At 42.8% G+C, this 72,089-nt stretch overlaps 3 protein-coding genes across 4 annotated transcripts; all 3 read right to left on the bottom strand.

Annotated features, from left to right (window-relative positions):
• Positions 1 to 19,442: 19,442 nt before the first annotated feature.
• rps15a (ribosomal protein S15a) lies at positions 19,443 to 25,825 on the bottom strand. The gene is made up of 5 exons (XM_055906635.1): positions 25,735 to 25,825; positions 24,614 to 24,751; positions 24,292 to 24,371; positions 23,962 to 24,047; positions 19,443 to 19,576 (listed from the first exon to the last, which is right to left on the bottom strand). The coding sequence occupies exons 2-5, from the start codon at positions 24,744 to 24,746 to the stop codon at positions 19,483 to 19,485; spliced, it is 393 nt and encodes a 130-aa protein (XP_055762610.1). The 5' UTR covers positions 24,747 to 24,751; positions 25,735 to 25,825; the 3' UTR covers positions 19,443 to 19,482.
• A 653-nt stretch (positions 25,826 to 26,478) lies between these two features.
• notum2 (notum pectinacetylesterase 2) lies at positions 26,479 to 34,583 on the bottom strand. The gene is made up of 12 exons (XM_055907383.1): positions 34,312 to 34,583; positions 33,724 to 34,049; positions 33,150 to 33,202; positions 32,244 to 32,339; positions 31,979 to 32,039; positions 31,434 to 31,531; positions 31,226 to 31,328; positions 30,590 to 30,778; positions 30,276 to 30,376; positions 29,792 to 29,939; positions 28,984 to 29,031; positions 26,479 to 28,067 (listed from the first exon to the last, which is right to left on the bottom strand). The coding sequence occupies exons 2-12, from the start codon at positions 34,035 to 34,037 to the stop codon at positions 27,761 to 27,763; spliced, it is 1,518 nt and encodes a 505-aa protein (XP_055763358.1). The 5' UTR covers positions 34,038 to 34,049; positions 34,312 to 34,583; the 3' UTR covers positions 26,479 to 27,760.
• A 12,318-nt stretch (positions 34,584 to 46,901) lies between these two features.
• Positions 46,902 to 54,625, bottom strand: coq7 (coenzyme Q7 homolog, ubiquinone (yeast)). Of its 2 annotated transcripts, none has more exons than XM_055906611.1 (6): positions 54,149 to 54,625; positions 50,185 to 50,366; positions 49,819 to 49,933; positions 49,413 to 49,552; positions 48,886 to 48,954; positions 46,902 to 48,349 (listed from the first exon to the last, which is right to left on the bottom strand). In XM_055906611.1, exons 1-6 carry the CDS (start codon positions 54,279 to 54,281, stop codon positions 48,272 to 48,274), a joined length of 717 nt encoding a protein of 238 aa, XP_055762586.1. In that variant the 5' UTR covers positions 54,282 to 54,625; the 3' UTR covers positions 46,902 to 48,271. The 2 variants fall into 2 exon arrangements, with proteins under 2 accessions (XP_055762586.1, XP_055762587.1); XM_055906612.1 differs by lacking the exon at positions 54,149 to 54,625 and adding an exon at positions 50,741 to 50,960.
• Positions 54,626 to 72,089: the final 17,464 nt, after the last annotated feature.

A 72,089-nucleotide genomic window follows, 5' to 3' on the forward strand; every position in this document is an offset into this window, starting at 1 on the left:
ATCAACACACTCCCAGTTCCCTACTAACAACTCACTAACTCCTCCTCATCATCATCAACACACTCCCAGTTCCCTACTAACAACTCACTAACTCCTCATCATCATCATCAACACACTCCCAGTTCCCTACTAACAACTCACTAACTCCTCATCATCATCATCAACACACTCCCAGTTCCCTACTAACAACTCACTAACTCCTCATCATCATCAACAACACACTCCCAGTTCTCTACTAACAACTCACTAACTCCTCATCATCATCAACACACTCCCAGTTCCCTACTAACAACTCACTAACTCCTCATCATCATCAACAACACACTCCCAGTTCCCTACTAACAACTCACTAACTCATCATCATCATCAACACACTCCCAGTTCCCTACTAACAACTCACTAACTCCTCATCATCATCAACACACTCCCAGTTCCCTACTAACAACTCACTAACTCCTCATCATCATCAACAACACACTCCCAGTTCCCTACTAATAACTCACTAACTCCTCATCATCATCAACAACACACTCCCAGTTCTCTACTAACAACTCACTAACTCCTCATCATCATCAACAACACACTCCCAGTTCCCTACTAACAACTCACTAACTCCTCATCATCATCAACAACACACTCCCAGTTCCCTACTAACAACTCACTAACTCCTCATCATCATCAACAACACACTCCCAGTTCTCTACTAACAACTCACTAACTCCTCATCATCATCATCATCATCATCAACACACTCCCAGTTCCCTACTAACAACTCACTAACTCCTCATCATCATCAACAACACACTCCCAGTTCCCTACTAACAACTCACTAACTCCTCATCATCATCAACAACACACTCCCAGTTCTCTACTAACAACTCACTAACTCCTCATCATCATCATCATCATCAACAACACACTCCCAGTTCCCTACTAACAACTCACTAACTCCTCATCATCATCAACAACACACTCCCAGTTCCCTACTAACAACTCACTAACTCCTCATCATCATCAACACACTCCCAGTTCCCTACTAACAACTCACTAACTCCTCATCATCATCATCAACACACTCCCAGTTCCCTACTAACAACTCACTAACTCATCATCACCATCATCAACACACTCCCAGTTCCCTACTAACAACTCACTAACTCATCATCACCATCATCAACACACTCCCAGTTCCCTACTAACAACTCACTAACTCATCATCACCATCATCAACACACTCCCAGTTCCCTACTAACAACTCACTAACTCATCATCACCATCATCAACACACTCCCAGTTCCCTACTAACAACTCACTAACTCATCATCACCATCATCAACACACTCCCAGTTCCCTACTAACAACTCACTAACTCATCATCACCATCATCAACACACTCCCAGTTCCCTACTAACAACTCACTAACTCATCATCACCATCATCAACACACTCCCAGTTCCCTACTAACAACTCACTAACTCCTCATCATCATCAACACACTCCCAGTTCCCTACTAACAACTCACTAACTCCTCATCAACACACTCCCAGTTCTCTACTAACAACTCACTAACTCATCATCACCATCATCAACACACTCCCAGTTCCCTACTAACAACTCACTAACTCATCATCACCATCATCAACACACTCCCAGTTCCCTACTAACAACTCACTAACTCATCATCACCATCATCAACACACTCCCAGTTCCCTACTAACAACTCACTAACTCATCATCACCATCATCAACACACTCCCAGTTCCCTACTAACAACTCACTAACTCATCATCACCATCATCAACACACTCCCAGTTCCCTACTAACAACTCACTAACTCATCATCACCATCATCAACACACTCCCAGTTCCCTACTAACAACTCACTAACTCATCATCACCATCATCAACACACTCCCAGTTCCCTACTAACAACTCACTAACTCCTCATCATCATCAACACACTCCCAGTTCCCTACTAACAACTCACTAACTCCTCATCATCATCATCAACACACTCCCAGTTCTCTACTAACAACTCACTAACTCCTCATCATCATCAACAACACACTCCCAGTTCCCTACTAACAACTCACTAACTCCTCATCATCATCAACACACTCCCAGTTCCCTACTAACAACTCACTAACTCCTCATCATCATCAACAACACACTCCCAGTTCCCTCCAAACAACTCACTAACTCCTCATCATCATCATCAACACACTCCCAGTTCCCTACTAACAACTCACTAACTCCTCCTCATCATCATCAACACACTCCCAGTTCCCTACTAACAACTCACTAACTCCTCATCATCATCAACACACTCCCAGTTCTCTACTAACAACTCACTAACTCCTCATCATCATCAACACACTCCCAGTTCCCTACTAACAACTCACTAACTCCTCATCATCATCAACAACACACTCCCAGTTCTCTACTAACAACTCACTAACTCCTCTTCATCAACAACACACTACCAGTTCTCTACTAACAACTCACTAACTCCTCATCATCAACAACACACTACCAGTTCTCTACTAACAACTCACTAACTCCTCATCATCAACAACACACTACCAGTTCTCTACTAACAACTCACTAACTCCTCATCATCATCAACACACTCCCAGTTCTCTACTAACAACTCACTAACTCCTCATCATCATCATCAACACACTCCCAGTTCCCTACTAACAACTCACTAACTCCTCATCATCATCAACACACTCCCAGTTCCCTACTAACAACTCACTAACTCTTCATCATCATCAACACACTCCCAATTCCCTACTAACAACTCACTAACTCCTCATCATCATCATCAACACACTCCCAGTTCCCTACTAACAACTCAATAACTCCTCATCATCATCATCAACACACTCCCAGTTCCCTACTAACAACTCACTAACTCCTCATCATCATCAACACACTCCCAGTTCCCTACTAACAACTCACTAACTCCTCATCATCATCATCAACACACTCCCAGTTCCCTACTAACAACTCACTAACTCCTCATCATCATCATCAACACACTCCCAGTTCCCTACTAACAACTCACTAACTCATCATCATCATCAACACAATCCCAGTTCCCTACTAACAACTCACTAACTCCTCATCATCATCAACACACTCCCAGTTCCCTACTAACAACTCACTAACTCATCATCATCAACACACTCCCAGTTCCCTACTAACAACTCACTAACTCCTCATCATCATCAACACACTCCCAGTTCCCTACTAACAACTCACTAACTCCTCTTCATCATCAACACACTCCCAGTTCCCTACTAACAACTCACTAACTCCTCATCATCATCAACACACTCCCAGTTCCCGACTAACAACTCACTAACTCCTCATCATCATCAACACACTCCCAGTTCCCTACTAACAACTCACTAACTCCTCATCATCATCAACACATTCCCAGTTCCCTACTAACAACTCACTAACTCCTCATCATCATCATCAACACACTCCCAGTTCCCTACTAACAACTCACTAACTCTTCATCATCATCATCAACACACTCCCAGTTCCCTACTAACAACTCACTAACTCATCATCATCATCAACACACTCCCAGTTCCCTACTAACAACTCACTAACTCATCATCATCATCAACACACTCCCAGTTCCCTACTAACAACTCACTAACTCCTCATCATCATCATCAACACACTCCCAGTTCCCTACTAACAACTCACTAACTCTTCATCATCATCATCAACACACTCCCAGTTCCCTACTAACAACTCACTAACTCTTCATCATCATCATCAACACACTCCCAGTTCCCTACTAACAACTCACTAACTCTTCATCATCATCATCAACACACTCCCAGTTCCCTACTAACAACTCACTAACTCATCATCATCATCAACACACTCCCAGTTCCCTACTAACAACTCACTAACTCTTCATCATCATCATCAACACACTCCCAGTTCCCTACTAACAACTCACTAACTCATCATCATCATCAACACACTCCCAGTTCCCTACTAACAACTCACTAACTCATCATCATCATCAACACACTCCCAGTTCCCTACTAACAACTCACTAACTCCTCATCATCATCAACACACTCCCAGTTCCCTACTAACAACTCACTAACTCCTCATCATCATCATCAACACACTCCCAGTTCCCTACTAACAACTCACTAACTCCTCATCATCATCATCAACACACTCCCAGTTCCCTACTAACAACTCACTAACTCTTCATCATCATCATCAACACACTCCCAGTTCCCTACTAACAACTCACTAACTCTTCATCATCATCATCAACACACTCCCAGTTCCCTACTAACAACTCACTAACTCCTCATCATCATCAACACACTCCCAGTTCCCTACTAACAACTCACTAACTCCTCATCATCATCAACACACTCCCAGTTCCCTACTAACAACTCACTAACTCCTCATCATCAACACACTCCCAGTTCCCTACTAACAACTCACTAACTCCTCATCATCATCAACAACACACTCCCAGTTCCCTACTAACAACTCACTAACTCCTCATCATCAACACACTCCCAGTTCCCTACTAACAACTCACTAACTCCTCATCATCAACACACTCCCAGTTCCCTACTAACAACTCACTAACTCCTCATCATCATCATCAACACACTCCCAGTTCCCGACTAACAACTCACTAACTCCTCATCATCATCATCAACACACTCCCAGTTCCCTCCTAACAACTCACTAACTCTTCATCATCATCATCAACACACTCCCAGTTCCCTACTAACAACTCACTAACTCTTCATCATCATCATCAGCACACTCCCAGTTCCCTCCTAACAACTCACTAACTCTTCATCATCATCAACACACTCCCAGTTCCCTACTAACAACTCACTAACTCTTCATCATCATCATCAACACACTCCCAGTTCCCTACTAACAACTCACTAACTCCTCATCATCATCATCAACACACTCCCAGTTCCCTACTAACAACTCACTAACTCCTCATCATCATCAACACACTCCCAGTTCCCTACTAACAACTCACTAACTCCTCATCATCATCATCAACACACTCCCAGTTCCCTACTAACAACTCACTAACTCCTCATCATCATCAACACACTCCCAGTTCCCTACTAACAACTCACTAACTCCTCATCATCATTAACACACTCCCAGTTCCCTACTAACAACTCACTAACTCCTCATCATCATCAACACACTCCCAGTTCCCTACTAACAACTCACTAACTCCTCATCATCATCAACACACTCCCAGTTCCCTACTAACAACTCACTAACTCCTCCTCATCATCAACACACTCCCAGTTCCCTACTAACAACTCACTAACTCCTCATCATCATCATCATCAACACACTCCCAGTTCCCTACTAACAACTCACTAACTCTTCATCATCATCATCAACACACTTCCAGTTCCCTACTAACAACTCACTAACTCCTCATCATCATCAACACACTCCCAGTTCCCTACTAACAACTCACTAACTCATCATCATCAACACACTCCCAGTTCCCTACTAACAACTCACTAACTCCTCATCATCATCAACACACTCCCAGTTCCCTACTAACAACTCACTAACTCCTCATCATCATCATCAACACACTCCCAGTTCCCTACTAACAACTCACTAACTCATCATCATCATCAACACACTCCCAGTTCTCTACTAACAACTCACTAACTCCTCATCATCATCATCAACACACTCCCAGTTCCCTACTAACAACTCACTAACTCTTCATCATCATCAACACACTCCCAGTTCCCTACTAACAACTCACTAACTCATCATCATCATCAACACACTCCCAGTTCCCTACTAACAACTCACTAACTCCTCATCATCAACACACTCCCAGTTCCCTACTAACAACTCACTAACTCCTCATCATCATCAACACACTCCCAGTTCCCTACTAACAACTCACTAACTCCTCATCATCATCATCAACACACTCCCAGTTCCCTACTAACAACTCACTAACTCCTCATCATCAACACACTCCCAGTTCCCTACTAACAACTCACTAACTCCTCATCATCATCAACACACTCCCAGTTCCCTACTAACAACTCACTAACTCCTCATCATCATCATCAACACACTCCCAGTTCCCTACTAACAACTCACTAACTCATCATCATCATCAACACACTCCCAGTTCCCTACTAACAACTCACTAACTCATCATCATCATCAACACACTCCCAGTTCCCTACTAACAACTCACTAACTCCTCATCATCACCATAAACACACTCCCAGTTCCCTACTAACAACTCACTAACTCCTCATCATCATCAACACACTCCCAGTTCCCTACTAACAACTCACTAACTCCTCATCATCATCATCAACACACTCCCAGTTCCCTACTAACAACTCACTAACTCCTCATCATCATCAACACACTCCCAGTTCCCTACTAGCAACTCACTAACTCCTCATCATCATCAACAACACACTCCCAGTTCCCTACTAACAACTCACTAACTCCTCATCATCATCAACACACTCCCAGTTCCCTACTAACAACTCACTAACTCCTCATCATCATCAACACTCCCAGTTCCCTACTAACAACTCACTAACTCCTCATCATCATCAACACACTCCCAGTTCCCTACTAGCAACTCACTAACTCCTCATCATCATCAACAACACACTCCCAGTTCCCTACTAACAACTCACTAACTCCTCATCATCATCAACACACTCCCAGTTCCCTACTAACAACTCACTAACTCCTCATCATCATCAACACTCCCAGTTCCCTACTAACAACTCACTAACTCCTCATCATCATCAACACTCCCAGTTCCCTACTAACAACTCACTAACTCCTCATCATCAACAACACACTCCCAGTTCCCTACTAACAACTCACTAACTCCTCATCATCATCAACACACTCCCAGTTCCCTACTAACAACTCACTAACTCCTCATCATCATCATCAACACACTCCCAGTTCCCTACTAACAACTCACTAACTCCTCATCATCATCATCAACACACTCCCAGTTCCCTACTAACAACTCACTAACTCCTCATCATCATCAACACACTCCCAGTTCCCTACTAACAACTCACTAACTCATCATCATCATCAACACACTCCCAGTTTCCTACTAACAACTCACTAACTCCTCATCATCATCAACACACTCCCAGTTCCCTACTAACAACTCACTAACTCATCATCATCATCAACACACTCCCAGTTCCCTACTAACAACTCACTAACTCCTCATCATCATCATCAACACACTCCCAGTTCCCTACTAACAACTCACTAACTCATCATCATCATCATCATCAACACACTCCCAATTCCCTACTAACAACTCACTAACTCCTCATCATCATCAACACACTCCCAGTTCCCTACTAACAACTCACTAACTCCTCATCATCATCAACACACTCCCAGTTCCCTACTAACAACTCACTAACTCCTCCTCATCATCATCAACACACTCCCAGTTCCCTACTAACAACTCACTAACTCCTCATCATCATCAACACACTCCCAGTTCCCTACTAACAACTCACTAACTCCTCATCATCATCAACACACTCCCAGTTCCCTACTAACAACTCACTAACTCCTCATCATCATCAACACACTCCCAGTTCCCTACTAACAACTCACTAACTCCTCATCATCACCATCAACACACTCCCAGTTCCCTACTAACAACTCACTAACTCCTCATCATCATCAACACACTCCCAGTTCCCTACTAACAACTCACTAACTCCTCATCATCATCATCAACACACTCCCAGTTCCCTACTAACAACTCACTAACTCCTCATCATCATCATCAACACACTCCCAGTTCCCTACTAACAACTCACTAACTCCTCATCATCATCAACACACTCCCAGTTCCCTACTAACAACTCACTAACTCCTCCTCATCATCATCAACACACTCCCAGTTCCCTACTAACAACTCACTAACTCCTCATCATCATCAACACACTCCCAGTTCCCTACTAACAACTCACTAACTCCTCATCATCATCAACACACTCCCAGTTCCCTACTAACAACTCACTAACTCCTCTTCATCATCATCAACACACTCCCAGTTCCCTACTAACAACTCACTAACTCCTCATCATCATCAACAACACACTCCCAGTTCCCTACTAACAACTCACTAACTCCTCATCATCACCATCAACACACTCCCAGTTCCCTACTAACAACTCACTAACTCCTCATCATCATCAACACACTCCCAGTTCCCTACTAACAACTCACTAACTCCTCATCATCACCATCAACACACTCCCAGTTCCCTACTAACAACTCACTAACTCCTCATCATCATCAACACACTCCCAGTTCCCTACTAACAACTCACTAACTCATCATCATCATCATCAACACACTCCCAGTTCCCTACTAACAACTCACTAACTCCATCAACAACGTCCCTTTCCTTCCAGGTCTGCATGCAAACAGCAGACTAGGGTGATGTGAATGTTTAAAGATACTATAGATCTCTATTGAGAGTTTCAATATTATAATCTAACTCCTTCCGATTTACCTTGGTGAGTTAAGCATCATCAATGTTTCATATTTCCCCCATCAACTGTGAAAATAAGCGCAGGGCTGAATCACTTCTCAAACAGAAAGCCTACGGCGACAGAGGCCCTAAAACCCTAAAGGTAGGACAATGGGTTGTTATGACGAGCTTGTCTTGATGGACACCTCGCCACAGTGCCACTGTTGAGCATCATGTAACAGGTAATCAGATTTAAGTAATTTAATCAAGTGGCAATGGAGTGATTTTAACACCAATTGTAAAATATGTGACTTGGTTTGTTTACGTGTTTCTTAATGTTTTAACACTGTATTAATTCACTTGTTTACTGCAGCACAGTACAGCACCTCTCATCTCAAGTACGTAGCATTATAAACAGCTACTCTAATGCAAGGTGGTATATTATGTAGTGACACAGTATTAATTTATTAACGGAATCTTTTCCCTCCACCTCTTGGCCTCCCCAATAATACATGGGCATTAACAGACTTTATTAACACCCTGTTAATGAATTGTTGTTTAACACGCTGCAGGGTGGCCACGGTGGCTTTATACGGGGCAGAGACCCTGTATGTGTCCCAAGTGGTACACTATGTCCTATAGGTCTCTGGTCAAAGGTAGTGCACTATATAGGGAATGGCATGACATTTGGGATGCATAACCTGGATGTCCACTGGTGGCAGCGGTGGGATCCAATACACATAAGCCCCCTTCCAGATCATCAGGCCCTGGAAAGATGATGCCCTTGAGGACCGGACAAATGGATGGCCTGCATTCACATCCGTAAATTCACAGCTTTTCTAACTATCTCATTCATCATACGCCACACACTCTCTCTCTGCAGAGTCCCAAAACCCCCATCTCTCTCCCAGGTTTGCTACCTAGAAAATGCAACAGACAGAGAGAGAGATATTGGGGACAGTGTATGACCGTATGACGACGCAAGACCTCCATTTCACCTTGGAATGCCTGAATCGCTTGGCTGAGGGAACAATATTGTCTCTACAATAGATGGATACATTTTATGCTGCATCCCAAATGGCATCCTATTCCCCATGGGCTCTGGTCAAAAAAAGTGGACTATATAGAGAACAGGGTACCATTTGGGAAGCTGCAGTACATCTCCACACTTCTCCTAATGGGTTCTCTAGTCACCATATGTTTGAATTTATTCAGGTATTTCGAGAGATCGGCTAGAGAAGCAAAAGGTGCCATATTGGGTGGTCAAATAAATCACTTTCTGTGTCTGAGGATTATCGGAGAGTCCAAAGGCAATGCAGAATACATTATGTCTTCATCCCAAATGGCATCGTAGTTCCTAAATAGTGCACTACTTTTGACCAGAGCCTTATAGGGCCTGGTTAAAAGAAGTGCACTATGTAGGGGATAGGGTGTCATTTGGGATGAAATCTAAAGCAACACCTGGAGAGGGAAGACACAAACAGGACAAGGTACAAAACACAGGTTTGGCTTCAAGGTGCAGGTTGAGATACATATGATGATTTCATTGCATAAATTTTATGTCTCTTTTTTTCTCCCTCTCTCTCTCTCTGACTGCAAATTAATTTATGGACAAAAGACAATAGCAGACGGTCTGAATAAAGTAAAATGCATTTCATTTCCACCGAATTTTACGTCATTTCAACCTATTCCACCATTTCAATATTAATTATGCTATCTCTGAAATCCATCTTAATTAGTCTTTGCAATACGGGTCTGGCAGCTGGCTCATAGAATATACTGAAAGAAAGGTCCAGCCTAGTGTTTAGTGAAAACGAGAGAAGAAAGGACAATCGGCTGTCTCACGACCTCCCCCAAGTGGCCACTGTGTGTATTGCAGCAAAGGGAAACGGACAAGTTAAAACGGTGGAAGCGGAGCATCAATAGAATAGACTGATTCACTACCCATTTATCATATGATAAGACCGCACTCTACTTTCCATAGTCATGAGATAGAGTTGGACTGGAGACAACATGAATGCCAATTTCATACCCTCTGAATGCAACAGCAAACTAGATATTGTATATGAATATATTACCATGAATTTTTATATGTAGAATATTTGAATACATAAAAAATGTGAATAACCTTCATAACTCTTCCTCAACCTGTACACAAACACAACTGACTTTGACCCTGATTAACGTTGCCACGGTAATACAAGATGACGGACAGGCCAAACGGTAGGAAGGTTTACTAAAGCTTCCCTCACTTCATTTATATGTGTTAAATTGAATGTTTATTTCTCGCTAATGTCTTCAGGTTAAAATAAATTTGCAGGATTTAATACCACCTGCCATAATGTGCCATTCCCACCCTTGTATTACGATGCACAAGCACGTTTTAGTCCCCTAGGTCGCGCTGCGATGATGACATGTACAGGTACTTTGGTATATTGTCAGAGGAATAAGAATTAAGGCGTGGTGGTGCAGTAGACAAATGTTCATAGATAATGCTTTGACACTACTATGACGAACTGTTTTATGATAACCATGTTTGTTGAGAATGTGGAAGTAGCTTACTGTCATTTCTGGTTAACTTCCTTTAGTAAATAATACCATAGAGAATACCATAGAGAACTCCCCAAATACTTTCTAGAACTCTCAAACTTTCAGATCCATATTCATATCCATACAGAAGAGACATCACAAACCCAGGCACGGTAACATCTCAGTGCTGAGTCTCTTTTATACGTAGATAAAGGAGGCCAAGATAGCAGACTTTTTGTTTCAGTATTAATGTATTCCATTTGTTGCTCGTATGAGTGCAAATCCCTCTACTGGTATTCTTATGGGTGCTGCTCCCCACGACATATGGTGCTGTGTGTGTCTGCCATCAGGGGTTTCTGACCTCTGGCTCCCAAACCCAGCATGTGGTTGCAGGGATTTAATGGACACCAAAAATCTGAAGGGTCACAAAGCTGTGGCCCCTGTCCATAAATTGGGGAATTTTGTATTTTTCAAACACCTGAAACAGCTTTTTCCTGCCATCTAGAGCCCCAATCATTATGCTTAATTCTACGTTTAAAAAAAAAAAAAAGCATATTTTTCTGCATATCGAAGCATACCTCTTGAGCGGTCTATGTTTGTTTTTAAAGAAACTAAATTTGCATTTCTGCTCAAATCTGGGTAAAAGATTGAAAGGAATTTCTTCTGGGGAGTTTCTCCTATTCGTCTCTGCAGATTCCCTCAAGCTCTGTCAGCTTGGATGAGGAGCGTTGCTGTACAGCTATTTTCAGGTCTATCCAGAGATATTCGATCGGGTTGAAGTCCGGGATCTGGCTGGGCCACTGAAGGACATTTAGAGACTTGTCCCGAAGCCACTACTGAGTTGTCTTGGCTGTGTGCTTAGGGTTGTTGTTCTGTTGGAAGGTGAACCTTCGCCCCAGTCTGAGGTACTGAGTGCTCTGGAGCAGGTTTTCATCAAGGATATCTCCGTACTTTGCTCCGTTCATCTTTCCCTCGATCCTAACTAGTCTCCCAGTCCCTTCCGCTGAAAAACATTCCCACAGCATGATGCTGCCACCACGATGCTTCACCGTAGGGATGGTATTGGCCAGGTAGGGAGCGGTGCCTGGTTTCCTCCAGACATGACACTTGGCATTCAGGCCAAAAAGTTCATTGTTGGTTTCATTAGACCAAAGAATCTTGTTTCTCATGACCTGAGAGTCCTTTAGGTGCTTTTTGGCAAACTCACCCGAATACTCAATTTGACCGGGCAGCCCTTGGAAGAGTCTTGGTTGTTCCAAACTTCTTCTATTTAATAATAATGGAGATTGCTGTGTTATTGGGGACATTCAATGCTGCAGAAATGTTTTGGTACCCTTCCCAAGATCTTTGCCTCGACACAATACTGTCTAGGAGCTCTACGGACAATTCCTTCGACCTCATGGCTTGATTTTTGCTCTGACATGCACTGTCAACTGTGGGACCTTATATAGACAGGTGTGTGCCTTTCCAAATCATGTCCAATGAATTTAATTTAACACAGGTGGACTCCAATCAAGTTGTAGAAACATCTCAAGAATGATCAATGGAAACAGGATGCACCTGAGCTCAATTTTGAGTCTCATACCAAAAGGTCTGAATACTTATGTAAATAAGGTTTAATAAGGTTTTCTATCTTTCATAAATATGCTAACATTCCTAAAAACCTGTTTTTGCTTTGTCATTATGTGGTATTGTGTGTACATTGATGAGGGGAAATGTATTTAATTCATCCTAGAATAAGGCTGTAACATAACAAAATGTGGAAAAAGTGAATGGGACTGAATACTTTTCGAATGCACTGTATATCCCTTTCATACTAAGATGTTTTTCTGCCAAGTTTACCATACCACCAACTTTCTTTATATCAGAAAGGTATTGCCGGCATCAAAGACTAAACTTTTATTTCCGCCAAACAAGCTCGCAATAATTTCGGTAATGTTGTAAAGTGACACTACCCTCTTTAACTTCTGATGGTTGCTAGGCAGCTCAAGTTTTACCATCCTCCTGGCAGTTCTAAACTTGGCAAAGCATGTCGCTTCGCCCATCTATTCACATAGCCCACCACAAAGCATGCACTGTCTTTACCTCAACTTGATGGATCCATAAAGAACTGAAGACGAAAATATTGGAATAAAGTAGGCTAATGCAATTGAAGGCATGTATTCATTTTTTTGCTTAGTTAAACTCCCAGTCATCCCATCCACACAGTGTGGTCAACTAGATGATCATTTCAGAACCGTTTTGATTGGGACAGAGTCATTATGCTGATTTGTGACAAGCGTGAATATAGGTTTGGATATTAGCTAGGCTACAATTAGGCCGGGAAAATGTTAGTTCCTGATCATCTTGTCTAGTTGGCTCATTTATTAGAACATTTTGCCACGTTATGTATATTAACATGTATCTTTTCTCTTTACACGCAGTCGCTTAGTAGCCTAGGCCTACTCCCAACCAAAAGCCTGTGACTTGTCTGATAATCAATCAATGTGATTTTGTTCCACTGAATCTCTGTCTGTATAGGCTATTTGGTTAAATGGTTTCTGTCTCAGCAAATAAGTGGATGTGGTATAGCTCATTTATTTGCTTGATCATCTATCCCTGATCAGAAACATTTAGCATGTTACATACATACATTAGCAATAATCAGTGGCGACCCATCATTCCGGGCTATTTTGAGCCCCACATTTTTAGGGGGCTTTCCTGTTTTGCATGTTATTTTGGCATTAATACGAGTCACTTATCAGTTTGCAAACAATTTAAAAAAAAAACATATATATATATAGCTCAGTGCTTTCTGTGGTGGTGGGGCAAGCCAGCAGAAAATACAGAGTGTTGCGCTGTGATTGGCTCAGTGTTCTGTCACTCATGGGGACACTACGTCACCGCCAAGTCTAAGGGTAGACCTTGAAAACTCTAGCCCCTTGGGTGCATAGAGTTACATTGTAAGTGCCCATCCAAGAAGGCTTAAGATCATTGGCCACAGCTAAGATGACATGAAATCATATTATATCTACAGTAGCTTTGATTCGTACTGGTCATGTCAACATCATACTTTCAAAATCTTAGCTAGCAAGCTAGCAGTCATCATCATGGATCAAGTCTACAATCTACTGGCAAATACTTGTTAATCCTTGTCATATGAAGAGAAATAATGTAGAGAAATTATACATAATACATATCGGTGCTTATCGGCCATTGGACATAAACATTGCACAACAACTTGGAAACTGAAAATTCAACAATGAGTGCTTTGGAAGGAATCTTTGGCTAACTGCAAGCACTGCAAAGAAATCATTAGCCTGCTATTCATTGGAGTGGCTGTGTGGTCCCAAATCTAAGATTAAGTGTCTCTTATCCTAGTTTAAAATGACAAACATTCAACATTGGCCATGCTGTCAATGAAGAATGATTTGTGCCTCGCCCAAAACAACGGTTAACTCGGAACTGCAAAATCTTACTTTAGTGAGTTCAAGACAACTGGGAACTCGGGAAAAACTAGCTACGACTGAGAAAATACGTTTTGAACTTTCATCCAACTCTGAATTGTAAACTCGGAACTCGGGCCTCTTTATAGAGCTACGACGTGAAGATCATTATTCAACTATTTTTTTCTTCGAGTTCCCAGTTGTCTTGAAAGCACCATAAATCCAGAGAATGCCAGACTTTGATGACCAAATTTGCCCGCGAAGGACCGCCGTGCCACCTTCATATTTTAAGAGCTTTCATTCTGCTTATATGCCCCCTTTATTATCCTACGGTTCTGACTTGGTGTACAGGGAGAACACTGTAAGCATGGCCCATGTTCTGAATTCTGTTGCTATACATTTCAAAAGTGCTGAACAAATAGTTATATTGACTACGTCCGTCCTAGCACGCTCATTAATGTCTTAATCGAAATTACAGATTGCCTCTTATCCACTCTTTGTCCCCTTATGCCATAGTTTGTACATCTCAGTTGACAGTAGAAAACACATTTGTTTAAGCAAATCAGCCATATCAGCTGTTTTTTTTAAAAGGCAGTAAAGGAGGCTGAATTAACTGTTTCGCTGCCAGACAAGGCTCCACTGATAGCCAGGTGTAGCAGTGGTAAGGTGTTGGGACTGCTGTTGGGACTGCTGTTGGGACAGCTTTATGTAGGCCCTAACAGTTTGTGGGCAGAGTTTGTCACTGTTATAGTGCAATTAATGTATTGTTTAGTGTTGTGTAGTGGCTTTGTTTTAGCCCATCAAGATTTACATGCTAAAATCACCATTGGCAATAATGCAGCCTAAATCAAGAGTAGGCCTAGGCCTATTATTTTGCTCGACAGGCAACTCCAAAAGCCTGCAGAGGTTGTGAAATATGAACAAGAGACTCACATGCTTTTAAAAATAGGACTGCTATTATTTTGTATTGGTATCATGACAAATATATAACCAAACGCCTGCTCCCTAACAAAGTGGAGTGAGGGGAGGAAAAAGATGAACCGCGGATCAAAAAACCATGGTGCTTGGACTCCGTTTCAAAAGATCATTTATATGACAGCGATTCCACACGTTACAGCCAAAATACAGTAAATCCTATGTGAAAGCAGTATTATTCAGTACATTTAGTTATTGCTTGCATTTCTAAAGTCTACCAACCTTACCAGCAGGCTTGCCAGCTAAGATAGTTAGACAAGCTACCTACACTAACTTGATTGATAGCCTGATATGGCTTCTTGGTAGCTAGCTTTGAGGTTGAGAACCTATCTGGGCTAGCTAAAGCCAACTTCATAAAATTGCTAAGTGGCTAGTATTTCTTTTACATGACAAATCTGAGGGGGCACGTGCCTGTGTGGTTGGTTGCTATTGTGCTCAAACGGTGCCACCTTGGATCACAGCACACACCAGCAGCTGGGGGTTTCATCATTCTGATTTCATGGTTTCTATTGGTCCTGCTTAAACGTTGTGGAGTTTAGCTTCCAGGTCAAGAGAGAATGAAAAGTTCATTGGGGGCAACTGATTATAATAATACACTCGATACTTTGATAAAGCCAGGAAGATAATGACTCTCTTTAGTTGGTTAATATTTACTGTGAGCAATAGGAGAACGGACCCTGTATTCCACCTCCAGGATGACCCTGAACTTCTCATCGTAGGCCTTGTCGTGAACATGCACCCTTGCTAAGTGGTGTAAAACACCTCATCTCTCCATCTCTCTCTCTGAGCTTGGACACCCGTGTCCCAGCCCACCCTGGGCTTCAAAGCAAAACAGCAACAAAGACTTTGGTTGTCCTCTTTACGCGGCCAGCGCATAGTGCTGTGAACCCATGAGGGAGCAAGCAAGTCTCTGTGCACTTAGCCCATATAACATTGTCATAGTGCACTGTGTGCTGCTACCCAGCACTTTGGCGCAGATGCATTAGCTGTACCCTTCTACACCAAGTCTGGCGTAGGCTGCTAGGTTCACAACAAGAGGGCTCTGGGGTAGGAGAGGATGGGATGTCTGTGTCCCATCGGTGAGGTGCAGTGGACAGCGACAGATATCCCACATCGTGTAGTGGGAAAGTGCTGCTTTTCGTGTTGTGGGAAAGTGCTGCTTTTAGTTGTAAAAATAGCCACCAAGGACCAAGCCACCAGACGTTGCAGACAAATGTCACAGATTTGTCCGTTAAGAAAAATTAGGAACAAATTTTATGGGTGCCTTTGCATTACACTGGATCTAGGAGTTTTTTTTGTGCTCCACTTTCAATGAATCCAACATAAGTTACAGCAAACTCATTACAGTACAGAAACATCATCCATTCCCACTGGGGCACACCCTTCCAAACCATCCACGAATAGGATCACTCAATATTTCATGGAATGGCAGCATCGTGGGGCAACACACCATCTGCAGAAGGCACAAGGGACTTCTGTTGGAGCTGACTGTAAAAGACCTGCCATGATTGACACTTTCAGCCAGTTGCTTCCCATTTCCCTCCAAGACTTCCTGCCTACACGGGCAATCGGGCAATTTTATTTCCTTGACATGACCAGACCAGGAAATCCTCAGAGTTACAGCGTATATAACCAAGGACCCATATACAAGAAATTCAGCCTCACTTGATGCTAGTGAATAAACGCTGGACTGAAAGTCTACTTCGCATTATAAAATAGGCCTGTTTCTTGAAACTGTAGTTTAAAATGCTTTAGAAGAGGTAGAAAGCGGCTACCTGCCTGCTCACACTAAGTAATTACTACAGTGCCCGAGGGCAAGAGAGAGGGAAGGTTTTAGACTTAATTTAGTGTGAATCCAGTAATTCATTAGCCACATCTGGGGCAGCTAATGGGGGAGGTCAACCCTCCAGACGCATTTTCAGAATTCAGCTAAATAATTGTGGAGACCACAACTGAATCCTAGGAACACTGGCTCAAATTGCCATCTTGCATCTACACAGCTTAACTTCAAGATTGATAACAGACATCTGAATACTGTGTTCTGAATACCACACTGGAAATATACTGAACAAAAATATATACACAACATGTAAAGCGTTGGTCCCATGTTTCATGAGGTGAAATAAAAAAATCCCAGAAATGTTCCATACGCACAAAAAGTGAGCATTTCTCCTTTGCCAAGATAATCCATCCACCTGACAGGTGTGGCATATCAAGAAGCCGATTAAACAGCATGATCATTACACAGGTGCACCTTGTGCCGGGGACAATAAAAGGCCACTTTAAAATGTGCAGTTTTGTCACACAACGCTACAGATGTCGCAGGTTTTGAGGGAGCGTGCAATTGGCACACTGAATGCAGGAATGTCCACCAGAGCTGTTGCCAGATAATTTAATGTTAATTTCTCTACCATAAACTGCCTCCAAAGTCGTTTTATAGAATTTGGCAGTACTTCCAACTGGCCTCACACCTGCAGAACACGTGTACCTGCGCCAGCAAACAACCTCCACATATGGCTTCACCTGCAGGATCGTCTGAGACCAGCCACCTGGAGAGCTGATGAAAATTAGTATTTCTGTCTGTAATTTGGCCCTTTTGTGGGGGAAAACTCATTATGAGTGAGTGAGCCTTGCTCCCAAGTGGGTGCCAAGTGGGTGGGCCACCCCTGGCTGCACACTTTCCCAGTCATAGAAATCCATAGATTAGAGCCTAATTCAATTGATTTCCTTATATGAACTGTAACTCAATAAATTCATTGAAATTGTTGCATGTAGCGTTTATATTTTTGTTCAGTATATAAAACTCAACATGTAGTATTGGTCCAATGTTTCATGAGGTGAAATAAAAGATCCCAGAAATGTTCCATATGGACAAAAAGCTTCTCTCATTTTATGCACAAATGTGTACATCCCTCCTAGTGAGAATCTCTCTTTTGGTAAGATAACCTATCCACCTGAAAGGTGTGGCATATCAAGAAGCTGATTAAACAGGATGATCATTACACAGGTGCACCTTGTTCTGGGGACAATAAAAGGCCACTAAAATGTGAAGCTTTGTCACAACACAATGCCAGATGTCTGAAGTTGAAGGAGCGTGCAATTGCGACATTCCTGCAGTCAGCATGCCAACAAAGCTGTTGCCTGAGAATTTAATGTTTATTTCTCTACCATTAGCTGCCTTCATTTTAGAGATTTTGGGGCCTCAACCGCAGACCACGTACATGGTGTCGTATGGGCGAATGGCTCACTGATGTCAACATTGTGAAGTGACCCATGGTGGCAGTGGCGTTATGGTATGGGCAGGCATAAGCTACGGACAACGAACACAATCGCATTTTAAATCGCTGGCAATTTGAATGCAGATACCATTACGAGATCCTGAGAACCATTGTCATGCCATTCATCCATCACCTCGTTTCAGCATGATAATGCACAGCCCCATGTCGCAAGGATCTGTACACAATTCCTGGAAGATGAAAATGTCCCAGTTCTTCCATGGCCTGCAGTCACCAGGCATGTCACCCATTGAGCATGTTTGGTATGCTCTGGATCAACGTGTATGACAGCGTGTTCCAGTTCCCAGCAATATCCAGTAACTTCGCACAGCCATTGAGTGGGACACCATTCCACAATCAACAGCCTGATCAACTCCATGCGGCAAATGGTAGTCACACAAGATACTGGCTGGTTCTGAACCACGCCCCTACTTTCATTATTAAACGGTATTTGACCAACAGATCCCTCTTTGAAATCCATAGATTAGGGCCCAATTAATTTATTTCAATTCACTGATTTTCTAATACGAACTCAGTAAAACCTTTGAAATAGTCACATTTATATTTTTGTTCAGTATAAATATGACTCATTCGTCATTCTCATTGTACCAATACATAAAAAAGAGCTTTTGACTGTAGCAATCTAATAAGACAAAATACAAAGTCCAGTCCACTGGATTTGGTGTTTTATTTTGCAGTTCTTTACATTTTAGAAAAAGAATCCAAGAATTTTCCCTCCTGTGTGTTTTCGTCTGGCTTCTTCGTGGTCCATGATGCCAGCTGAGGTGGTCAGCACAATGTATCTGAAGAAACAGACAAGGTGTGTAAGACATGAGTTTATAAACACTCACAACAGGCAGAATTAAATTCATTTATGGCAAGCAGTAGGGAAATTCCAGAACAAAAGTAAATTTAACATTAATAGACTAAGACCATGAAACGCAAGGAACAGTTGAGACAATAAAAGCCTGCACACCCATTAGCTCTCCTGGAGGATGGTTGCCCACCCTTTATGAAAAACATTACAACCAAATTCGTCTTATGCCTTTTGAAATAATTTGCTCATTCAATATATCAAATGGCTGTGTAGGCTACTAATCGTTGTATTCATCTGAATCAACCCCACAATGTCTTCAGGAAATGTAGCTTCTTGAGTTTAGTCATATTTATCTTAGAAGTGTTTACTTTGCAGGCTGTCTAGCACCTATTGAGTTTCAATGTCCCATACATTGGATGCCCGAATCAACTGGAAGTATATACAAAACAAGTTCCTAAAATTAATGTTTAGGATTCAGAAATAATCTTGATTCGAATCCCAACTAATACAATGGCAAAGTGAATCATTTGTTTCTGCGAAAAATAATTCAAATGAAACAAATTGTTAAGTGAATCAACTTTGCATGGCCTTATTCGGAAGTGTCAAAGGAAAGTATTTTTGACCATGATAAAAACATTAATACACACTATACTTTGCTAAACCGTTAGAGGGTACAAGATGTTTGGAATTGGCTACCTAGTCTCTTCGATTATATTTTATAGACTAGGCCTACCTGCTGCTGCAATGTCCGACTGTCTCTACGTGTAATTTAAGTGTAATTTTGATCCTGTCTGATGTAGATATTTACACCGTTCCTAAACAAATTACATGACCAGAAATAAAATTCAAACTTGCCCTAAACTTTTGGGATCCTGGACACCATTTTAAAATTCCATGACCTTTCCAGGATTTTCATGACCGAACGAACCCCTGATCATGTCGCCAAAATTCAGTCGATCTTCAATAGTGCAAACCATGTAAGTGCGCTAAGTCACATCAAATGAGCACCAACCAGGGTCCAACACGAGCCCTTTTCCCCTCACTGGCCTGGATATGGGGTAGTTTATAAATGCAGGAGACTCATGCAGGACCTAGGTTGACATGCTTTTGCTCTATTTAGCTAGTAATAGGCTACATTTGGTTATGATGGCATAATAAAAATCTGTGTAATATAACATAGCAATGAAAGACATTCTATTCTTTAAAATGGCATTAATTATATAAAATGTTGTTTGTAAAGTACATCAATTTAAGGAATAGGACGTTACCCGATTAAGACGAGGGCTTTCAAAAGAGATATTGACATGGCTACAGCCAAGACAAATGCTAGGTGTCTTTTTGCAGCTGTCTTTTTGCAGACTATCAATAGTCGCCACCTATTGCAATTTTTGCAGTTTTGAAGGTTTACTTTTGTAAATCACTTCCCCTAAAACAAATAAGCGCAGCGAGTGGCTTGATAAATTCTTATTTTTACTCTTGACAGTTTGTGTGCCATGTGAACGCCTCATGTACGTACGGTGGAGTTCAAGAAGTTGCGAGTTGAAGTTGACTGAACTGCCAATTATATTGCTCAAATACAAATAGCATGACTTTTCCGCCTGTAGCCTTCAAAGGTTTTCTATGGCAGACTGACACAGGTAAACGCCACAGATGGAATGCCAAAATGCGCCAACTATAGATGGGTTAGCTGACAACAGCAAGAAAATGATGCACATGCTTTAAATGGGGCAGAAGTCCAAGCATTGTTGTGGATGGCCAGATAGCTAGCAAGAATAACAAGAAACTGCCCTGTGGGGAATCGTGAATTGTTACAGCTAGTTCATCTTGTTCTTGATGCCATGTCTTGTTTTGATGTATTTTGACTGATTTCACGTCATTGCTAATGGCTAAAGTTGACAAGCTAGCCAACCACTGTAGCAATGTATTTCGAGAGACAAGTGCTTATTATGCAAATGTAGGTTTTCAATAAACATTGGAGACAAGTCCACATGTCAACAACCTAAGCCAGCCCCGTCGGTTTTCCCCCATAGTTGCGGACGAGTCATTGTGACACACCCATTGGATTTATCAGTCCACACATATCAATAAATCTGCAACTGTGCCCTCACCAAATCCACCATTGGACTTAACTTCTCTAGGGTAGGGGACAGCAATGGGAATTTTGGATGAAAAGCGGGCCCAAATTAAACTGCCTGCTACTCAGCCATAAAAGAAAGAACATGCATATAATTAGTAGATTTGGATAGAAAACACTCTGAAGTTTCTAAAACTGTTTGAATGAGGTCTGTGAGTATAACATAACTCATATGGCAGGCAAAAACCAGAGAAAAAATCCAACCAGGAAGTGGGAAATCTGAGGTTTGTAGTTTTTCTACTCTTTGCCTACCGAATACACAGTGTCTATACGGTCATATTGCACTTCCTAAGGCTTCCACTAGATGCGAACAGTCTTTAGAACACAGGTGTCAAACTCATTCCACGGAGGGCCGAGTGTCTGCGGGTTTTCGTTCCTCCCTTGTACTTGATTGATGAATTAACATCACTAATTAGTTAGGAACTCCCCACACCTGGTTGTCTAGGGCTTTATTGAAAGGAAAAACCAAAAACCTGCAGACACAAGGCCCTCCGTGGAATGAGTTTGACACCCCTGCTTTAGAACCTTGTTTGATGCTTCTACTGTGAAGTGGGGGCGAATGAGAGGGGAACGAGTTAGAGGTCTGCCAGAGAGCTGACCATGCGCGTTCACGTGATAGTTAGCTTGCGTTCCATTGCCTTTCTGAAGACAAAGGAATTCTCCGGTTGGAACATTATTGAAGATTTGTTAAAAACATCCTAAAGATTGATTCTATACATCGTTTGACATGTTTCTACAGACTATAACGTAACTTTTTTACTTTTCGTCTGCACCTAGTGATCACGCCTCATGAATTTTGATTACTGGGCTAAACGCGTGAACAAAAAGGAGGTATTTGGACATAAATGATGGACATTATCGAATAAAACACACATTTGTGGAACTGGGATTCCTGGGAGTGCATTCTGATGAAGATCATCAAAGGTAAGTGAATATTTATAATGCTATTTCTGACTTCTGTTGACTACACAACATGGCGGATATCTGTTTGGGTTGTTTGGGCTCTGAGCGCTGTACTCCGATTATTGCATGGTGTGCTTTTTCTGTAAAGTTTTTTTGAAATCTGACACAGCGGTTGCATTAAGGAGAAGCGGATCTAAAATTCCATGCATAACAGTTGTATCTTTTAGCAATGTTTATTATGAGTATTTCTGTAAATTGATGTGGCTCTGCAAAATCACCGGATGTTGAAACTACTGAACATAACGCGCCAATGTAAACTCAGATTTTTGGATATAAATATGAACTTTACCAAACAAAACATACATGTATTGTGTAACATGAAGTCCTATGAGTGTCATCTGATGAAGATCATCAAAGGTTAGTGATTAATGTTATCTCTATTTCTGTTTTTTGTGACTTCTCTCTTTGGCTGGAAAAATGGCTGTGTTTTTCTGTGACTTGGCTCTGACCTAACATAATCGTTTGGTGTGCTTTCGTCGTAAAGCCTTTTTGAAATTGAACACTTGATGGATTTACAACAAGTGTATCTTTAAAATGGTGTAAAATACTTGTATGTTTGAGGAATTTTAATTTTGGGATTTCTGTTGTTTTGAATTTGGCGCCCTGCAGCTTCACTGGCTGTTGACGAGGTGGGACGCTACCGTCCCACATACCCTAGTGAGGTTAAGTAAAGCTGAGAGCAATTTCATGCGCATAGTGATATTGTCAGTACATACTCAATCAACCATATTCACCCCCTTTCCTACATGCAGGTCAAATCCTGTTCAAGAGGCTGCAGCAATCATATTTCCATGGATACATTCAGAAAGTGGGAGCACACAGAGGACACTCAGTCCCAGGGACCCAAGTTGCCCATCCTTGACTTATGATAAAGGTTTTAGTTCCCATTGCCCAGGCTGCCCTCATCTTTTCAAAGAAAGATCTCCAACTCAGCCAGCATCTATAAATACTAGACGAATGCTGCATTTGCTTGCTCTCAATGTTATCGGAAGCTGAACATTCAGGCACGAAAATAAAAGGCGATTAGTTAAGTTGCTTTGACATCCAAATAAATGTTCAGAGATTTAAAGTCTGTGAAACCCGGGGCGCACTTTCATACACCCCAAAGGAGCACATAAACACGACATCAAGAGATGCATTCATATGTGAAACACCGTAGCAAACAAAGTCGCCACTGATGAATACCTCCCTGTTTACAAAGTTCCACTGCACAACCGTGATACAGCCACTCCAACATTCATGCCACCATTAGGGTGCTGCTGACTGATTCTCACCCAAACTGTCTTGAGGGCAGGAGGTTGTTCTGCCACTTCTCCAGATCCTTCAACTGGAGGTCAAAACGAGGGCTGATCACACCACACTGAAATGAGCAAAAGAAAGATTAGAAGTGCCAGATGCAAAGATACAATTACGCAGGTAGGCTGATAATGCCACAATTCAGAATATGTGCAAGAAAAGAACATGTCAGAGAAGATGAGCAAAACAGAGGGGTCAGATAGTCTATAAATCTACCCCAATACAAAAGATGAGTAAAATGAAGTAGAATGGCACTCAAAGGGTCTGATGGTAGTCCTTGTGATGCAGTATATTGAACGTTTTTTTACCTTGTTCAGCCTGCCAGTGAGATTGACGACAATTTTCCCAGCTCTGTGGTCGTCGATGATCTCAAACTCACCAATGTAACCTGGGGAAACAAGGGAGGCAGGGAATCAAAACCAAGTACAGACACACAGCATTGTCAACAGGATGTTACAGGGCTTGAACTCAGATCCCTCAACCAGGGGTAAGCAATTCCCCTCATGGAGGGAAGCAGGTTATGCAGGCTTATGGTCATTCCTGTAACTGACACCTGTACATCTTGTTGATCTCCCCCTTTGACTGGACCCATAGCACTTACAAAACAGATGATACATTTCAGTAACTCACCGTGCTTCATCATGACGGTCAGGAAACGTACAATGACCTTTGAACACGGCCGGATCAGAACCTGGCGTTTCCCACGTTTCTCAGCATTGTTGATGCTTTTGAGCGCATCCGCAAGAACGTTCATGCGCACCATGATGCCTGTCAATCAGAGATGCATAAAAAAGTGAATTCGTTTAGGAGTTGTAAGGCAGCCAACTACTGCCCAGCCAACTAGTTAATAGTAAACAGTCTAATAGTGGTTTGTTCTCCTAATAACATGCTGTGAAACTGGCAAGCTAACGTTAGCTGCCTAGTCTAGCTAACTATTGACTTGACAAATAAGTCAGCCAACAAACTGATTGTAAGCTAGCTCAAATGTAGGTAGATGGACACCATTGAGTATGCAACGACAATTTGAGTATAGGCTTACCTAACGTTAGCCAAGATATTGCCTGGCAAAGTATTGCCCCAACTACCTGGTTAGCTAACGTCACGTGATTACTTTGGTTAAGAAAATAGAAGGCTAAGTTACATACTAAGGTAGCAACCTCGATAGACATGATGCTAGCTATCCAAATTACCTGGTTAGCGCTAACCGTCTACATTTCACTGGCCAAGACGTAACATTCGAATGGCTAACGCTAGCGCCAACAATTTCAAAACTGGGACAAGCGTTAGGTCCTTTGATAAGAAATTAGAAGAGGTTTGCACGACCATGCAGACACGTTTAACCACCACCATCGTGACTGTCTACCACGCATGGAAAGACTACATGTACGGGCCAAGCTAGCTAGAAGAGTTGGTTGCCCAAACCAAATCGTACTATTCAACATTTATACCAAATCTTGACAATAAAGAAAATGTGTCGACTACTTAAACACAACGTAATTAGCCTAGCAGTATTAATTGTCGGGTTTTATTCATATGCTCTAGTTAACGATACAACACACCAGTGACAGTGATGGGGACTTTACGAATCACAAGGCAAAACACCAACATCTCACAACATATCGACACAATTACCATTTCATGACATTAGTACATTATTAAACGTTTATATAATTTCATAAATTGTGTTTTAGACGGCTGGATGGGTTAGATTTGGGAAAGATTGACAATGAGATTTTAGAGAGGGCCCTTACCGGTTCTGCAATATGGCGGAAAGAGGAAGTAGGAGGACCTAGCGATGCATTATGGTCAAAAACGAAGATTTTTTACGACTACTTCATGCGATTACCAGCTGAAAACCGCTGGGTTTAGAAAAACTTGATACAAAATAAGGTTGATAATTAAATATATATATTATATTTATTCAGACAGTGATTTAGATGCAAATGCATCCTCATTTTACAGTCTCATGACTTTATTTACCCTTTAGTCTAATGCAAACAAACGTCCAAGTTGATAAAACAGAAGCAATCAATTCATATTGCTGATTATATTTGTGCAAGAAATAGATATTTCTAAATTAAAGACAAATCTACCAAGATATTTTAAATGTGTCGGTAAGAAAATGTAAACGTCCAAAACATATTACAGTCTTTCTGAAACATCTCTGATGTCTCTCTTTTCATATTTACAGTAGTAGTTGGGGAGTCTGTAATGCCTTTTCAAACTATAGTATCTTATGTGGACCTTTGGTTTAAATCTAAAAGATCGCCAACTAGTGGTTGGAGTGTGGGAAATAAATACAGTATGATGTTTTACCAGTAGGCCTACAGAGTAGATTATGCTTTATTGAAACCTGATGGAGGTTTTTCTTTAAAGCTCAGCGCTTGAGAATTTGAGAACGAATTTAAAATAATAATGATTTAATGACAGGAAGTTCAATCAAAGAAAAAGTAACAAAGCTCACTGTGAACAGGTTTTCAAGGATAATCCAACCTTTTATTTATTGTTCTGTATTCAATTCAACAGACATCCACTATATAATGCCTGTCAAGTTATAGTTCTGTTTACAAGGTAAATATTTCAAGCAAAATAGGGTTCATTAAAACAGTAGCAAATCAAACAATTCTGATTATAATTACCATACAATAGATTAGATATAATCACATTAAATGAATCTTTAATGATGTAAATTATGTAGATATTACAGTACATGACACACTATCTGAGTAGTATCGACTACAGTGTTTTTGAAGAGGAAACATCACTTAAAAGGGTCCATGGGAAGATACAATAGGTTCAAACACACTTCACGGTAAACTCAAAGAAAGAAGAGATGGCCACGACCTTCTTTTGATAATATACAATATTATAAAGTATGACAATTACTTTTCATTTGGGCCACTTTTGCAAGATCAAACATCCCTTACTTCACATGCATATCAAATATATATTTATATATATCTAAAAAGTCAACGTTGTAATTGCAGCAGCAGAAGAAATGTGGGAAATATAAACTGTAGGCTGTGTGTGTGTGTGTGTGTGTGTGTGTGTGTGTGTGTGTGTGTGTGTGTGTGTGTGTGTGTGTGTGTGTGTGTGTGTGTGTGTGTGTGTGTGTGTGTGTGTGTGTGTGTGTTCAATAAAAGTTAGAGAATGGTCTAGGCACTGCAAGTGTCCTTGCAAGACAGTCCTTCATTCTCTGGCAGTGTTTGAGCTTGGACATGGATCTAAAATAGCAGACTCATATAATATATCCTTCCAATCAACCATCTACATTAAAATGTACATTTCCTCTGAATACTGTACCAGTCCTATGTTGGCAAGATGATAAAATGTGCCAATAGCTTATTCAAAAATCCTCAAAAGCAGTACGTTTCACTTCACAAAATGTTGTTGAAGTTTTGTATAGTACATGTAGTTGGGTGAAAATGTGTTGCAGGTTTGGTGTCTGACTGGTTAGCTACAGGTACCTGGCACTCCTCGTTCTCCCTTGAACCAAATCAAATGTGAGACACAACCCAGAGGTAAACTGGAATCACTCCCCTCCCCTCTTTAAACTGTCCAGGAGAGGGATCCTGGAGGCAAACTGTAACGTTACAGACAGACATACTGTAAGCCCAGTGACATACCCACCGGTCAAGACGGCATGGTAACAGTGGAGCACAATGGAATGGCTGAGCGGCACAAGAGAAGTAACCAGATTCTGTACCTTTCATGGTTACGTCATAATAAAAAATTTCCCTTTACTAAGCCAGAGAGTGGGCTTCTATACTCCTTGTCTTAGCCACCGTTACTGACCATGCTAGTTATAGAGCTACTGTCCCTTCTGAGGTCCAGGCCTAGTTTCTGGAGGTCAAGGCCCATGCCCACTAACATCTGGAGCAGGGTGAGCTCCTGCTGGGTGGCCTGGTCCACCAAGGCTGGGCAGGTGGGGTTGCACTGGGGCCAGTGGCAGGTGTCGATCAGGTGGAAGGGACAGCCCTTCAGGGGGGTCTTGCTGTTACGGTTGGCTTCTTGGAAACTCTTATCCCAGCACTGCAGAGCCCGGGGCAGGGAGGTGCCTTTGACTTGAAACGTCATCCAGTTACTAATATAAAGAACGAGGGAGAGAAGGAGAGAGAGAGAGGGGAGAGGGGAGAGGGGAGAGAGAGAGAGAGACAGAGAGAGAGAGAGAAAAGCGGAGGAGAGAGAGAGAGAGAGAGAGAGAGAGAGAGTGAATGAATGGGTGCCAGAGAAAGGGGAGATGATTGAAGTAGGTAACTGTGAGAAGAGAGAGAGCATGTTGTGCCACTTGAGCCCTGTATCTTCTCACAAGTAGTTTGCCTTGGCAGGCTGTCTCAATTGGTTCCCCAGCTGTGCCCTCCATGTGTCCTGCCTCCAACACCCCCACCATAACCACCATCAACATAGCCCTGCATTTGATTACAAAACTGTGAAAATATGATCCACCTACCTCACACTAGTATGACTGGCAAACCAGCTCCTCCCCTACAACCCTGAGCTAATCACTCTTCCCATCTCCAACCCTGCCCTTTACCGTAACATAGGCTCCACCTTCTGCCCTGTCACTGACCCTATGTCCAGCTGGAGAGGTTTGTGTGTTAAGGGTGCGTGATTTTACGAGTGTGTGTGTGTTCCCTTTTAAGTGTGTATGTGTTTGCTTGCTTAAAGGGCTGAGTTTGTTTGTGCAAGTTTGTGTGTATGTATGTAGGTGGGTGGGTGTGTGTGTGTGTGCGTGCGTGCATGCGTGTGGGTGTGTGGGTGGGTGCGTGTGTGTGTATGTGGGTGTGTGTGTGTGTGCGTGCGTGTGTGTGTAAAGCGTGCTGTGGTGTTAGTGAAAGTGTGAAATGTCATTCAGTGACACGCAGAATGCGGTTTGATGAACGAGCTACACAAAAAGAATAGCATGAGCTCACTGGGTAGAGATGGGTCAGGGTAGGGGTGAGGGGTAGAGGGGACAGTGGATGTGCTTTTCAGGGCCCCCAGGGAGTCAGATGTCCTACCTTTTAGTGATCATTGTGTGGGCCAGGCAGGAGGGTGCGAACACAGCCCTGCAACACACACCACAGCATAACGTCAGAACTGAGCAGCGTGACATCTTTGATAGTGTTGGAAACATGTGAAGAATATTGCTGTTGATTCATTTTTGCTAATCTTCCAATTCAGCTGATCAATAGTATACACTGACAGTACAAAACATTAAGAACACCTAGTATTTCCATGACAGACTGACCAGGTGAATCCAGATGAAAGCTATAATCCCTTATTGATGTCACTTGTTAAATCCACTTCAATCAGTGTAGACGAATGGGAGACAGGTTAATAACTTTTTTTAAGCCTTAAGAAAATGTAAACATGGTTTGTGTAAGTGTGCCATTGAGGGTGAATGGGCAAGACAAAACATTTAAGTGCCTTTGAACAGGGTATGGTAGTAGGTGACAAAAAAACACACCGGTTTGAGTGTGTCAAGAACTGCAACACTGCTGGGTTTGCCTGTATCAAATATGGTCCACCACCCAATGGACATCCAGCCAACTAGACAGAACTGTGGGAAGCATTGGACTCAACATGGGCCAGCATCCCCGTGGAACGCTTTCGAACACCTTGTAGAGTTCATGCCCTAACGAATTGAGGCTGTTCTGAGGGCAAGAGGTGATGGGGTGCAACTCAATATTAGGAAGGTGCTCTAACTTGTTTTGATCACGAAACTTAGGTTTTGTCAATTCTTGGCCTATATGTCATGGATCAATCTCAATCTCAGCTGTCTACCACATTCCACAGTCACTTCCGTCGCTGCAGCTGCACACTTACGGGACATCTTTGAGTGAGTTCTTGATATCCTTTCCCAGGTTCTGCATGTAGGTCCACTGCTGCTCTGACAGGGTCTGACCCCCCAGGTAGATATTCTCCACTCTCAACTGCTCCTCATCAAACAGCCACTGCACCACAAACACAGGGGCTATGACACACACACACACACACACACACACACACACACACACACACACACACACACACACACACACACACACACACACACACACACACACACACACACACACACACACACACACACACACACACACACACACACACAGTATGAGAACAGAGTTAGGGTGTTGCTTGTACCTATAAGTGTTTTATTGAGTAACATGAGGGACGTAACATTTATTTGTATCTTGATGGTTAACATGATGGACATAAAGTTTACTAGCATTCTGATTCATGACCCTTCAGCTTTGATAGATGAAAGATACATTCTTACAAGGTGATGGTAGGTAGTAAAGACACTCACAGGTCAGGGAGGAGTAGAGTTTGTGGCTGAAGAAGCACTGCCACTCCTCTCCTTTCTTGTACTGCTGCCGACACTTGTCTGGGACCACCCCATTCCACAGCCTAAGAAAACAGCCATTGGAGTAAAAATGACTTCCAGTGCGCATTGAACATAGACAGGGCAACTGTTATATGCTAAAACTATTGTTGAACTTCAAGCCAATGGAAATAAAGCTACAAGTGTAATGAGATGCAATGCTTTGTTCAGGGCATCTGTCATTATAAAGGTCATAGAGACATGGATAAGCTGAAGGGAAAGAGACAGGTGTGCTTTACTTGAGTCCTCTCTTGATGGCGTCTACAGGTGAGCAGGAGACACTGTCTGGGCAGTCAGGAACCCTCTGCTGTTTACTCTCCAGAAACCAGCCCGAATCCACCAGGCCTCGAACCTGCGCCTCTGCCCCCAGCTGCTCCAGCTGACTGGACACCCTCTCAATGTTCAGTAGCACTCCCGTCCCTCCAGCACTGCAGGGGAGCAAAGAAACTGGGTAAAAAGGTCTGTGTCTGTGACCGTTTCCCCGCATTGGCACACTGCCAATTGGAGCCAAAATGGCCGACAACTAGCCACAATAATGCTATACTGTCACAGTCAGACTTAACTGTGTGTTCTTGTTTTAGTCCTCAGGGTGTCCCACCAAACATGTTGCTAACCTGGGAAGAATCTCCAGAACTGTGTCCTCCTTTATGGAAGAGGCCCCTAATAGACATTATGTCATTGTCCCACACTCTACGGCCAATACAGGACAGCAGGGATCGTAAACATCGTTATGGTAGACAACAGTTACAGGACGTCCTAAAATAGACTCACTCTGTCAATGTGTGTGAGTGTGTGGAGATGGGTAGCGGAGACAGATGGTGCCAGACAACGGGGCTAGATTGGGAATAGACCCAAAGCAGAGGAAAGGAACTCACCTTGTGCCAGCCAGCATGACAACCTTGGCCTGTTTGATGCCTTTAGGGACTAGGTCTTTGATGACCTCGCGGATGATCAGGGAACCCATGAAGGTATACTCAACTGGAGGGAAACATAGATATGCAATCAATAGAACAAACCACCGTATTGAAATGGCTTTCGTGTTGAGGAGAATAATGAGGATCTGCTGGTGGTGAGAGGACCTACTGGCATCTTTCTCCTTCTCTTTTCCCGGGCCTCTCTTCTCCTTGGTGGCTGTGGGCCCTGTGCCACTCCACACGTCGCTGGAGCAGTACGGGATGAATCTGCAGAAGAGGAGATACACAGCTGGGTCAGAGCCACACACACACACACACACACACACACACACACACACACACACACACACACACACACACACACACACACACACACACACACACACACACACACACACACACACACACACACACACACACACACACACACACACACACACTCTCTCACACTCTCTCACACTCTCTCACAGTCTCTCACACTCTCTCACACTCTCTCACACATACTCATGTACATATGTAATAGTATTAATGGGACCACCATGAGAGGTCCATCCCTCATTGTGAAGCAACCTGTCATGTTTGATATTCATCATCTCAGCCTGCAGTTGGCTTCTTCAATCACACAGATCCTGAGAACTTTAGTTAGCAGTACAGTATGTAGGACAACATGTACCGGTAACATACAACAACCAGCGTGTTAACAAGCATACTTACACAATATTAGTGTTATACCAATGAGGATTTTCTTCCGCCTGGGCTGACAATATTCCACTTCCTGTAAAGCAACCAATAGAAAGTCAAGCAGAGAAAGTGGTGACCTCTCATTGAACATACAGTAGGACACAACACTGATGTCATATGACAATCAACAACCCATGACACAATGTATATTGGGAATGGGACCAAACTTGGACGCCCATGTAAAACATGTAAGATGAATGACGAGGATGCATTCTAAAACAGAAGGACCCCTACCTACCTTTGCGCGTTTGGGGCCAGTCGGATGAGGTCATGAGTCGTGGGATATTTTTATATCTGGTATCGCAGGAGTCTTTGTTGTAGCAGCACCAACCGCCTAAAAATAAGACACTAATATTAGCTTCTCACATCCGGTTTCAGAAGCTCAGAAAGGGAGACCCCCTTGTTAGCCCCTTTCAGAGGCCTGAGAGGAATGGGAGAGGGAGGGTAACTGAGGCATCCACCTGCAGCTCCATCTGCTAGCCCCTGGCCAGGCTCCCGAACTGAGGGAGTGTCTGTGGGGTCTGATGCACATGTATGGCAATGGACTGTTGAATAGAAACGGCAGGGATATAAATCGGTAGCTATTATGTGACTGCTTCCTAAAATCCCACCTGGGGTCCATTAATGTTTGAGTTATAATCTTAACCATACCTATGCTTATATGCATATCTAAAATGTAAATTAAATGTAAGTCAAGTCTTTTGGAGCCGTACCACCTGCTGAGAAAATAAACACATTAACAAACTGTGGCATTTGTGACCTAATCAGATACTTGCTGTATAAAAGAGTGGATACCTTGGCACTTGTTGACCTGTATCCAACAGCAAAGTACCTCTGATGTAGGATATGTACGTTGTGACATTTCAACCTGCTGAAATGTTTGTTCTTAGAGGATGTGACACATCCGGTTCTAGGTCTCAGAATACACGTGTGATGTCACAACGCAATCCTCATAAATATCTCATAGTGATGGAGGGGCGAATGCCAGAGGAGGCGTCCAATCAGAGTGACAGACAGCCGCGGAAGAAGACGAAAAAGGGAAAGGAGATTACCACCGGTCCAGATGCCGATGAGGGCGTCACGCAAACATGCCACGCGCTGACCTCTCGAGATCAAATTAACCAGATGAGTTGAAAATACACACCTTCCAGAAATACCAGCCATCGCTTACTCCCTTTGAACTCCTTTAGGTAAAACCTGTGGACCACAAATAAACATGGGTGAAGGGCTGTGAATGGTGAAACCTAGAGAACACTGCTATATAGTGTCATGTGTTGGCCGATCCTCCAACCGTAATCACTCATCATTGTAACTCCTTGTCAAAAAAATGATGCTAAGTACCATAAAGTACGTGACAATTCCTGAATTATTTTATTTCTTCAAAGTTCAACAGACAAACTCTAATTCAAAGTCCTTTGATAGTAATTAAAACAATTTACCCCTTGCCGTCACCAACTTAGAGAGGACTAGATTACTACTTTATCTAATATCAAAACACATTACAGTGTAATAACAGCTGTAATAGCACTGATAAATACATAAACATGAACAACTGATTAGTTATTTCAGTGTTTTCACGGCACTATATGATTCCTTATCACATCCATTTTTGCTGAAATTGATAGATTGTACTCAGGACATAAGACAATCTCTAGAGCTTTTATATTATCTAAACAGCCATCATTTGCCTCCATAAATAGTTTTCCAGAGAATCTTACCCTGCCGCTGTTCCATCGTTGCATGTGACCTGAGTGTTCTTGAGGACATGCAGCTTCATATCATCTGAAGCCTTGTTGTTCTGTGAAGCTGACTGCTGGGCTGCCACCCGACCTCCAGAGTTACCCTCCCTGCCCGACTCCACTGGCCCAGAATGGGGCTCATCTTCTGGGGCCGACTGGACTGCCTCGGCCCCCTGGTTTTGGTTCCCCTGGTTCTTCTTAGATGACTTGCCACTAGGTTTGGCATTGCGGTTGTTCTGGCAACAAATCCCTCCTATCAGCAACAGGAAAACCACATGGACCAGGATCTTCATAGTCAATCCAGCCTACGAGGAGAGCACAAAACATGCTTCATGAAACACTCAACTTATAGACACTGAAACACACCCACCTTACTCAATGGTATAGGCGAGAGACGCAGTTTGGTTTAGAGTAATTGGGCACCAGCATTGCAAAACGAATGAAGGTTAATGATATGTTAGGCAAATTGACTTAAAATACCAAACATCCTTCTCAAAAGTTAAAAGAGATTAAAGCAATGATCAATAACAATCAGGATCCATTAAATTCCACAGAAAATCAACATACCCCTTTCAGTATCCAGTCCTGAAGAAAGTCACGTGTGAGGAAGGATCCTTGGGTAAAACAGAGCAGCGATGCTACTGAGGAGACAGGTGAGGAGAGATTGTAGGTGAATGGATGCTGGTGTTGAGGATGGCGTGGCCAGTTTTTGGTAAAGGCTCTGGGTTGGCGGTGCACTTTATAGTGCCACCATATGGATCCTATTTCCCAGCATTCCCTTTGAGCTGCCGCCAGGTTCTGACTGTGCTATGTGACGACACGCTAAGGGTGTTGGATGGTTAGTGGCGAGGAGAAAAGATAACACACGCTCTGCTGAACATATTTCAAGCGCCCCCACCCCCACCCACTCCCGACTCAAACCCACACATCCACCCACCTGACCCAGTCCCACAACAAGAAAAAACTATACCTCCCTCATCCCCTCCTCTCCTCTCCTCTCATTCACCCCTCTACCCTCTGTTCGCCTGTGCTTTGATTTAAACACTTACATGGCTGGCATATCTGCAGCATAATCCTTTTGTGTGCCATGTACCCGGCAGGTCAGTAGAGCACAAAGCTCAGACACACTCCGACAAGACCGCATAACCCCTGTATGTTGACCTCATGTTGAAAGATCCAGAGGACATACACAAAGGTATAGAGTGGTTGATACTTTGGGTGGCAAAAGCACGTGGTGGCTGTCTTGTAGAGCGATGGGTTTCTAGCTTAATGATATAGATAGAAGCTCTAAATTAATGTTTATCAAGCTGCACTTTACCCTTTGTACCTCAAATGTTCAATTTGCCAACTGAAGGAAATGTGTTGGTGAACAAATGACAGCAATAACAGTTATGTGGACTGTAGCTAAGTATATGTGTTTAAAACTGCAAAATCAATGCACTACAGTAAAACGTTTAAACATAACAATAAGAAAATGACATGTGTTGAATGAAGGCTATTCATGTTAATATATACAATTATTATAAATATATTGATTAAAAGTTTACAATACGTGCATTTGAATTTGCTATGTACATATTTTACTTTTAGTCAAATTCATCGTCATTTTATGACAGAATTAAAATGCAAAGCCTCGAGGTAAAGCCATCCAAAAAGCATTGCGTGCAAAACACTGCCATCAAAACCTTTTCTAATCGTGAAGGGTTATTCATCTTAAAACCTTGTCTGGCTTGAAACACTCTAAATGCTTGAAATATAACTGTCTAGAGTATAAATCATTGTTGCTGTTATTACTGCACCTGCTGGGGTAGAGTATATTGTGTGAGACTTGAATAGGACAAGTGACAGTTAAAACCGTTAGAAAATTACTCATACGAATGATAAAGACCCCCCAATAACCTATATTACAACAAATATAAGGATAATCATCAGGAAATTGAGAGATAAAACAATTGAGGGTTGTGGATTATTTTACAGTCCATATTTTATCGGGCTCTGTATTTACATATAGATAACATTGGGGTAAAGTTATGACATTATTGTTTACTACTAATAATAATAATTTGTTTCTTTGGGATTCGTTAAAACAAGAAACGTTATGTATAATTTGGTAGTTACCAAACATGTTTACAGAAGCACTAAAAAGTACCCACTGTGACCGCAATATCTTCCTATATAATTTCCAGGCAAATATTTGTTGAAAAAATAAAGCATTACCAGTAAAATCCCAAAATCCCCTTTTACACCCAATGCAATATATTCTCAAGTCATATATTACAGACCTCAGCATACGCACAGTGCAGAAGTAAATCCAAGTTCTACACAATGTGGCGGTAGTCGACCGGCTGCAAGCTGCTTTACCTTTCGCTGTGTTCCTGTGGGGGCCAGGTTGGGCTGGGGGCTCCTGGACAGGACAGAAGGTTTGCCACCGAGGGAAGAGGCAGGGTATTTGAAACCGATCTCACGTCCCCCCTGGGATAGCTGTGGGGTGACGTACTGATCAGTACAGAAGAAGTTCACGAGCCCGGCCTCTAAAATTCTCATCAATGAAATGCACACCATCCTGACGTGTCAATCAAGTCCCTTAATGAGGCCCTGGGACTGGGAGAGACAGCAGAGAGGCTGGGGTTAAGGGACTGGGATAGGGGCTGGGGATTTTGGGACTGGGGCTGGGGACTTGGAGGGAGGCATGGGATAGTTACATACGATACTTGACACAAAAGCATTGATCGCAGCACTAGGCAGCCTAGACCATTAGCGTTTCAACTACCTACAAAACACTCTCACTACTCCTTTAACTGAGCGCCGGGTACCTTCATCTAAACGGCTACGGGTTGTGCTGTGTTTGCACACTATACACCAAACAGTTACAGCAGACAGTAATCCAGGTGTATCTACAACACAGAAATTATATCCAGAAATGTTGTTATTTTGGTACTGGTATTTATTAGGATCCCCATTAGCCGCTGCAAAAGCATCAGCTACTCTTCCTGGGGTCCACATAAACATGACATAATACATAGTACAGGACATTATTAGTCAAGGACATCAATTATATCCAGAAATGACATCAATTACATCCAGAAATGTTGGTGTGTTTAGTCTCGTAAACTAAATGTTATGTATAAAATCAGACATTTATAGTCAGTCTTATTGCTTTGGCATGTTCTAGAAAGGTATTTTTTATCTCATTCTGATTCACATTCTCACTTCTCAATAGAAAGCTTCTTCTAAAGCATTTTTTTTACTTTCAAGTTATGCCAGAAGGAACATACGTGAAAATATGTCTGCGAGAACGTGTGTCGAAACAATAAAATGAAATCTAATGACACTGCTATTCAGAACTTGATCTACTGAGCTGAACAATTTCTTCATTCCTTCGGTCGTCTTGAAAGCATGCACACAACCATCTGTCTTCCCAGAAATCAATGCAACAATCTGTTTAACAGATACCTCAAATAGCTGAGAAACTAAAGAAAAAACTTGTTGTAAATCTATCACCTTTTCGCTAGAACGCCTTGAGCAGATTGCTCGAGATGGCATTGCTGCTATTTTGTTTTCTTTGATTTGGGATTCGACAGATGATCATTTTTTTACACACGGACGGGCTTCAGATCAATAGCGAAAGCACATTCAATGTTCTCGGCTCCCCATGTCGGTTTCAACTCTCTGAACCAGCTAGAGGTCAGGGGCCAAGCCTCTCCAAACCACAGTGAGGACACACACACATCTCCGAGGTCCATTACCTACTCCATTACCTACTGCACTTTACTTGTAAAGAAAAACATTTAGCATAACCTCACACAGAATGTGTCGAAGCCGTAAAGACCTTGTTGAACTTAACACTAGCAGGGTTAGAAGTTTGACCCCTGAGCACATAAGAGGCATACTTTCTCCCTGTGTTGTTTTTTTCTCACGTACCCTACGCATCTTCAAGGTCAGGCTATAGACACCTAAAGCTTGGGTGGTCCAGGGCACTTTGTCTGCTGAGCATGTGATTCATCACCAGTGTCAGTGAGCTGATGGCGAGCTAGAATATCTGTCGGCAGAGAGCATCAAAGAATTGACATACACCACATTTTATGGGGACACACCACAACACAGAAAAGGTTATGACCCACTGGTAACAACTTCAAAATCAAGCACACGGGCAGTAAATTCCCACCATATGCTGGCCACATGGGTGTCCGCCGGTGAACAGTATTCACAGCAGCTTGAAGTCAACTTGTAAAAGGACAGAATACAGAAGCTCTGTGGGTGTGAATACTGGCCGCAGTGACATACAAACCACAGCTTAAATTGGCAATCTGCTACCACATCACCCTGATATCAGTGTTGTCACCAGCGTTGTAGGGCATTGGTGATGGGAGAGGGACGTGACTGATGAGCCAGGAGAGTGGCATGTTTACGAGCTGCATGAAAGCCGGGCTCAGCGGAGAGCAATGGAGCCCAGTGAGAAACAGCATTGCCAGGACTCACCCTTCAATCAGCCCAGTCGACAGAAGGGACTTGACCGGGATTGGTGCAAAGTGTGAAACGGCCACTAAAGAGGACTAACAGGTGGAGTGGGCAACGCCCTCGACTAGAGCCAGGTGTTTAGAGGCCTTGCGTGGCAACCTTCTGCAAACTGTCAACTAGTCAGCGTGATGGATGGAGGGGACTGATAGCAGTGAGAACGGGATCGGCTTCAGGAGCAGGGTAATGTAACGGCCATAGACACGGTGGCATGACATACTGTAGGCCCATAGGTATGGTGGGTCCGCGAGGCCACAGAGGGGTGCATCTAATGCTCCCACCTCTCAGCCCATCGTCGGCGTGCCTGGCGCATCTTTGCCAGAACAGATTTCATCAGTAGATGATGAACTGCACACCCCCTATCCTCCAGCTAGCAACTGTAGTGTGAGGAAAGACAGAGAGAGGGGGTATAACTCCATGACTTCAGAAGAACAGGCCTCTTTGGTCTCATGCAACATACCCTGGAACCTAAAGGTGTGAAAACAAATGACATTTTGAAGGCAAATACTATTGTAAAAAAAAAGTTGCGAAAATGTATCAATTGGGTCTTGAACCGAGCCCTGTGGCACACCGTTTACCAAAAAACACCCTATAAACCAAAACAAAATGAAAACACAATAAAATACCAATTTTGTCTGACGCAACATACACTGGACCCTAAAAGTATCAAAACAAACGAAACTTTGAAAGCAAACACCCTTGTCAAGGAATATTTTTTATTTATTAATTGCGTGAAGAACCCGAGCCCTGTGGCACACCTAGTACCAAAAACACCACATTAATCAGAGAAATTGTACTTGCAAACTTACTAGCAGAGTATTGCCGAGTCCACCAACGGTCTCCTGTTGCCCAGGTCATTGCCATCTTGCCAGGGTCCCAGGGGGGCCTGGGGAAATGCTTCAGTGAATAGCTTGACGAGTCGTTGGGGCTCATGACACAGAGGAGCAGCAACGTGGCCTTGGAGTCATGCTTGAGCGGCCGAGCACCCAGCCTGTCACTGTGCTGATGTATGTGCCCGCAAGGTCACGCTACGCACAGAGGGAAGCAGGCAGCAGGGCCTTGGCCCTTACATAAGCCTCTCCCCAGCTGATCCACAACGCAGGGTGCCAACTGCCAACACAGCTGCCCAGGCCTGGCTGCTGAGGACAAGCACACGTAATGATTGCTACCACCAATGAATTAGAGAGCTATCGGAGTCTTGGGAGTTAATGTTAATGTCCTGAATCTGTAAAAGTAGATTCATGTTAATATTAAACCTAATTTCAACCATATTCTAAACTCTTGTCTGATGATGATTGATAACAATAGCTCAAAGTCCAGGTCAAATGTTCACCAGTAATAATCCTCACAGTGAAAGACTACTAGTAACTGATCTTAGAAAATGTAATATAGATTAACAAATATACAATGATGTCACACTATAAAAGGGTGTGACAGAGTAGAGTAGCCGCCGAATATGGGGCGGCAGAGTAGCCTAGTGCTTAGAGCGTTGGGCTAGTAACCGAAAGGTTGCAAGTTCAAATCCCCGAGCTGACAAGGTACAAATCTGTCGTTCTGCCCCTGAACAAGGCAGTTAACCCACTGTTCCTAGGCCGTCATTGAAAATAAGAGTTTGTTCTTAACTGACTTGCCTAGTTAAAAAAAAAAAAAAAAAGGTTAAATGTAAGTCGCTCTGGATAAGAGCGTCTGCTAAATGACTTAAATGTAAAAGAACCCTAAGCCAGAGTCAAATGTATTTTGACCCTGACCCAAGCATCCATCCACTATGACTATGTGACCCTGCTAAACACTTCGTATGCAACATATAACCCAGATACAGAAGGTGACCTTGGCTGGATTTCTCTGGAGCTGGTAGATGACGGTCTTGCTCATGTCGGGGCGGCCGTAAATCAGGGATTCCTGCTGAGGTGATGTCAGTCCTTTACATCGTGTGTTGTGGCTCCCCACTGTGTGGGCACAGCTTTTCTAGAGCGTTTTCTCAGGGGGAGGGAGGGGACCCACCAGTCTGACCACTTACGGAAAGAGAAGTCAGTTTATATATGAATGTACGGTATCTTTCAAAAAACATGTGAGCCCCGCTTGTCATCTATCACTCCCATGTCCAGCTAAAACAGGCAGAATTGATAAAACATTTTTTTTTTTACTTTGACAACCAAATTTGTGTACAGAATTGGCCACTGGCCAACACCATTGTGTTCAGTGCTGCACTGGCTCAGATCAAGCTAATGGTCCCTCGCTTCTCAGAAGCTCTCATAAAGGTTGCAGGCATGAATGCTGTGACATACAAGAACAGAATTCGAACATACAAACACTGCGTAGGAATTCTGCTTGAATTTATGGTAACGTGACAGCTAGCATCTGCGCTAGTACGCTCTGATAATAAATGAGGGACTCTCCCACTGGGCTGACTGATGTTGTGATACAAACAAAACAAAATATGATTGGCTAGTTGCCCTTGTTGTAGCCTTAATCTATCAATGCAACTGTTACAAGATGTGTAAAATATATGTTTAATTTTAAAGTCAAATCAGTCTTTTGAAAATAATCGTGAATAATGTTTTTAGGCCAGTAAAACCCCCATTACAGTACCAAGCACTCGCATCTGGTTTTGCAATGTTTAAAACAGATACAACCCAATAACTTGACAAAGAATATGGAAATTAACCAGAAAAATGTACACAAAGAAGACAGTTAGGAGGTGCTACCTTTTATTTAACATCAGAAGCATAGGTTTGTTCGGCATAAAAGTCCATGTCCAAAAAGTATCAACATACAGCATAATGGGAAAGTTGAATGTTATTTTGATACAAAGTTGTTTTTGTTTCAAAGAATCTCAAAGAAACATTTTTATTTATTATTAAGGTAAATACCAGGTATATAGCAGGCTGGAAAATACCAATCCCCTCAAAACTCCTACTACATTTTTGGAGTTTAAGACGGTCCATTGGGAAGCCTCTTGAATCCACAAATAAATGAACGGTGTCTTAACCTAACGAGTGGTTTCTTCACATCAAGAGACTCCTGTTATGTTCCAATATCCACATATTCTTAGTAGTATGATAGTGTGGATTTCAGAACTGAGCTCTATTGTGATCCTGCTGAGAATGGCACCGTATGGTCAATGTCCGTCATTTTTATCCCAAGGCAGGTGATGGACAACCCTGTAGATCTAGGTCAAGAAACAATATGCTCTGCATCCGAAAGCTTTTATGACTTATATGAATTTATATTGTCCACATGCACAAAATTTACAGCCTTGATTATTCACGGTCCCATTCGGGAGTTTTATTGCTATTTTCAAATTCTTGTTGCTGATTTCTCGGTCGATAAATCAGCAGATTCCTTCTGAGGTGAATCTAGGCGAAGAAGCTGAACAATTCAACCACAGTTCTCCTGATTGCCATGTTTGGATGCTAAAAATAGCTTCATAATATTATGTAAAATGTAAATGAAGAACGTTACGCTGCGTCATAAAAAAATATGCATTTCTGCTTGAGTCGTAGACTCGTAACAAAATCCTACTGCTTATCGTGTATCGTTGCTAATTTAGAAAACGGGCGCTAATTTAGACGTTGGGTTTTATGGTTAACTGTTATTAACACCTGCATCATGACTGAGTCGTCACTCATGTTTTTATTTAACAGCAAGTTTGTCACCCAAAGCTGTGCCAAAAATGCAGTTGTGCTCTTGTTGCTTTTTTTACAGACTTGCATCTTGGCTATAAAACTGTCAACACTATGAATCTGGAACAGAAATAATATGTGATGATCAAACTTTAGTCGCAAAAAGCCCCCCCCAAATGGGTCATGCATCATATTGATAGAACCCAACTGTCTCATGCAGCTTATCTATAGGTGGTAACTTCCTGTTTCAATAAATAGTATGCTTTTTATTTCTCACTGGGAAAGAGAAAATGTCATGTCTGTAAAAACCAAAATATCTTCTTTAATTTTGAAGCTAGTAAGCCTGGCAAGAATGTACAGTAGTAGATATGGGAAGAGTTAGGAACCATAATAGCAGGACATGCATTCTCTATAGGACTCAGTCATATGGTCGCTTATTGGACAGATTTCATTCCACAACATCAGGTAGCCTGTCACGTTCTGACCTTAGTTCCTTTTTTATGTCTTTACTTTAGTTTGGTCAGGGCGTGAGTTGGGGTGGGCATTCTATGTTGTTTTTCTATGTTTTGTTCTGTATGTTATATTTCTATGCGTTTGGCCTAGTATGGTTCTCAATCAGAGGCAGGTGTCAGTCGTTGTCTCTGATTGGGAGCCATATTTACGTAGCCTGTTTTCTATTGTGTTTTGTGGCTGATTATTTTCTGTTATGCGTCTGTCACCTTACAGAACTGTTTCGTTGCGTTCTCCTTTGTTATTTTGTTTAGTGTTCTCTGTTTAATAAATATAATGAACACTTACCACGCTGCGCTTTGGTCCTCCTCTTCTCATTCCAACGACGAGCGTTACATAGCCTAAGCCTGCTAAATATACTAAACTCAGCAAAAAAAGAAAAATCCTTTTTTCAGGACCCTGTCTTTCAAAGATAATTCGTAAAAATCCAAATAACTTCACAGATCTTCATTGTAAAGGGTTTAAACACTGTTTCCCATGCTTGTTCAATGAACCATAAACAATTAATGAGCATGCACCTGTGGAACGGTCGTTAAGACACTAACAGCTTACAGACAGTAGACAATTAAGGTCACAGTTATGAAAACTTAGGACACTTAAGAGGCCTTTCTACTGACTCTGAAAAACACCAAAAGAAAGATGCTCAGGGTCCCTGCCCATCTGCGTGAACGTGCCATAGGCATGTTGCAAGGAGACATGAGGACTGCAGATGTGGCCAGGGAAATAAATTGCAATGTCCGTACTGTGAAATGCCTAAGACAGGGCTACAGGGAGACAGGACGGACAGCTGATCGTCCTCGCAGTGGCAGACCAAGTGTAACAACACCTGCACAGGATTGGTACATCCGAACATCACACCTGCGGGACAGATACAGGATGGCAACAACTGCCCGAGTTACACCAGGAATGCACAATCCCTCCATCAGTGCTCAGACTGTCCTCAATAGGCTGATAGAGGCTGAACTGAGGGCTTGTAGGCCTGTTGTAAGGCAGGTCCTCACCAGACATCACCAGAAACGACGTCGCCTATGGGCACAAACCCACCGTCACTGGACCAGACAGGACTGGCAAAAATTGCTCTTCACTGACGAGTCGCGGTTTTGTCTCACCGGGGGTGATGGTCGGATTCGCGTTTATCGTCAAAGGAATGAGTGTTACACCGAGGCGGAGGGTCCGTCATGGTCTGAGGCGTTGTGTCACATCATCATCGGACTGTGCTTGTTGTCATTGCAGGCAATCTCAACGCTGTGCGTTACAGGGAAGACATCCTCCTCCCTCATGTGGTACCCTTCCTGCAGGCTCATCCTGACATGACCCTCCAGCATGACAATGCCACCAGCCATACTGCTTGTTCTGTGCGTGATTTCCTGCAAGATAGGAATGTCAGTGTTCTGCCATGGCCAGTGAAGAGTCCGGATCTCAATCCCATTGAGCACGTCTGGGACCTGTTGGATCGGAGGGTGAAGGCCATTCCCCCCAGAAATGTCTGGGAACTTGAAGGTGCCTTGGCGGAAGAGTGGGGTAACATCTCACAGCAAGAACTAGCACATCTGGTGCAGTCCATGAGGAGGAGATGCACTGCAGTACTTAATGCAGCTGGTGGCCACACCAGATACTGACTGTTACTTTTGATTTTGACCCCCCCTTTGTTCAGGGACTTGTTCCGTTTATGTCTCAGTTGTTGAATCTTATGTTCATACAAATATTTACACGTTAAGTTTGCTGAAAATATCACTATTCCAATGATTTCAACTCCTAATTATTGCACAAAACATGAAACCATGTGCAAAGCTGCAAAGTCATAACCACATACACTGAACGAAAATATAAATCGCGACGGGCAACAATTTCAAAGAAAAGTTAGTTCATATAAAGGAATTCAATCAATTGAAATAAATAAATTAGGCTATAATCTATGGATTTTACATGACTGGGAATACAGATACGCATCTATTGGTCACAGATACCTTAAAAGCGCCCTACACGCCACCATCTGCCCGGTACAGTTGAAATCGGGATTCATCCATGAAGAGCACACTTCCCCAGCGTGCCAGTGGCCATCGAATGTGAGCATTTGCCCACTGAAGTCAGTTACGACGCCAAACTGCAGTCAGGTCAAGACCCTGGTGAGCACGACGAGCGTGTGTTTATAGTGTATTTTTGTTTGGTGTATATTAGTAGCTAATTAGCAATTCTCTTGCCAGATATCCGTAAGCCTATTAGCAGCGTTTGCCAAATGCACGGCTTGCAGAGATGCTTTGTTTGTCCAACCGTCAGATTTATAGACTGTTTTGCAACAAGAGCTAAAGCAGGAGCTTTATGATTGATGATGCCTATAAGTCAGCGTTTATTAATACTGAAAGAGACTCATTGGCGGTTGAGATAGGTACACTTGTATCTTTATGCTGTGATATCATAAGGTATTAAAAGGTACATGAGAACATAGTACCAAGGAAGAGGGGAGGGGGTATGGGACTAGGTCACAGAGCAAACCAATCCATGTCAGTCTGTGTATCCCATCATGCCAAAAAAAGACTTCACCTACATACATACAGTTGAAGTTGGAAGTTTACATAAACTTAGGTTGGAGTCATTAAAACTCGTTTTTCAACCACTCCACACATTTCTTGTTAACAAACTATAGTTTTGGCAAGTCGGTTAGGGCATCTACTTTGTGCATGACAAGTAATTTTTCCAACAATTGTTTACAGACAGATTATTTCACCTATAAATCACTATCACAATTCCAGTGGGTCAGAAGTGTACATACACTAAGTTGACTGTGCCTTTAAACAGCTTAGAAAATACCAGAAAATGATGTCATGGCTTTAGAAGCTTCTGATAGGCTAATTTACATAATTTGAGTCAAATTGGAGGTGTACTGGTAGTCTGGTTCATCCTTGGAAGCAATTTCCAAACGCCTGAAGGTACCACGTTCATCTGTACAAACAATAGTACGCAAGTATAAACACCATGGGACCACGCAGCCGCCATACCGCTCAGGAAGGAGACGTGTTCTGTCTCCTAGAGATGAACGTACTTTGGTGTGAAAAGTGCAAATCAATCCCAGAACAGCAGCAAAGGCCCTCGTGAAGATGCTGCAGGAAACAGGTACAAAAGTATCTATATCCACAGTAAAACAAATCCTATATCGACATAACCTGAAAAGCCGCTCAGCAAGGAAGAAGCCACCACTAAACCGCTATAAAAAAGCCAACTACGGTTTGCAACTGCACATGGGGACAAAGATCGTACTTTTTGGGGAAATGTCCTCTGGTCTGATGAAACCAAAATATAACTGTTGGCCATAATGATCATCGTTATGTTTGGAGGAAAAAGGGGGAAGCTTGCAAGCCGAAGAACACCATCCCAGCCGTCAAACACGGAGGTGGCAGCATCATGTTGTGGGGGTGCTTTGCTGCAGGTGGGACTGGTACACTTCACAAAATAGATGGCATCATGAGGCAGGAAAATGATGTGGATATATTGAAGCAACATCTCAAGACATCAGTCAGGAAGTTGAAACTTGGTCGCATATGGGTCTTCCAAATGGACAATGACCCCAAGCATACTTTCAAAGTTGTGGCAAATTGACTTAAGGACAACAAAGTCAAGGTATTAGAGTGGCCATCACAAAGCCCTGACCTCAATCCTATAGAAAATCTGTGGGCAGAACTGAAAAAGCATGTACGAGCAAGAAGGCCTACAAATCTGACTCAGTTACACCAACTCTGTCAGGAGGAATGAGCCAAAATTCACCCAACTTATTGTTGGAAGCTTGTGGAAGGCCAGCCGAAACGTTTGATCCAAGTGAAACAATTTAAATGCAATGCTACCAAATACTAATTGAGTGTATGTAAACTTCTGACCCACTGGGAATGTGATGAAAGAAATAAAATCTGAAATAAATAATTCTCTATTATTCTGACATTTCACATACTTCAAATAAAGTGGTGATCCTAACTGACCAAAGACAATGATTTTTTACTAGGATTAAATGTCAGGAATTGTGAAAAACTGATTGTAAATGTTTTTGGCTAAGGTGTATGTAAACTTCCAACTTCAACTGTACATACATGCGCGTCTCTGTTTGTGTGGTCATAAGTCATCGCGGACTGCTAATAGTACGCTGGGTGGACGGGTAAAGTTTAAACAAAGTGTTCCCGGTATAGGACTCATAATACGTTTGAGTAGTTTTGTCCATCTTGGGGTGTGTGCCAGCCGGCCCGCTCGGTGATTTACATGGGTGGGGGGGAGGGGCTATTTTTAAGGCAGAGGGCACAAAAAGAGCAGAGCTACAGCACGTTAACCTTTAGGGTCAGGTCTGATACGTAAACCCACCCCATCTAAAAAAAACTCCTCTGAACTCATGCTGGGGAAAATAACTCCCTGCCTGAGAACCAGCGGCCTGGCCCCAGTGAGAAATGACTCCTCAGTGGGCCGTTCCTGGGCTGGTAGGGGCAGAAAACAGCTGGGGTACAGGTGGCGAAACAAACACTGACACACACATACACACAATGCCTAGTGAAGTTTAAAAGGATGTTACACTTCCAAATTAAAGTTTGTCCGATTTTTTTCAGACATCTACAGTAGTCTCATGTCAAGACAAAAGCCCGTCTCTCGACATTGGGGCAGAAAACAGTTCAGCGGGCAGTTCATGGGCCGGCAGGGGCAGAAAACACACAAGTGGGCTATGGCTTGGATGCCAGAGGCACCCTCGCATACAAGGCACAGAGCAGGATAGGTACTGTCGGAAGAATAATATACATCATAAAAATGATATCACACTGTTCCTTTTGACCCTCTTTGTTGCACCAACAACACAGCTACTTGTATTCTCTCTTTGCTACTTTACATTCTGTCGTAGACATTGCAAGTGGAATGAAGGTCAATACGTCTCTCTGTGCTAACTGATGTGTACTATACACTGCATCTGAAGTGGCTAGGGCAGATCTCAGGCACTAGGTCAGTAGGGAAACATACTATAAGGACACTTCAATCCCTATAGTCAATACAGGGGTCTCTGGGGAGTAAACTGAACCACCGGAACACTTTTCTCTGCAGCGCTGAACAGCATAGATTAGCTAGACCCCACTGCCAGCACCCGTCAGTTGTCAATCCTTCTTCCACTCTGATCTACTGTACTGGAACAGCTGTGTAAGAGGCTTAACCATTTACCTGGACTGACAAGCCATTGTTCATTGTGATTTATGACACATAATGTGTGAAAGAGGATAGTTTGTTGAAAGGTACGGTGATGGCGTGACAATGCCAATATCGATATGTCCTCGTTAGAGCTATGTTAGATATGTATCTTTCGGGGAATAACAAAGGCATGGGGGGGTGGGGGTTGCAGTGGAAAGGTGATTAATCATTCAAATAATTAAACATAACAGATAGGTAATTACAGTGTGTAGTACATTACTTAGTATCAATGATGTTACAAAATGAACTAGATAAGGAAGGTAGGTTCCAGCTCTGTCAGTGATGACCACAATACCTTAGTATAGCAGGATAACACACTATCCCCATCACCTAGACCAGACAGAGGGTAGAATTACACCAACTTTCCCACCAATATCTCTTTGACAACTTGCTTATTCTAGGATGCCAACTCAGAGGTTTCAGCATTGAGCTGGTACCTATATGGTTTGGCTGCTAGTGCTAGCCTTGAAGTAAATGACAACATCTAGGTTACAATTGGACAAAAAACACATCTATTTTTTATGGGAGTCCTTTTTTGGAAAAGTGCACTGACTATTACATTGTATAAAGTAGCCAGGTTCACTTTACTAATACAATTTACATATCCATTTACATCACTTAAATCATTATATTTTTTAGAAAACCATCTTTGAGAAACTTAATTAATTATTACTTTAAAGGCGCTGAGACACAAATATTGCGGCTGTGCAGCCAAGTTGTATTGCACTCTTCAAAAGCTTGTATCCGGGTAGCTAAAACAATAGAAAGAAAACCTTTATCAGAAGAGTTCAAAGTATATGATGTTTGACAGTAAACAGTGAAGGAATGTAACACCACAGTGTTCCCAAGCCGCATGCAATCTTTCCCACCATGACTCAGTTTTGGAGGAATCAAAGCATTTGAGTGGGAGATAATGAGACGGAATCCCTTCCTTGTTTTTATGGAACAAATTTAAAGGAAACCCCATAATGATCCAGGGACAATAAACCACAAGTTAAAAAGACTGGGAAACACTGAGACATCACTATGCAACAACATAACACAATAACATCATTATTCACCGATCATGATATATTGGTTGCTTGATTTTTTGCTCGAGGCGCTTTGAGATTCAATGGAAAGCGCTTTAGAAATGTAACAAATTATGATTCATTATTATTAGAACTGAACTCAATTAAGATTCACTCCACCAGCCATAGCTGTTGTCAATAACAGCATAACAACAGAAGCTTAACCAAAAGATTAAATAGAGTAAAACCTAAAGATCAAAGTGAGAAAGAGGGCTTACAGATTCAGCATCGTGCTCCAGTCCTGTATCATGATGTTCCATCTCATCATCTCGGAATTCCTTTATTAACTGTATGGAAAATAAAATGGCCACATTCACTTCTCAGAAATCAAGACAACAAACACTCAAGACAAAGTACAGTATGCATTAGTAAATTATAGGGGTAGGGTTTTACCTGACCAGGAAAGTACAAGGGTCGTCACTAGCCACTATAGCCACAAAGTCATAAATCCCACCCATTTCTACAATTTCTCTTCTTAAAATCTGATTTCAAAACTTACCCTAACCTTAACCACACTGCCTACCTTATGCCTAACCTTAAATGAAAGACCAAAAAGCCTACATTTGGACTTTTTGGCTGTTGAACCTGACTTTGTGGCTGTGGAATCTGACTTTGTGGCTATAGAAGCTACTGTCAACCAAGAGTCCTAGCTGGGGCACAGAGTTTTTCTTGATAGAGCCCAGAGTTGTTCCTGGTCAGGAAAAACTCCAGGGCCCATGGTATGAGGGATGGTTCATTATCTTACTTTTAACAGCTCTACGTATCTGTCTGGGTCCTCCTCCATGAGGGCTCTGATCTGGCTGTTGTAGTGCTCTGAGATGCTCTCCTCCACAGCCACAGTACAGGCCATGGCCCCTTCTTTACCCAGTAGAGCGGTACCCGCTCCTGCGGGGACAAACAGAATATGGTCAATCCCCCGAGTACCATATGTATCATACTGTTGTATTGGATTATTGTCTCATTGCAACAAAACTCACAGACACAGTATACATTACAATTGCATTTGTTAAGTACTTACCTACAGACCCATTTTAATTCATTAAATCTAGGCTACTTATTTTAGAATGTAAAATATACATCCATTCCCTTTGTTTATTTGTCAGGCATATGTGACACCTGTTGACTGTATGGAGTGAAGCGGTGTTCCTTACCTAGTAAAAAACCTGCAACGTTCCAGAGGGGCAACAGCAACGTTGGGCGAACTCTGTTCTCTGCAAGGATCTCATTGAATTTGGCAAGATGCTTCTTCTCTTGATCCCACATTTCCTTGAAGCATAGTGAAAATGAATATATAATTGAGGATCCTGGAATGTCAACATTTTGTTTTTGTGAGTCACCAAGCACTGACAACATGATTACATCCATTCACTTGAATTGTTGTCATAAAGTTAACTTTGGGGATACTGGAATGGGAGCCAATAGTGACTCATCTAAAAAACAAAACAAGTAGTTAAGGCTGTTGTCCTCCGCAAGAAAAGTAGCTACATCTGTGCATGTGTAATGCAGACTACCAATACCTGAATAAGCGGTCCTGTCTGTGACCTTCCCAACACTGCCATCTGGCCGGCGTAGATGCGGTTGGCACCGTATTCCCCTGCGTGGTCCACCCGCAACATACTGTGCAGCAGACCCTTCTCTGCTTCGTCGCGCGGGGGCGGTATCACACTGTATGCCCGAGAACTGAGCTGTACTGGTAGTGCTTTAAACAGGACGAAAAAGTTTATTAAAATATGTAGCTATATTACTTTGCAGTCGAACATGTCACCTGCATTACAGTTTTTTTTTCTGTAGAGCAACATAGCTATAACGACCGAAGTGTCTCACCCCTTACAAAAGCACCATGTAAACAAAAGGTGAAATTGCCAGCTAAGTTAGTTAACGTTACGTTAGCTAATAACTAGCTCTAGCTGCAAAGCTCACTTGAGCTGCTTTGAGGATGCAAGCAAGACAGAAACTGACCACTGACACATTATATATGACTAGCTAAGCCATTCGTAGGTCAGCATTCATGTATGAACCCTGAGCAGACTTGTTTTTAGCATTGTAGCTAGCTAAACAGCATTGAGTGCCTACCTCTGTGCTTCAAACAACATTGTCGTATCCTCAAAGGACTGAAAACATGCGTCCAGTCATGCAATGCAATATGTGCAAAAACGGCTCGTTGCATTGTTAAGTGAATAGTTATTTGGCTCTATTATTCTGTAATTAATATATGTTACATATGCAGGTTGTCATTGAAATGTGCCTGCTTGTGGAGATGGCGCAGTCAAATGACGTAAACTTCTTCCATGGTTTAAATGCGGCCCGCAAATAAAGGTTTAAGGTGCATGCCGCCACCTACTGTCCTGGAATGTATGGTCAGTCACGGTTTACATTAACTCTACATTGTTATATACAGTGCATTCGAAAAGTATTCAGGCCACTTGACTTTTTCCACATTTTGTTATGTTACAGCCTTATTCTAAACTGGATAAAATACATGTTTGTCCTCATCAATCTACACACAATACCCGATAATGACAAAGCAAAATCAGGTTTTTAGAAATGTTCGCAAATGTATAAAAAAAGAAAAACAGGAATACATTATTTACATAAGTATTCAGATCCTTTGCTATGAGACTCGAAATTGAGCTCAGGCGCATCCTGTTTCCATTGATCATCCTACAGATGTTTCTAAAGGTTGATTGGAGTCCACCTGTGGTCAATTCAATTGATTGGACATGATTTGGAAAGGCACACACCTGTCTTTATAAGGTCCCACAGTTGACAGGGCATGTCAGAGAAAAAAACCAAGCCATGAGGCCGAAGGAATTGTCCGTAGAGCGCCGAGACAGGATTGTGTCGAGGCACAGATCTGAGGAACGGTACCAAAACATTTCTGCAGCATTGAAGGTCCCCATCATACTTCAATGGAAGAAGTTTGGAACCACCAAGTCTCTTCCTAGAGCTGGCCATCCGGCCAAACTGAGCAATCAGGGGAGAAGGGCCTTAGTCAGGGAGGTGACCAAGAACCTGATGGTCACTGACAGAGCTCCAGAGTTCCTCTGTGGAAATGGGAGAACCTTCCAACCATCTCTGCAGCGCTCCACCAATCAGGCCTTTATGGTAGAGTGGCCAGACTGAAGCCACTAAACAGTAAAAGGCCCTTGACAGCCCGCTTGGAGTTTGCCTAAAGACTCTCAGACCATGAGAAACAAGATTCTCTGGTCTGATGAAACCATGGTTAAATTATTTGGCCTGAATGCCAAGCGTCATGTCTGGAGGAAACCTGGCACCATCCCTATGGTGAAGCATGGTGGTGGCAGCATCATGCTCTTGGGATGTTTTTCAGCGGCAGGGACTGGGTTACTAGTCAGGATGGAAGGAAAGATTAACGGAGCAAAGTACAGAGAGTAACCTGCTCCAGAGCGCTCTAAGAACACAGCCAAGACAAGTGGCATTCGGACAAGTCTCTGAATGTCCTTGAGTGGCCCAACCAGAGCCCGGACTTAAACCCGATCGAACATCTCTGGAGAGACCTGAAAATAGCTGTGCAGCGATGGGTCTGAATACTTATGCAAATTAAATATTTACGTTTTTCATTTTTGATACATTTGCAAAAGTTTTAAAACTGTATCAAGAACTACTTAGTAGATCACTCCTATTAGATTTGCCAGAAGATAAATGAGTAAATACATACAGTATCTACACCGTGCTAACAAACCTCCAAATGAGCTTCAACGCCATACAACACTCCTTCCGTGGTCTCCAACTGCTTTTAAATGCTAGTAAAACTAAGTGCATGCTCTTCAACCGATTTCTGCCCGCACCCTCCTGCCCGACTAGCATCACTACTCTGGACGGTTCTGACTTAGAATATGTGGACAACTACAAATACCTAGGTGTCTGGTTAGACTGTAAACTCTCCCTCCAGACTCACATTAAACATCTCCAATCCACAATGAAATCTAGAATCGGCTTCCTATTTCGCAACAAAGCCTCCTTCACTCATGCCGCCAAACATTCCCTCGTAAAACTGACTATCCTACCGATCCTTGACTTGGGCTATGTCATTTACAAAATAGCCCCCAACACTCTACTCAGCAAAGTGGATGCAGTCTATCACAGTGCCATCCGTTTTGTCACCAAAGCCCCATATACTACCCACCACTGCGACCTCTATGCTCTCGTTGGCTGGCCCTTGCTACATATCCGCCGCCAAACCCACTGGCTCCAGGTCATCTATAAGTCTTTGCTAGGTAAAGCTCCGCCTTATCTCAGCTTACTGGTCACCATAGCAACACCCACCCATAGCACGCGCTCCAGCAGGTATATTGCACTGGTCATCCCCAAAGCCAACATTTCTTTTGGCCGCCTTTCCTTCCAGTTCTCTGCTGCCAATGACTGGAACGAATTGCAAAAATCTCTGAAGCTGCAGTCTTATATCTCCCTCGCTAACTTTAAGCATCAGCTGTCAGAGCAGCTCACCGATCACTATACCTGTACACAGCCAATCTGTAAATAGCACACCCGACTACCTCATCCCCATATTATTACTTACCCTCTTGCTCTTTTGCACCCCAGTATCTCTACTTGCACATCATCATCTGCACATCTATCACTCCATTATTAATGCTAAATCGTAATTATTTTTGCCTCTATGGCTTATTTATTGCCTTCCTCCCTACATTTGCACACACTGTACATAGATCTTTCTATTTTTCTTTTCTTTTGTGTTATCAACTGTACGTTTGTTTATGTGTAACTCTGTGTTGTTTTTGTCGCACTGCTATGCTTTATCTTGACCAGGTCGCAGTTGTAAAAATCCGAGCACAATTGTGACAGGTTGAACATCCTCCACTGCACTGGAGGGCAGCTACTATCGCCAACATTCCAACAGAGTATACAGACAGTTAATCTGTTTGTCTTCTACATACTGTATCTGCAAATCAAATTCATGAAAGTGCGACCCCTATCTGGGTCCTTGGAGCCATCTGTGAAATGCGGTAAAAATGCAGAAAACCGTCTACCAATTTAATTGTCAACCAGTTTTCCTATATCACTGACATCAGGCCAATCTTAAAAAAATGTCCCCCCAAGGTTAGATCAACAATAAGAGCCAGTAGTAACCACGGAGGAACATCCCCCATCACCACAGAAGGGCCAAATTCCAACTCCCTCATACCACTCTCCTCAGCAAGCTTTCCAACTGTTCATCCAAAGCCACTGCCTTGTCTACTAGTATTTTCCCAACATTCATCTAGAAAAATAACAGTGGGCTGATCAACCTCACAACCTTTCAGTCTAATCAAATCAACGTTTATTTGTCACGTGCGCTGAATACAACGGGTGTAGACTTTACAGTGAAATGCTTACTTACAGGCTCTAACCAATAGTACAAAAAAGATATTAGGTGAACAATAGGTAAGTAAAGAAATAAAACAACAGTAAAAAGACAGGCTATATACAGTAGCGAGGCATTGGGAATATAACTTAAACTACCTGTATGCCAGTGGAGGCTGCCGAGGGGAGGACGACTCATAATTGTCACGCCTGCTCCCAATCTTCCCCCCTGGAGCTCGAAGGCACCAGGCTCCCCAGCATTGCGCACACCTGCCTTCCCCGTCACACGCATCAGCGATTATTGGACGCACTTGGACTCAATCACCTCTGTCATTACCTTCCCTATATCTGTCTGGTTCACCGCTCTGTTCCTTGCTTCTGCATTGATTGTCATATGTCCTTGTTTACCCGTGTGCTGACGCTGGTCCTGTCCTGTTACCTGTCTGTTCCTCATTAAATGTGTAACTCCCCGTACCTGCTTCTCATCCCCGGCGTCGGTCCTTGCAATAATAATGGCTGGAATGACGTCAATGGAATGGTATCAAATACATGGTTTCCATGAGGTTGATACCATTCCACTGACTCCATTCCATCCGTTATTATAAACCATCCTCCCCTCAGCAGCCTCCACTGCTGTATGCTGTTATCAGGGACTCTCTTTGCTGTTATTGTTTCAGTTATGAAATAATAATCAGTATTTCCCTATGTGACCCATAGATGGCAGTCTTATACAAACATATTAGGCCACACAACTTGAGACAACTTCAGAAGCCTAGAAATATCCAATAACTTTCATTTGGTGTGGAGCAACAATTCACAGTTTAGCCACAGTGAATGATCATCATATACAGACATCCAATAAATTGCATTGATATTTTATAGAGAAGCAACAGGGGGGGGGGGGGGGGGGGGCTGACAATGGATGTGGGGCAGACTAGGACTGAGGGGTTTGGGCTAGGGACGTGGGGTGTGGAGATGGGGCTGGAGCATGGGGCTAGGGAAGGCAGGGGTGAGGTGAGGGATGTTGGGCTGGGGAAGACGGATGGGTCAGGAACAGTGGGCTGGAGCTGTGGGTGGTAGGCTGTGGTGGTGGGAGGTGTAAGAGGTAGCAGGCACTTTGTTTGGAGTGAAGGAAGACAGCTCTGTTCCTGCTGTCAGGCTGCCTGGCTGGTAGTGGTGTGGCATGGAGCCTCAGTCTAGTGCTGGAGGACCAATGTTCATTGTCCTGGATAGATCCACATACAGCGGCAAGAAAAAGTATGTGTACTCTTAGGAATTACCTGGATTTCTGCATAAATTAGTCATAAAATTTGATCTGATCTTCATCTTAGTCACAACAATGAACAAACACAGTGTGCTTAAACTAATTCTTGTCTATATTGAATACATAATTTAAACTTTCACAGTGTAGGTTGGAAAAAGTATGTGAACCCCTAGGCTAATGACTTTTCCAAAAGATAATTGGAGTCAGGAGCCAGCTAACCTGGAGTCCAATCAATGAGACGAGATTGGAAATGTTGCTTAGAGCTGCCCTGCACGATAAAAAACACTCACAAAATTTGAGTTTGCTATTCACAGAAGCATTGCCTGATGTGAACGAGGCCTCAAACAAAAGAGACCTCAGAAGACCTAAGATTAAGAAATGTTGACTTGCATAAAGCTGGAAAGAGTTACAAAAGTATCTCTACAAGCCTTGATGTTCATCAGTCCACGGTAAGACAAATCGTCTATAAATGGAGAAAGTTCTGCACTGTTGCTACTCTCCCTAGCAGTGTCCATCCTGCAAAGATGACTGCAAGAGCACAGCGCAGAATACTCAATGAGGTTAAGAAGAATCCTAGAGTGTCTGCTATAGACTTACAGAAATCTCTGGAACATGCTAACATCTCTGTTGACGAGTCTACGATACATAAAACACTAAACAAGAATGGTGTTCATGGGAGGACACCAGGGAAGAAGCCACTGCTGTCCAAAGAAAACATTGTTGCACGTCTGAAGTTTGCAAAAAACATCCTGGATGTTCCACAGCGCTTCTGGCAAAATATTCTGTGGACACTAAAGTTGAGTTGTTTGGAAGGAACACACAACACTATGTGTGGGGGAAAAAGGCACAGCACACCAACATCAAAACCTCATCCCAACTGTAAAGTATAGTGGAGTATCATGGTTTGGGGCTGCTTTGCTGCCTCAGGGCCTGGACAGCTTGCTATCATCGATGGAAAAATGAATTTCCAAGTTTATCAATACATTTTGCAGGAGAATGTTAGGCTATCTGTCCACCAATTGAACCGCAACAGAAGTTGGGTGACGCAACAGGACAACGACCCAAAACACAGAAGTAAATCGACAACAGAATAGCTTCAACAGAAGAAAATACACCTCCTGGAGTGACCCAGTCAGAGTACAGACCTCAACCCGATTTAAAATGCTGTGGCCTGACCTCGAGAGCGGTTCACACCAGACATCCTAAGAATATTGCTGAACTGAAACAGTTTTGTAAAGATTAATGGTCCAAAATTCCTCCTGACCGTTGTGCAGGTCTGATCTGCAACTACAGAAAACGTTTGGTTGAGATTATTGCTGCCAAAGGACGGTGAACTAGTTATTAAATCCAAGGGTTCACATACTTTTTCCACTCGACATTGCAAATGTTTACACAGTGTGTTCAATAAAGACATGACAACATATTGTTTGTGTGCTATTAGTTTAAGCAGACTGTTTGTCTATTGTTGTGACAGATGAAGATCAGATAACATTTTATGACCAATTTATGGAGAAATCCAGGTAATTCCAAAGGGTTCACATACTTTTTCTTGCCACTGTAGGTACACGCCCCGTCTAGCCTTATCTCCTGGTGGATTTGTAAAAAGGCTTTGAACTTTCGTTGGTGTCTTTGTGACTGTAAACCTGACCCGAGCATCAAAGGATTATAGGACAGGTGTTCTCATTTCAATCATGACTGAATCAAATCAAATGTTATTTGTAACATGCTTGGTAAACAGGTGTAGACTAACAGTGAAATGCTTACTAACGGGTCCTTTTCCAACAATGCAGTTATATAAAAAAATTAGAGTGACATGAGGTATAAATGCACAGTGAATAACGAGTCCCAATAACATGACTATATACAGGGAGTACCAGTACCTAGTCGATGTGCAGGCGTGCAAGGTAACTGAGGTAGCTATGTACATATAGGTAGGGGTAAAGTGACTAGGCAACATGATAGATAATAGACAGTAGCAGCAGCATATGTGGTGAATGTGAAAGTGTGTGTGTGTGGAGTCAAAATACATGTGTGTGCATGTTATGTGAGTGTGAGTGTGGGTGTGTGTGTGTTGGGGTGTCGGTGTCGGTGTAAGTATGTGTGCGTGTGTGAGTCCAGTGTGTGTGCATAGAGTCAGTGCAAGAGAGTTAGTTAAAAAGGGTCAATGCAGGGGGTCTGGGTAACCATTTGATTAGCTATTTAGTAGCCTTGTTTAGCAGTCTTATGGCTTGGGGGTAGAAGTTGCTCAGGGTCCTGATGGTTTCAGACTTGGTGAGCTAGTAACGCTTGCCGGCCGGTAACAGAGAGAACAGTCTATGGCTTGTGTGGCTGGAGTCTTTGACACTTTCTTTGGCCTTCCTCTGACACCGCCTGGTATAGAGGTCCTGGATGGCAGGGAGCTCGGCCCCAGTGATGTACTGGACCGTACTCACCACCCTCTGGAGCGCCTTGCGGTCGGGTGCCTTGCAGTTGCCGTACTGAGAGAAAGATTGAGAGAGAGAGAGCAGTTGTTTTCAACTGGTGTTGTTGTCTGCAACTGGTGAGTGGATCAGGGCTGTGTGCAGGTGCATGTGTGTGTGTGTGGGCTTGTGTACTACGCGCCTGTGTCTCTCTGTGTGTGTATGTTCGTATGTGTACACCCTTGCTCCAGGGTTCTGGTCAGACAGTACATAGCTGTGGTGGGGCTCAGGCTAAGGACCCTTAGGCTAGAGTGAGTCAACACGTCTGTACACAGAGGGGGGCCTGGAAGGCAGCACTGCCTGGCTGAAGGGCATGACATGTCTTGTCTGGTCCTGGTACGACAGACACCCAGTTTGTTTCCTAAATGGCATCCTATTCTCTATATAGCGCACTACTTTTGGTGAAAAGTACTGTTCTATTTAGGGAATAGGGCATCATTTGGGAAGCACCCCCCCTGAGACTGTATGTATTTATGTATCCAAGTTGTGGGTCGTAACTCTGCTCACAGAGGGGGGCCAGGAAGGCAGCTTTGCCTGGCTGCAACATGGACATGTCGTGCCTGATCTTGGTCCTCCCAGTCCTGTCAGGACACCCAAAAAAACAGAGTGTGTCATGTGTTTATGTGTCCAAGCTGGAGGGCATAGATTTCAAAACCCCAAGTCAACCCCAAGTAAACAACAAACAAGTATAGTCAATTCAACAGCTTGTTAGTCAGCTTCTCCCTAGCTTGGGTTAAGATGTCGACATGTTGAGATTTTATATTGGTGGCATCTTAATTGGGGAGAACGGGCTCGTGGTAATGACTCGAGCTGAATAAGTGGAATGGTAACAAATATATCAAACACATGGTTTTCTTGTGTTTGATGACATTCCAGTCGCTCCGTTCTGACCATTATTACGCTCCATTCTCCCCTCAGCAGCCTCCTGTGCTGGACATTGTTGGATGCTAATATTGTCCCAAAGTCAGGAGGTCACCGCCATTGCTCAATGCATAGAAACACCACAATTGTTTCTATGCTATGGGGTTGTACCTATTTTGTTTGAAAGTGGCGTGTGGTTTCCATACTGTAAATGTTTTGATTCCGCTGTGGATTTGAGAGTGTTTGTTTTTTCAACGTGTTGGCCTCTTGAAATCAATATCCAAAGGAACCGCAAACTGTACACACTGTACATGTGATTGTGTCTTCTTGCATACATACATGCACGCGTGGTGTCATCTTGGATAACTGTAGGCTCTCAGGTGTTCTGACATGACGCCTTCGTTAAAGACAAAGTCTGTAAATGTTATTCACATGACAAGTGGACTATGTCTTTCAGGGGTAATCATTATACAAAGAGGGCTGGAGCAGGTTTCTCAAAAGCATCTCACGTCTAATTTCATCGATTTTGATGGTTCTAACGATGAACTTAGCCTTCAGATGCTTTTGGGATACCGGGTCCTGGTATAGAACGAATGGGTACTTTAATTTGCCCCAAATCCTCCTCCATTACCGTCCCCCAAACCTGGAAAGGAAAACTAGGTCGACAGACAGAAAAATCAAGGGTTACGCAACATCGGCCTCAAAAAAAAAAATGTAAACGTCCAAAACTCTCAAAAAGTCAACCATTTTTATTGCTGTAGCGGTATCCCTCTGGAAAAGACTAAGTTGTCTCGTAAAAAGCTAACAATTCATTTTCAGATTTACATTTCTGTCTCCACGAAGCCACCCAACCCTTTTTATAGAGGCCTTTATAAGAATAAGAACTGGTGGAGAGTGATGCTTCTGGTATTATTGAAGTGTTGACGCTCAAGAAATCCTTTATTTTTGTGTTCCTCGGCACTCAGACCTTGTTAAAGCACTGCAAACAGACTGTTTTCATGAACATTGGCGATCCAGTGTGTTTAATGTAGCTATGTTCAGGGTTGAGCAAATAAGCCATTGCCTGTCTGAAAGTGTTGCTCAAGTTGTAATTTTCTCAGGAGAAATGCAGGCTCAAGGCCTTATCCCTCTGTAGAGATAAGGTGAGTGTGTGTGTGAGCTGCACCTGTAGATGAAGAAGTGAATGATTTTTCATGTCAGGACATATCTCATCCAGGTAGGACATTGGATGTCTCAATGAAACCACTCTTATAATAACTGCTATTACAGAGGAAATCGTTGGGCTAGGTCAATTACTTGATTTGTTTTTGTATGGTTTCTATGGCACTCCTAAACAGATCTCCAACTCTTGGGGTTTACACAAGTGGAAGAGAGAGATAGTCGGAGTAAGTTGCAGATAAAGGCAAGCAGGAACATGTCAATGGTTTTACAGGAGAAACTACAGTTCTTCATGAAAACATCAACCACATGCAATGCTCTTGAGGGTTGATAGACCTCAAGCTGATATAGTATGACTTGTCAATGGAACACACTTAAAAGACTTGTGTCAACAACCATGAGGTATTCTTTTTTATCTTCATTGTTTTGAAGACAGTTTTCTAAAGAAAAGATAACGATTGATCCATTACTTAATGCAGTGGTTTTGCTTTTGCAGTCCAGTAATGTTCAACATCAGCATACATAACATTGAGTCGAGCCCTAAAATAAGCCACATTTTTCTTTCATATTTGTAAAGATCATAAGTACTAACATTAGACTAGCTAAGTGCTGAAACAGAGAAAACTGTAAGCTCAGGGCAGGGCCAAGGTTAAAGGGTTGTGATGGCAAACCAAACCAGACCTATTTATCATAAAACCTATCATTTACCTAGCATTACCTGTTCCTGTTAGTCACAGGATGTGGTCATCATGCTGATGTCTGCCATGGTGGAAAAAGTACCCAATTTTCATACTTGAGTAAAAGTAAAGATACCATAATAGAAAATGACTCAAGTAAAAGTGAAAGCCACCTGGTAAAATACGACTTGACTAAAAGTCTAAAAGTATTTGGTTTTAAATATACTTAAGTATCGAAAGTAAATGTAATTGCAAAAATATACTTAAGTATCAAAAGTAAAAGTATAAATCATTCCAAATTTGATTATATTATGCAAACAAAATGGCACAATTTTCTTTTTTGTTTTTTATTTACGGATAGCCAGAAGCACACTCCAACTCTCAGACATCATTGTACATTTTACAAACTAAGCATTTGTGTTTAGTGAGTCCACCAGATCAGAGGCAGTAGGGATGACCAGGGATGTTCTCTTGATAAGTGCATGAATTGGACCATTTTTCTGTCCTGCTAAGCATTCAAAATGTACTCTTGGGTGTCAGGATAAATGTATGGAGCAAAAAGTAAATTATTTTCTTTAGGAATGTAGTGAAGTAAAAGTAAAAATTGTCAAAAATATAAACATTACAGTACAGATACCCCCAAAACTACTTAAAGTATTTTACTTAAAAGTACTTAACACCACTGGATGTCTGTGGAATTATGGGAATTATCCCTAGAGTTCTGTAACTGACAACGACAGTTTCAGGAAGTCTCTTCCATAGAGATCCCATGATTCTATATGTAATTCTAAGCTCTCCTAAGCTCTCCTCATCCTTGGGTTAATAGAGAGCTAACTGAAGGGTTCCAAGGAAGTGCACACTAACAAGGAAAAAAGTACACACAACAAATTGTTTTCCTATAGGAAGTAAATGAAGGGTTCGAGTGTCAATACAAGTTCAAATTTTTACGTATAATGTTGGTTATTTTTTAAGACGTTATTCGAAAGCACATATGGGGTGTTCACATGCTGTCGGAGTTATTGGAAGTTCGGAGTTCCGACTGTGAAGTTTCACTTAAACGACTCTCCAAGTCGTAATTACAAGTGGGAAACTCTGAGAAAATGTTTTTACCCACATTGCCAAATTGTGACATTTCACCACGACCTTTCACCTTTTCAACCAAAAGATGAGAACATATCAGTTTTTGACAATTACAAACGTATCAATGCAGATAATGAAGCCCAGCTAGCAGTGGTGGTTCTAGCTTGTATGGCTCCCTGGGCGAACCCCCACTTCAGCCCCACCCACACAAAAAAAAGCAGGATTTGGTGGGAAATCTAATGGAGAGCACATGGGCATTAGTTTACACACTTTATTCACAGCATTTATAGTTTTATAGTGGTGGAACATCCCACATACATACCCAGTAATAATAAAATCATCATTGTTACCTACACTATGGAACCATAAAACTTTGCAAAAGGGAAATTATTTATTTTGTTTATGTTATGCAGGGATGCACACATAAACACATGTGCGTGTACCCACACACATGCGCACAAACACACCTAAAGAATCGTGCTGGGAAGAAGTGGAAGCAAATGGGTCTTCATCCTCATCTTCAGGCTCAGACAACACTTGTGAAGACACCTGTGTGGTTGAGGAGGTGGATGGCTCCTCATCCTGAGGCTCCGAAGTAATTTCTGCGGAGGCCTGTGTGGCTTAGGAGGTAGATGGCTCCTCATCCTGGCTTGTGCCAGAAGGTGCTCCAAAATATTTGATAGATTCCCCCACTCCCCCTACCTTGGGCTTCGAGTGGGGAGACCTGAGGTCAACCTACCCCCGCCCCCTCCCCAACTCGTACTTCTGAGTGGGAGACCTCCCAGGCAGTAGCCTGCATAGCTCACAAACTAGAATCAGGGCGCCAACTCCGACAAGGTTAATTGACCCAACTGTGGTGACATGGGCGTCTGCCCACCTATACCTAAATTCACCACTGCCAGCTAGTTTGACAATATTTTCAATTTAAGCAAGCTAGACAACTTTAGTATTAGCAACGTTAGCTAGCTTATCAAGCTAGCTAGCTTGATAAGCTCATACCAGCTTATCAAGCTAGCTAAAACCTTATTGGTTGAAGAATTGGTCCGACTTCAAAAGCACTTCAAAACAGTCATGTCGGATTTACAACTCCCCACTTCACTTCTCAGCCCAAATCCCAGCAACATACCACCCTGTATCCCACTGCTAGCTTGCCTCTGAAGCTAAGTAGGGTCCGTTCTGATTGGTCCCCTGGATGGGAGACCAGATGCTGCTGGACGTGGAGTTGGAGGTCCAGGAGGGGGCTGGCCCTCTTCCCTCTGGTCTAAAGAGATCCCAGGGCAGTGAAGGGGACATTGCTCTGCAAAGGGTGCCATCTTTTTAGATGGGACGTTAAAACGGGTGTCTAGACTCTCTGTGGTCACTAAAGATCCCGTGGCAGTTATCGTAAGAGTAGGTGTCCTGGCTAAATTCCCAATCTGGCCCTCATACCATCATGGCCACCTAATCGTCTCCAGCTTGGCTCAGGCATCCCTGCTCTTCCCCAGGTCATTGCTATAAAAGACAACATGTTCTCAATCAACTTACCTGGTAAAAGAAGGTTCAATACATGAATAAAAGCCCATGAGTGCCCCAATAGGCCACAGGGTGCACATACTGTATATATGTCACATGTTTATTATTACGATGAATTTGAGAGGGGAAGTGAGTCCGAGATGGTCAGAATATAGGGGGAATTAAATGTGCATTGTTGTTTGTGTTTTTAATTAGCATCATTTACATGACATTTTACACAACCTTAATGTGTTATATAGGCCAGTGAGTGGGCTGGTTTGTTTTGGGGTGGAGGAGATAGGGCGCCTTCTTTTTTTGTTTAGGAAAAGGACTATACGAGAGGTCGACTGGGCTAGTCTGGGTTGGTTCTATATGAAAAGATATTGGTTAAAACCGTTAAGAAAATGGCTCTGGCGTTATTTTGCCACTTTAATCTAGGGTAATTGCTGTGTTTACATGTCGCTTCGCTGCTGTTCTTGTGCAACAGGCGGTTGCAGGGGCACATATTGGAAACAGCTGCAGACTGAGAGAGGAGACAAGGAACCAATAGGAGTGGACCAGGAAGTTCAACAGACCAGATAAATGATTCCCTTCTTCAGTCAGATAAAATCCAATCAGCTTGACGCAAGTCAAAACAATAACTTTCAACTACATTCTTTACTTAAAAATGTCCTTTCCTAGAAAAGGAAGATCTCAGATAACGAATTACATTACTAATAGGACCTTATATTTTGATGTCACATGACATTAAGATATTATATACTATTACCTTAAGCATAGAGTGGGACATTTCAACCGAACAACTGAACATATCTTACACCTAGATAGCCTACAGTAGGTCAAGTTTAACCCACTTTTATGTTAGTTTTCCCAGACAGACTCCAGACAAATCAGGTTTCTCTAGTCACAACCCTACAATCACATAATATACCATAACTCATATCTTGAACCCCCATATATAGTACAGTTGGCTAAGTAAAGCTGAACCCACTTTTTGGTTTGTTTCCCAGACAGAGTCCAGACAGATAGGGTTCTCTAGTCTCACCTCCCTCTATAGACAGGAAGTGATGACGATGAGGAATGATGTTGTGATTACACCATTGAAGAAAACCACAGTCTTGCGGAGGTACGGCAGCCAGTAGACTGGAGGTGGTGAAGACTCATCAACAAAATGGATGTCTATTTTTTGCCTACTAGAGGCTCTTAAAAAGTATCTGACAAGCGGAAGCTGTGTTAATTAAAGCTTTGATACAGTAATTAACGTACGCTTTTTTTTCTTCACATTTCTAAATTCTCACACTACAGTGTAAGTACCGAGTCACACAGTGTGTGGTAAACTCTTCTTCCTCTTGAAGCTTGTCAGAATGTATATTCCTTTGTCTCATATTTCATAAGTACATTAGTGATATCATGGCTAACTGTTGTTGCTTTTAGCTTGCCCCACCTTAAGCCACACAGTGTTTACATGTATCTTCTCTATCCCTTCTATTGTCGCTGACCTCTCCGCTTGGGGTGTGAAGGAAATTGGGATCCTTGACGTTAAGAAACATCACAAACCGAAAAATGATCCACATCGACAGGGCTGTAGTGGAACAGGTCGAGAGTCCACACCACTAAGGAATTAACATGGTCCACACACAACAATGCCTCTTCCCCGTCAGTAGGCTGAAAAGATTTGTCATGGGCCGTCAGATCCTCAAAAAGTTCTACAGCTGCACCATTGAGAGCATCTTGACTGGCTGCATTACCGCTTGGTATGGCAATTGCTTGGCATCTGAGCGCAAGGGGCTATAGAGGGTAGTGCGTACGGCACTGGTGCCGAGCACCCTGCCACCCAGGACCTTCCTGTCAGAGGAAGGCCCTAAAAATAGTCAAAGACTCCAGCCGTCCAAGTCATAGACTCTTCTCTATGCTACCGCATGGCAAGCGGTACCGATGCACCAAGTCTGGAACCAACAGGAACCTGAACAGCTTCTACCCCCAAGCCATGAGACTGCTAAATAATTAACCAAATAGCTACCTGGACTATCTGCGTTGACACTCCTTTGCACTAACTCTTTTGACTCATCACATATGCTGCTGCTACTGCTTATTATCTATCATGTTGCCTTAGTCATTTTACCCCTACCCACAACACCCCTACCCACAACATACCCACAACTTTACCCCTACTCACAACACCCCTACCCACAACATACCCACAACATCACACAACTTTAGAGAGTTGGGCCAGTAATTGAAAGGTTGCTAGATCGAATCACTGAGCTAACAAGGTAAAAATCTGTCATTCTGCCCCTGAACAAGGCAGTTAACCAACTGTTCCTAGGCCGTCATTGTAAATAAGAATTTGTTCTTAACTGACTTGCCTAGTTAAATAAAGGTTAAATATAAAAAACATTTACATTTTTTTTGTCCCACTCTTCTTCAATGGCTATGCTAAGTTTCTGGATATTAGCGGGAACTAGAACATACTGCGTACATGTCAATCCAGTGCATCCCAAAAATGCTCAATGGTTGACATGTCTGGTGAGGATGCAGGCCATGGAAGAACTGGGACATTTTCAGCTTCCAGGAATTGTGTTCAGATCCTTGCGACATGGGACCATGCATTATCATGCTGAAACACGAGGTGATGGCGGCGGATGAATGGCACGGCAATGGGTCTCGGGATCTCATCATGCCATCTCTGTGCATTCAAACTGCCATCGATAAAAAATGCAATTGTGTTTGTTGTCCATAGTATATGCCTGCCCATACCATAACCCCACCGCCACCATGAGGCACTCTGTTCACAACGTTTGCATTAGCAAACCGCTCATCCACACGATGCCATACATGTGGTCTGCGGTTGTGAGGCCTGTCGGACGTACTGCCAAATACTCTAAAAGTACGGAGGCGGCTTATGGTAGAGAAATTAACATTAAATTCCCTGGCAACAGCTCTGGTGGACATTTCTCCACTCAGCACGCCAATTGCACGATCCCTCAAAACTGTGGCATTGTGTTTTGTGACAAAACTGCACATTTCAGAGTTATTGTCCCCAGCACAGTTCACCTGTGTAATTATTATGCTGTTTAATCAGCTTCTTGATATGCCACACCTTTCAAGTGGATGGATTATCTTGGCAAAGGAGAAATGCTCACTAACATGTTTTTTTAAACATTATTTTTGAGGGAAATAAGCTTTTTGTGTGTATGACTAACTAGGACCATAACCTATACACTTCACGTAGAATGGGTCTCCAGATTATAGCCTCAACTAGGGGAAAGGGGTATTATGCAACCAGTATAAAATTAATAGCTTTTTCTCTCAGAAAAATATCCCATTATTCTTTACCGAGGAGTCACACTAATAAATGTCACCGCATTCTTGCCTACCCCTCAGTTTTCAGCGAAGCTATTCTTAGGATGCCATTCATTGAATAAAACCAACGGGTCGTCTGTGTCAACAGAGTGTCTCACCGCCACACCACTGTATCGTGACGTTGTGGAGCCTGCCTACGTCAGAGAAACCCGGTTGAGTGGGTGGAGGGGCCCCAGCCCGCATTAGGACGAGTGGAGCAGTCTCCAAAGTTATTGGGCATTATGACGGGAAGACCATCCCCATCCTGATGGTTTCCATACCGATGCTATTTTAGGTTGGACCCGGGTCTGTTTTGAGTTTTCTCCCCAAAGCCACAGCATTGTTAACGGAAGTGAGCAATGTTTACTAAAAGGCTTACATTTACATTACATTTAAGTCATTTAGCAGACGCTCTTATCCAGAGCGACTTACAAATTGGTGCATTCACCTTATGACATCCAGTGGAACAGCCACTTTACAATAGTGCATCTAAATCTTGCCTGCCTCGGTCGACCGAGGCTTGCCTCGACCGAGGCTTGCCTGCCTCGGTCGAGGCAGATGGGCGAAGAGGCTGATAGTAGGAATGTGACAAATGGAAAACATTTCTTAAAGTTTAAACTGCGATTTTTGGGGGGGTTTCCATTCAAATGTATACAATTCCACGTGAATTAACAATGGAGCTGCGCTGCTGCCAGCAACAGTTTGGGTCTCACGGTACGACCCTGGTTCAGCATTGCACCTGTACTACCATTACTGTACCTCAATTCCACCTCGCAAAGTTTGCATTTGCTTGTCATTTAACTTGTCAAAGTATTACAATGCAGAACTTCGCTGCTGTCGCTTGCCTTTCTTTGCCATTTTCCCAACTGTTAACAACGATGATGTAGTGGTGGAGAGTCGACTCCAAAATAATTGATTCCTCGACACCTTGCGTGTCGACTCCGGTTGTCAACTCCCATTTCTGAGTGTTGACTCCTAAGATTCAGTATTTTTGGAACTGAACAGACTGATTAGTTGCAGTACTTCTGAGAACACAAACATTCACGTGTTTCATAGCGAGCTAGCGAGGGATTGAGAGAGGGGGGGCACAGTATAGGCAGGTCGGCCACCAGGCAGACAGTCGGAACCGTGCACTAGGCCTATCTATTGGCAATCAAACCCACTGGGCACACACTGGTTGAATCAATGTTATTTCCACTTCATTTCAATGAAATGACGTTGAACCAATGTGGAATAGATGTTGAATTGATGTCTGCGCCCAGTGGGAAAGCTGTATCTCGCAATTTCTTGGCTTGTAATGTCTCGCAACTTCAGTAAAGCAGGGTCAATGAATCAATGAATAGGCTAGGATATTTTGAATCAAATAACATTTTATTTGTCACGTTTCGTAAAACAGGTGTAGACTAACAGTGAAATGCTTACTTATGGAACCTTCCCAACAATACAGAGAGAAAAATAACACCGCCAATGAGTAGCGTTAACTATGTGCAGGGGTACGAGGAGAGGAAGATACTGTATGTACATTTTTACCTTTAACTAGGCAAGTCAGTTATTGGCCCAACTCTCTAACCACTATGCTACCTGCCGCCCCAAATTCCACAGGCCACAATCAACAGCCTGATCACCTATATGTGAAGGAGATGTGTCACGCTGCATGAGGCAAATTGTGGTCCCACCAGATACTGACAGATTTTCAGATCCCACAGTATCTGCATATCTGTATTCCCAGTCATGTGAAATCCATAGATTAGAGCCTAATTCATTCATTTCTATTGACTGATTTCCTTATACGAATTGTAATTCAGTAAAATCTTTGAAATTGTTGCGTTTATATTTTTGTTCAGTATGTATGGTTATATACATTGGAAGGCTGCTGAGGGGAGGACGGCTCATAATAATGGTTGGAACAGAGCAAATGGAATGGCATCAACCATGTGTTTGATGTACTTGATACCATTCCACTTATTCCGCTCCAGCCATTACCACGAGCCTGTCCTCCCCAATTAAGATGCCACCAACCTCCTGTGGTTATATAGTTTCACACGCCCACACAGGTAAATCCAGTCTCTTTGAATAGGCAAAGCTCTATTGCAGGTGCCAGGACAGCAGGGTGGTAAATACTTTTGGAGCGTGACACTCACAGTGGCATGTGAGACAGGTCTGGAGTCTGAGACGGACAGAGGCCTCACTCACTCACACGCACACGCACACACACACACACACACACACACACACACACACACACACACACACACACACACACACACACACACACACACACACACACACACACACACACACACACTCCCCCCTACCTCATCTTCAGGGACCTGCCGACTGCACGCAGAGAGAGGGAAAGGGAGGGCAGGAGTCCAAACTCAACGAAAGGGGGAGGCAGAGAGTGACAGCAGGGAGGAAGGAGTGAGGCGAGGGAGAGATGGAGGGAGGGAGGGCGTGCAAGCAGCGGAAGACAGAACCCAGTTATAACAGCTTGCGTAGGCTGACACATCTGCATTTATTTTACAGCCTGCAGCTGGAGTCAAGCCACACATCTTAACACTGCTTATGAAAAAAAAACATATTTTGTTCGCTATGTTTCTTAATGGGTTTCAGCAGCCGAAAGCCAACCCTCCCCTGGTTGATGCTGCTGGCCGGATGCTATATTTATCCCCCTAGCCTAGCACTCCAGCCCCAACGTAAGAGCCCAAAATTACACCTTTATTTAGACTAGACTGTTTTCCCTCTGGAGGAGAGGAAGAGGAGGAGCGGAGAGGAGGAGAGGCGGAGGAGAGGCCAGAGGAAGTGTAGGTGACCTGGGTCGGTTAACCACCACTGGCAGGGCTGGCAGGGGCACAGTTGGTACCGACACCCTCTCCTCCGCCACCTCCCTCCTCATCTCTCGCTTGGCCTCTGCCTCCGACTGCTAGACCATCACAGCTACTATACTCCGTAACTGCAAGTGGCCCCAGTCCAGCGACAGTCTCCCATTGGCTCGTCCCGACCTTCAGTCTCTCCCCATTGATGTAAATAGCTGGTTAGTGCTGTTTTCTGTATGGTGTTGTGTTCTCTTTCCTGGACCAGACGGTCATTTTGTGTATAGACATACACCTTGGGGCTCAGTGGTTGGTTTACACACAGTCTGGCATATATCATGAAGACCGTGTAAGTGTGTGTGTGTGCAATGTGCACCCTTGGTTCGCAGGATTGCGTCATCCTCCAAATTCTAACCTCCTCCACTTCCCTGTCTCTCTCCAGCTGAAACGTCTTGCTATAAGGCCAAATCTACAGACCATAGAGTTTATTCGGGACACAACTGTAACATTAAGCATTCCTCTGGACTCCAATATGCACCTATGATTGGCCGAGGTGAGAGTTAACGTTGTTAACGTTAAACCAATGGACTTTTATAGAGGGCAGTTACAGACAGACAACAGACCAATTTCACATTGCCCGCCCGTGAGACACAAACGGTATATGTGAACTTGTAAAGTGAAGTGGCAGTCAGGTACACATTGCGCTCGTTAATGTTGCACAAATTCCCCCGAAAATAGATTCCCCGATTTGTCCAATGCACCAGACGTTGTTTTGCTACTGTTCAATTACCAGAACATACTTCTTTGTCTGGTCTGGAGTTGATTAGTAAAGACTAACAAGCTTAGCCGCAATTCTTTTTTAAAACGTTTTATTCCCCCGGATGAGTGTGTTTTTAATCACAGATGGGGCCAAACACAGGTTTTGAGGCCTAACTTCTCCATAAGTATCACTTCTGAGCAATTACCAGAGTGGAGAATAGTGAAATAAACATCAGACAGACCGGTGTTATGGTCTCTCTCTCTCGAGGCCCCCCTAGTTGTGGTGGTGTGTGCCTTGTTATTGCCATTGGTTGACTCGGACCATGTCCTTCCCAGTAAAAACACTCCACTCAGAACTCAGAGCTCTGGAACTCTGAGACATAACTGAGACAGGTCATTTTTAGTTCTTGTTTGGAACTGGTCTGTCTGGTGGGTGAAACGGCTGGTAGGGTTTAGGGTTGACCTTTAGGGTTGAGCATGTATGTGTCTCTCTTTGCTTGATGGTCCTGTCAGAGTTAATGGTACGTTGGCTCTAGTCACACTGATTAAGCTACACTATCCCCAGATAGCACATAAAAACTTCAGACAACCATATGTGTCTTAGAGCTTGGTGGAGAGCGTGGTTGACCTATGGTTATTTCGTGATTATATTCTCAAATTGTTCAGAGAACGCTGATAACTTTCCATAAAAAAACACAAGAAAACGTAAGAACGTTCCAAGAATGTTTTTTAAAAACATATATACATTCCGTTCTCAGCATCAACAAAACTCTCTCTATCCTCTGTTAAGTGTGTTCAGATGTGTTGGCTGTGCCCAGTAATAGGCCACACCTGATCTTAATGATAACTTGTTTCCTTTGAAATGGGGTCTGTTTCAACAGACTAAAATGAACAGCTTTGTATGTCTAAAAAACTATGGCAAGCTAGCTCCCTTCTAGTGGAACAGTGGACTACTTCCATGGATAGAAACCAGAAGATCATAGGGTCAAATCTCACTGATGCCGTGTCACAATAAAAAATAAATGTGTTGCATGATTAATGCCTAAGGAATTGAATTCCTATCTGTGCTTGCAGTAAAAAAAATTGCTTTGTTATTAAAAGTTGTAAGGAAGTAATCAATAATTTCCATTCTCAGAGTGTTCATAAAACTTTCAATGAACCAGAGTAAAAGGTTCTCAGATCCTCACTGCAATCTACAAATAAACGATCCCAGAAACACAGTGTGTGTATATATACAGTTGAAGTCGGAAGTTTACATACACCTTAGCCAAATACATTTAAACTCAGTTTTCACAATTCCTGACATTTAATACTAGCAAAAATTAACTGAATTAGGTCAGTTAGGATCACCACTTTATTTTAAGAATGTGAAATGTCAGAATAATAGTAAAGAGAATTATTTATTTATTTCATCACATTCCCAGTGGGTCAGAAGTTTACATACACTCAATTAGTATTTGGTAGCATTGCATTTAAATTGTTTAACTTGGGTCAAACGGTTTGGGTAGCCTTCCACAAGCTTCCCACCATAAGTTGGGTGAATTTTGTCCCATTCCTCCTGACAGAGCTGGTGTAACTGAGTCAGGTTTGTAGGCCTCCTTGCTCACACACGCTTTTTTAGTTCTGCCCACAAATGTTCTATAGGATTGAGGCCAGGGCTTTGTGATGGCCACTCCAATACCTTGACTTTGTTGTCCTTAAGCCATTTTGCCACAACTTCGGAAGTATGCTTGGGGTCATTGTCCATTTGGAAGACCCACTTGCGACCAAGCTTTAACTTCCTGACTGATGTCTTGAGATGTTGCTTCAATATATCCACATAATTTTTAATCCTCATGATGCTATCTATTTTGTGAAGTGTACCAGTCCCTCCTGCAACAAAGCACCCCGACAACATGATGCTGCCACCCCGTGCTTCACGTTTGGGATGGTGTTCTTCGGCTTGCTAGCCTCCCCTTTTTTCCTCCAAACATAACAATGGTCATTATGGCCAAACAGTTCTATTTTTGTTTCATCAGACCAGAGGACATTTCTCCAAAAAGTACGATCTTTGTCCCCATGTGAAGTTGCAAACCGTAGTCTGGCTTTTTTTATGGCAGTTTGGAGCAGTGGCTTCTTCCTTGCTGAGCAGCCTTTCAGGTTATGTCGATTTAGGACTCGTTTTAGTGTGGATATAGATAATTTTGTACCTGTTTC

This window comes from Salvelinus fontinalis, chromosome 40, assembly GCF_029448725.1.
Source record: "Salvelinus fontinalis isolate EN_2023a chromosome 40, ASM2944872v1, whole genome shotgun sequence".
NCBI classification, from domain to species: domain Eukaryota; kingdom Metazoa; phylum Chordata; class Actinopteri; order Salmoniformes; family Salmonidae; genus Salvelinus; species Salvelinus fontinalis.

Coding starts and splice junctions, on each gene's coding strand:
- notum2 (XM_055907383.1), bottom strand. CDS start 34,037: ATGAAGATCCTGGTCCATGTGGTTTTCCTGTTGCTGATAGGAGGGATT. Junction 31,329..31,433: donor AGAGAAGGAGAAAGATGCCA/GTAGGTCCTCTC, acceptor GTTTCCCTCCAG/TTGAGTATACCTTCATGGGT. Junction 29,940..30,275: donor ACTCTACTCCTCCCTGACCT/GTGAGTGTCTTT, acceptor TGTGTGTCATAG/CCCCTGTGTTTGTGGTGCAG.
- coq7 (XM_055906611.1), bottom strand. CDS start 54,281: ATGCGTGTGACGGGGAAGGCAGGTGTGCGCAATGCTGGGGAGCCTGGT. Junction 49,553..49,818: donor CGTTGCAGGTTTTTTACTAG/GTAAGGAACACC, acceptor TTGTCCCCGCAG/GAGCGGGTACCGCTCTACTG. Junction 48,955..49,412: donor GATACGTAGAGCTGTTAAAA/GTAAGATAATGA, acceptor TTTTCCATACAG/TTAATAAAGGAATTCCGAGA.
- rps15a (XM_055906635.1), bottom strand. CDS start 24,746: ATGGTGCGCATGAACGTTCTTGCGGATGCGCTCAAAAGCATCAACAAT. Junction 24,372..24,613: donor GACCGTCATGATGAAGCACG/GTGAGTTACTGA, acceptor TTGTTTCCCCAG/GTTACATTGGTGAGTTTGAG. Junction 24,048..24,291: donor TCACTGGCAGGCTGAACAAG/GTAAAAAAACGT, acceptor TGCTCATTTCAG/TGTGGTGTGATCAGCCCTCG.